At 44.5% G+C, this 71,669-nt stretch overlaps 1 protein-coding gene across 2 annotated transcripts; it reads left to right on the plus strand.

Annotated features, from left to right (window-relative positions):
- The first annotated feature begins 4,980 nt into the window (after positions 1–4,980).
- LCMT1 (leucine carboxyl methyltransferase 1) lies at positions 4,981–56,042 on the plus strand. 2 transcript variants are annotated; one of them, XM_047712858.1, is made up of 11 exons: positions 4,981–5,364; positions 17,950–18,041; positions 20,491–20,612; positions 25,129–25,205; positions 27,155–27,216; positions 32,963–33,065; positions 44,198–44,318; positions 47,951–48,052; positions 49,192–49,283; positions 53,479–53,576; positions 55,820–56,042. In XM_047712858.1, exons 1-11 carry the CDS (start codon positions 5,132–5,134, stop codon positions 55,840–55,842), a joined length of 1,125 nt encoding a protein of 374 aa, XP_047568814.1. In that variant the 5' UTR covers positions 4,981–5,131; the 3' UTR covers positions 55,843–56,042. The 2 variants fall into 2 exon arrangements, 1 of the variants encoding a protein (XP_047568814.1); XR_007124272.1 differs by lacking the exon at positions 49,192–49,283.
- Positions 56,043–71,669: the final 15,627 nt, after the last annotated feature.

Consider the following 71,669-nt stretch of genomic DNA (forward strand, 5'->3'; position numbering starts at 1 on the left):
TGCGGCCACACGGAAGGAAAAGGGAACAGACTTGCCCTTTGTCACCAGTGCGGCTCCCACACGGCTCCTGGGGATGGTCGAAAACAGAGCACATCACCTGCCCGCCTTGGAACCCCTCGGTCCTCCCGCATTTCACTCTCTGACAGCCTCTCCAGAACGCTCTCTTGCTACCCGCTCCCTGACACAACGTCAAGTGCCGCTGACACAGCCCTGGGCTTCAGTGTCCAGGCTAGTTTCCCTGTCCGGCAAACACCTGTTTGTCTTTTGAAGACTTCCCTCCTCCACTGGGCAAGAAGAGCAGTGCTGACATCGCGGAGGTGGCCTGGCACCATGAGCAAGGCTGCACAGCTGGAGGAGCGGGCCCGGCGCATACAGAGAGGCCATGTGGTTCTACTGTTTGACACAAAGGACCTTGCAGAACAGCAGCACGAGGTGACCTGGCTGTGGGGAAGAAGGGAGACAAAATAGGACCACTTCCTCCCTTGTCCAAACACACAAAACCAGGTTGTCATGCCCACCACAAAATACCAATTGTCCTCTTTCCCGGCTCATACTAGTGAGCACCTTCCTTCTGAATGACACTGTTCATCACACTACTCACACCTCCTTCTAGAAAAGACTGATAGAGCTAGCTAATCCCAGAACTATCTCGCCTCCTGTCAGCACTCAGTCCAGACCACACCCCTGCTTCCTTGAACACTCCCAAAAACATCCGCCCAAAGTCCAAACCCTGTACGTTCTTTCAAACACCCCTTTCTCACTGATCAGCCCCACAGTTCCCAATATGGGGTTCTCCCCCACAATAAGTAACGAACCCACTGTGTTTAAGGCAGGTTTGCTCCCAGTGGCCTCTGGGGAGGACGCTGACCACTGCCACGGGAGGAAAGGATGGCTCCCTTTCTTGGAGGGATGTTCATGGAGTTCCAATCTGAAGGTTCCCATCTTCTCTGTGAAGCACTACCCATCCCAATGCCCATGTTACATAGAGAATGAAAGAGGAGGCCGGCATCCATCACAGGGTTGAGGAGAGTGGGAAAAGTCTGCTGGAAGGATTCCAGAGAGTGGGAAAGGGAGCTGCCCAGAGAACCACAGAATGGGGGAGCTCCATGAGGGCACAGGTGAGGCTGGTTCGCAGGAACTCATAGTCATTCCGAGCTGCCCTGCTGTGTGATTCCCACCATCACGATTGAAGGTGAACATGGATGCTTTGGTTCCCCCAGGGCTTGGGGTTTACTCGGACAAAAGGCAAGGGCAGTAGAAGCATTGCCAGGACAACCGCTGAATCATGGGCTGGGAACTCCAAGCTCAGCTGAGAGATGAGAGCGTCGAGGGAGAATAAAGGACAGAGAAATCCAAGGAGGTCCTCTGGAGGAGCGCGCAGATAGCAGAGCAGAAATGACAGAAGGAACATGCTGGAAAGAAGAGATGGGGGCTGAAAGGAGCCGCGCTGCTCACGTGCGAGGTGGTGCAGCACCAGGGTGGAAATCCAGGGCACCACGCTGGGAGTGGTGGCAGAAGTGATCACGCCAAAGTAGGCGTCTGAGAAAATGAGTGAGAAAATGAGTGTCCTGTGTGGAAGCTGGGTCCTCCATGTGTACATGGAGGCCACCTAGGCCTGTAGCAGGAGACATAGTGGAAGACTGTGGGCCCAGCACCCAAGTCTTCCATGAACTGGTTTAATAACTATGGGGGGTTGGGAGAAAACAGTAATGATGAGGAGGCCAGAATGCTCTCCCTAGGGACCACAGATCTCAAAGAAATGGCATGGGGGCAAAGAAGAAGGAAGACACCAATCTTGAACCCCCCAGACCTGAAAAATGCAGGGTATGAGAACACAGAGAACACCCTATGGGTCATCAAGAATGGATGTCCCCCCCCCAGAAGGATCGAAGCAAAGAGTAGGATGAAATGGCTACGGAGAGGTTGAGGAAACAGAGGTGGCTGGTGATTATGGACTTCTAATTTCCCAGGACACGGGAGGGGTTGGGGGTGGGGGTCACAGGAAAAAAAAGAGGGAATAGCCTTAGGGGAATAGCAGGATGGGGAAGATAAGGAGAGGGGAGATGAGGAAAATGGAATGGAATTATTAGAATATAATAACATATAAGCCCAATATGTCCAATGAGAAGTGTTCTAACTGTAGGATGGTAGGAATGACAGCACTAGTTCACCATGAAGGTGACATGGTGCCGACACTAACTACCCATCTTGAGCAGCTGCTCTGTGCCAGGCACTGGGGGGAGCCCCTCACATTTCATCTTCCCAGCGGCCATCTCAGTTCACAGCACTGTTAGTCCCAGGAGGGCTCTGTACTGAAGGAGGTAACACACCAAACCTGCAGCACCCTAGGTCTCCTGGGAGGCTAACTGGCTTTCTCAGCATTATTTTAGGGATTTTTCGCCATAGTCTATTGAGGCAGGAACCAGCGTGATCCACAGCGAGGACAGAGTTGGTAAATTCATCCTAATGATACTCAGATGGAGGGAAGTCAAGGGGCGCACAGATGGCCCAGTTGCTTGAGCATCTGTTCATTTTGACTCAGGTCATGATCTGAGGGTCACAAAATCAAGCCCCATGTTCCCTGAGAGTCTTTCCCCCTCCCTCTCCCCCTGACCCTCCCCCGTCACGTGCATGACGTCAATCTCTTAAAGAAAGAATACAATCAGAAAAAAAAAGGAAGGAAATCAAAAGTAGTAATAATAATTTGTGGAAGGCTTCACTCTGTGCTAGATCCTGGGCTGACTGCCGTGGATCTATTTCTCATTTAATCCTTACATCCCAAAGGCCAGTTACCATTCTTTTCCCCATTCCAAAGAGAGGACTGGGGCAGAAAGGGATCTGTCCATGATTCATGCAAGGAATCCCTATGCTACCAATAACATGACTTTCTGACAAGGTTTAAGAATTTAACACACCACAGTGAAGGTGCAGATCACGAAATCGAGGAACTTGAAGGACAGAGCCCTGCAAAATGGTTTCAAACATTAACTTGTGGATTCTCCCAATCTTCTTGCATGTGGTTCCCATGAAGGAAAGCCCAGTGCCAAAAAAGCTGTCATGAAACGCATCCACATGGCAAACATACCTGGTCTTTACAGCCCGGGACCTATCCCAGAAGATTCTGACTCAGTGAGTCTAGAGGAGGATCTCAGAATCCTCTTTTTTCTTTAAAAAGCCCCACAGGCTCTGCTGATGTGCCCTTTGGCCTGGGTACGACTACCTTAGAGTCTCTGCAATTCCAAACCCAAACTTCCCGAACTACAATGTGTCGCTGTCTGCAGACACAGGGGGGCACTGGAAACTGAGGCAGAGAGGAACAGAGAAATTGTAAAAACCTTCCTACAGAGAGTCACGGAAAGGCAAGCTCTACTTACGCTACTTCTCTCTCCTTTTGCTGTATCTGAGTTACTCCACAGTTGATGCACTTTTTGTTAAGTAACCAAGTTTGCACAAACTGTTACCAACAGATATTAAAGCCATATTAACAACTTATCAAGAAACATAATTGTAATATGCTACTGAAAAGTATTTTATTTCTCTCTGATCATTTCAATGGCACATCAGATTCCCTTAGCAAATAACAGTCAATAAGAGAAAAATTATTTCTGATTCAACAGTGCTACACATGTGGTCAACAGCACCTACAAACTGGAGAAGAAATGAAGTTGGGTTGAAGCCATTTATATTCACATATACCACCACACACTGTCCCCAAGTCTTCAAAACTTCTGTATTTATCCATTTATTGAGTCAACCACTACTAATACCTATTACACATCATACATGGCTCTAAGTCTTTTATTTTTTTTTAAAGATTTTATTTATTTATTTGACAGAGAGAAATCACAAGCAGGCAGAGAGGCAGGCAGAGAGAGAGGAGGAAGCAGGCTCCCCGCTGAGCAGAAAGCCCGACGTGGGGCTCGAACCCAGAACCTGGGATCATGACCTGAGCCGAAGGCAGCGGCTCAACCCACTGAGCAACCCAGGCGCCCCTCTAAGTCTTTTATTAATGTTAAATACCATTTCATCTTTACAGTCAGCTATGAAGTGGCATTATTATCATCCCCATTTCTCCCATCAGGAAACTGAGATCAAGAGTGCTTCAGTAACACAGCTCTTAAGCGGCGAAGCTAAGATCAGTTTGGCACTGGACTCCATGGTTTAAATCACTATGTTAAGTCTCCAAGTACCTACAGAAAGTGCAAGTCTTCACCCCAAACCTTGGTTTTCCCCACCCTACAGTCCTCAGTGGATGTAATCTACTCAAGAGGGAGAACCTGAACGTTTCCCCCATCAACACGACACTTCCTCCCTTCACGCCGGTCTTCCACCAAGTCCTTAGCCCCAAGAAGGCCGACACCCCGTCTGCCTGGTTCGGCCAGCATTCCCAATCCCGCTATCCCCAAGCCCGGGCCACAGCACAGGTGAATAATTAGCCGCTCCATAAACGAAGCCCCGCTCCGGGCTCTTCACGGCTGCGACAGGAGGGGTGCACGAGGCGACGGCTACCTTTTGGCGAAGGAGCCTGTTCCTGAGACACACGCCCGCCTCCCACCGAGGCCCCCGCTCCCAGAGGACGCCGGCCCCTGAGCCCGCGCCCCGCAGGTACCTCTGGGCAAAGAAGCATCTCCACAAGCGCCGCGCACTCCCTCGTCGTCGCTATCGAGGAGAAAAGCAGGAAGCGAAAGACGGCGTCCTCAGGCCACTATCCTTGCACGCGGGGGTTCCGGGATGCTGATGCTGTGCCCCGCCGAGAGATGGAAGCGGGCGCCACAAACACCGAGGGGAACCGCCAGCTTCCGAGACGTATGTGAGAATGGCTGGCTCCGCAGACTCAGTGACGCCGCTTACGTCAGCTTCGCTAATAACCTTCGCGCTCATTGGCGCGTCTGCCCAGTCGCTGATTGGACAATTTCCCCTTCGCCTGAGCGAGCTTCCGTGTTGTGTGGGTGGGAACGAAAGAATTATCCAGTGACCTGAATGCCGGGCCGAAGAGGTTAAAAAAAAAAAAACAAAAAAACAAAAAAACAAACAAAAAAAAAAACCGGGCCAATAAGCGTCTGGATCGACGCGCCAATGACCAAGAAGGTTTCTCGAATCTGACGCGAGTGACGTCATTGAACCGCGCCAGATGAGAGCGGTGGAACCCAGCCCATCTCTCCCGTCTTCTCGGCGTTTGGCCGGTTCCCTCCGCGTCTGTGGACCTCCGCTTCCATGTCCCCGGTGGACACAGCATCCCGGAACCTCCACCCCCATGGCCACTAGCTTGAGGACGCCCGCTTTCCCCTCATGTTCTTCTGCCTCGACAGACACAGACGACGAGGGAGTGCGCGGCACTTGTGAAGATGCTTCTATGTGCAAGAGGTACCTGCGGGGCGCGGGGTCAGAGGCCGGTGTCCCTCGCGGGGTTGGGGCCTCGGGGGGAGGCGGGCCTGTGTCTCAGGAACACGGTCGTTCGCCCAAAGGTAGCTGTCACCTCGCGCGCCCCTGGTTTCCAACCCGTGAAGAGCCCGGAGCGGGGGCTTCATTTATGGAGCTGTTAATTATCTACCTGTGCTGTGCGCGGGGCCTGGGCATAGAGGGACTGGGATGCGGCCCGAACCAGGCAGACGTGGTGTCGGCCTTCTTGGGGCTAAGGTCTTGGTGGAAGACCAGCGTGAAGCGACTAAGTGTCGTGTTGATGGGGAAGAAGTTCGGGTTCTCCCTCTTGAGTAGATTACATTTCACTGGGGGTTGTCAGGATCCCCATTGTGCACCTGACATCAGGCCAATCATGGCCGGGGGGTCGGAGGGAGTGCGGGCCCAGGACCGGGTAATATTGGTGCACAGAGCCAGTAGTTTCCAGAGCTCATGGATGAAAGTCCCCGGAGTCTACATTCTCAGGGGTGTAGTGGGGGCAGCGTTGTGAGCACAGATGTGTGTCCCATATTGGCAAGCACGAGGCTGGAGTGTAGTTTGTTCAGCAGAAATTGTTGAGAGTGTACTTTGTGGTGGGCCCTTCCTTTTGGGTGGGTGGTGAGTATTCAGTGATTGGGAACACATGGTAATTAGGACTGAGGTGTCTGAGGTACTCACCCCCGTTTGGACAACACAGGAAGCAAATAATTACCGGTGAAATACGTCGTTACCCTTTGCTTTGAGTGCATAGAAGGACCGCCGTGCATTAGAGTTTGTGATTTAGGGAATGATGTTTAACTGGAGAACAGAGGGCTAAGAACAAAATACAGAGGGGCCGGGCCGGGGGGCGGGGGCGCGGGGGCGCGGGGGCGCGGCGGTTTCAGTTAGGGAAGGGAAGGAGTGTGCACTGTTAAGGGAATTGAGGGAATGTTCTTGGAATTGGGGCCAGGTGGGGATTGTAGGGTTGGGAAAACCAAGGTATGGTGTTAAGACTTGCAGGTTTTGTAGGTGCTTGGAGACTAAGGATAATGATTTAAAACGTGGAGTCCAGAGCCAAGCTGATCCTAGCGCTGCCACTTAGGAGCTGTGTTACTAAAGCAGTCTTCCTCTCAGTTTCCTGATCTGTGAAATGGGGATGATAATAATCCCACTTCATAGATGGTAGTAAAGATGAAATAGTATTTAACATTAATAAAACACTTGGAGCCATGTCTGTCGTGTAGTAGATGTTAGTGGTGTTTGATTCAATAAATAAATACATACATACATAAGTACTGAAGACTTTAGGTTATCTGTGGTGTATTTTTTTTTTAAGATTTTATTTATTTATTTGACAGAGAGAAATCACAAGTAGGCAGAGAGGCAGGCAGAGAGAGAGGAGGAAGCAGGCTCCCTGCTGAGCAGAAAGCCCGATGTGGGGCTTGAACCCAGGACCTGGGATCATGACCTGAGCCGAAGGCAGCGGCTTAACCCACTGAGCCACCCAGGCGCCCCTCTGTGGTGTATTTTTGAACTGAAATGGCTTCGACCCAACTTCATTTCTTCTCCAGTTTGTAGGTGCTGTTGACCACATGTGTAGCACTGTTGAATCAGAAATAAGTGCATCCACAGTGTGGTTGTACTTCTGTGATGATATTTCTGTTCATCATTTGGGTGGCTCTTCGGGCTCTGATGAACATTTTTGCATGTGTGTTTGAATTTCCCAGTGAGATGGATTTTAGGGAGGAAGCTTCTACAAAATGGTCCTCAAAAGGTTATGTCAGTTTCTGTCCACACCCATGGTAAATGAGATGTTCTCACAGACTCACCTTAGTCTCTTAAATTGTCGGCTGGCAGGTAGAAAAAGATTTCTTTGTATTTTGAGAGAGAGGGAGAATGGGGAAGGGGCAGAAGGAGAGGGAGAAAAAGAATCTGTCCCTGCTGAGTACAGAGCCTGTGTGGGGCCAGATCCCACAACCCTGAGACCATGACCTGAGCCAAACTCAAGAGTCAGATGCTTACCCTGTTGAGCCACCCAGGTGCCCCTTAAGTTTATATTTTTATAATCAGTAGTAAGACTGAGTATTTTTAGTTGGTCTCTGTCACTGATAGTTTTTTATATGAACCCTCTCTCGTTAGCATTTTCCCCCTGGGTTGTCTTTTGGGTTATTTATGTTTTTATTATTGACATGTTTTTTTTTATTTTGAGTTTTTTTTTTCCTGAAGATTTTATTTATTTATTTGACAGAGAGAGAGCACATGGACACAAGCAAGAGGAGTGACTGAGAGAGAGAGAGAGAACAAGTAGGCAGAGTGACACGCAGAGGGAGAGGGAGAAGCAGGCTTCCCCAGAGCAGGGAGCCCAAAGTAAGGCTGGATCCCAGGACCATGGGATCATGACCTGAGCCAAAGACTGAGCCACCCAGGTGCCCCTTTTATTGATTTGTAAGAACTTTGTATATGTAGGATGGTGGTCCTTTGCCTCTGTACTTGGTACAATATTTTGTCCCAAACTGTTTCTTGTTTTTGAGTTTCGCTTGTACCAAACATTTCATGATACATTTTTTTAAAATAACATATAATGTACTATTAGCCCCAGGGTACAGGTCTGTGGATCGCCAGGTTTACACACTTCACAGCACTCACCATAGCACATACCCTCCCCAATGTCCATAACCCAACCACCCTCTCCCTAACTCCCTCCCCCTGGCCCTCCTCAGTTTGTTTTGTGACATTAAGAGTCTCTTATGGGTTGTCTCCCTCCCGATCCCATCTTGTTTCATTTATTCTATTCCTACCCCCCAAACCCCCCATGTTACCTCTCAACTTCCTCATATCAGGGAGATCATATGATGTTTTTCTCCGATTGACTTATTTCGCTAAGCGTAATACCCTCTAGTTCCATCCATGTGGTCGCAAATGGCAAGATTTCATTTCTTTTGATGGCTGCATAGTATTCCATTGTATATATGTAACACATCTTCCTAATCCATTCATCTGTTGATGGACATCTAGGTTCTTTCCATAGTTTGGCTATTGTGGACATTGCTGCTATAAACATTCAGGTGCACATGCCCCTTTGGATCACTATCATGATACCTTTCATTCCGAATGTTTATATTGCCAAATCTGAAAGTTTAACTTCATGACTTGTGGCTTTTAGATGATGCTTTAAAAGACCTTTTTCAACCAGCACTACATTTTCTTTTGACACTTTTATGGTTTTGGCTGCTATTGCAGACCATTTTATCTATCCTTATTATTTTGTATGATATAAAGTAGCTATTTTTGTCCCTACATCATCTAGTGATGGTCTATAACCCCCATGGGTTTGAAACATCACTTAGATACCAAATTCTTACATATATTTTAACACAGCCATGTGTATATCCTTCTTCACTTCCAGTTGGACTTGCTTTTTTCATTTTGATGCCTAAACCTTTTGACTTGTAATGTAACTTAGTTGTGAATTGATTGAGAGGTCCCATAGCTTGCTTCTCAGAGTAAGAATAGGTTTGTGCCAGGGAACTGTTTTGTTAGTTCATTTGAGCCACTGTACTCCAGGAGGGCAGAAAGGAAAGGGACCCTGACAAAAGGCACTTGTCTAATTCTGTTAGAACAATAGCTTTTCAGGAAACCCTATCGTGTAAACTTCAACATACATGTCACTGCCCAGAACTAGGCATGTGGCCCTACCCCTAGCTGTAGGAACATGTGGGAGGGGAGAATTTCTCACAGGACAGATTGGTACCTTGTAAAAATTGAGGTCCTCTTACTAAGGAAGTACAGGCAGGTGGATATTGAGAGGGTAACTTGGAGGGTCAGCCACATCTCTCATCTTTTTTTTTTTTTCCTCCTTTAGAATTTCCGCAGGTAGGGGTGCCTGGGTGACGTAGTCAGGTTGAGCGTGTGAGTCTTGATCTCAGCTTAGGTCAGAATCTCAGGGTTGTGAGTTCAAATCCCATGTTGCTTTCCATGTGGGCACGTGGCCTTCTTAAGAGGAAAAAAAAGAAAATAAGAATTTCCCCAGGTATTGTAAGAGACAGAAGAGGAGGGGAAGGAAGAAAGAGGCTGGAGGTGGGAGAGCAGGGGAGAGGAGATAATGTATAAAAGAAAATGCTCAGTCTTCAGTGTTCAGTTTGATGAGCTTTAAGAAATGTACACAGTCGGCTCTTGAACAACATGGATTTGAAGTCCACTTATATGCGCGTGAGTATTGACCTCAGCTCAGATTTTCCGGTATATGTAGTACAGTAATGCAAATGTATTTTCTTCATGATTTTCTGAGTATTTTCCTTAGCGTATTTTAGTGAGGGAATACAATGTATAATACATATACCGTACAAAAAAACCTTTAATCAACTGTTTCTATTACCGGTAGTGCTTCTGCTCAACAGTAGGCAAGTAGTAGTGAAATTTTGGGGGAGATGGAATTTACATGCAGATTTTTGACTGCACGGGAATGGGTACCCCTAGCCACTGTGTTGTTGAAGGGTCAACTGTGTATCTGTGTCCCGGCCCCAAAGACAAGACATAAAGTGTATCTGAAGCTCCAGAAGTTACTCTCATAGCTCTTTGTAGTTAGTCTCCTTACTGCCGCTGGTCATGTTCTGATTTCAGGATCTATGGTAGGTTAAATTTGCCCGGTCTTGAGCAACGTGTGAATGCAATCTTGCCATATGTAATTCCTTTGTCGTCTTTCACTCAGCGCGTTCTTTGAGATTTATCCATGTTGTGAGCACTTACCAAAGATAAGGAAAGCCTGATCCTGGTTAAAGTGGAGAGACGGGACTTTAATCAATAATAACTGTAGCAATCAGGAAGAGAGTCCCGCGTGAATGAAACTCCACCTCGATTTGTAAGAAGGCATTTTGAAGAGAGAATGAAGAAGTAAGGCCAGGGACAATAAGGTCAGAGAAGTAACACATTGCAAAAAGTAGAATAGGTATTGGTCCATATGAAACCACTTGTATTTGCTCACTGGGAGACAAGGGCCTGACTTTTCAGTGCCGATTGAACAAACAGTAGATACCTTGAGTTTCCTCAGGCAGGCACTAAGGGGGACTGGTGTTGTCACAGGGTTGGGACCTGGTGCTGTTAGAAACTGTGTTAATGTTTGTTCGAGTTTGTATATGATGAGCCAGGCTTGAGAAGAGGGCTCAGAGCAGTCTGGCTAGAGTTTGGTCAAGGAAAGAGTCTTCGTCAGTGTAAAGTAGTTTCCTCCTTTGTATGTAGTGCGCATATACCACGATTCGTTCATCTGTCCATCTGATGATTAGACATTTCGTTGTATCCAAGTTTTTGGTCATTGTGAATAGGCTACAATAAACATTCTTACAGAAGTCTTAAATTTCTCTTGAAATTGTTAGTGGGGTGGGGCGCCTGGGTGGCTCAGAGGGTTAAGCCTCTGCCTTTGGCTCAGGTCATGATCTCAGGGTCCTGGGATGGAGCCCCGCATGGGGCTCTGTCCTCAGCAGGGAGTCTGCTCCCCACCCCCTGCCTGTCTCTCTGTCTGCTTATGATCTCTCTCTCTCTCTCTCTGTCCAATAAGTAAATAAATAAATAAAAATTGTTAAAAAAAAAAAAGAAAAAGAAATTGTTAGTGGGATTGCTTAGTCACAGGGTGGGGATCTATTGAAGTACTAGCCTAGTTTCCGAAGTGGTTGATCAGTTTACACTTCCCACCAGCAATCTAGTGACACTCCAGTTGCTCAGCATCTTCGTTAACATTCTGTGTTGTCTGAGGATGAAGTAGTGTGGTCATGAATGATCTTAGGTGCCTTTTCATGTGTTTATTGGGCATTCCCACATCTCTTGTGAACTGTTCATGTCTTTTGGCCATTTTTGTTGTTAATGTTTTTGGTTTTGACTTACTGGAGTTTGTTATATATTCTGGACAGGAATTCGTTGTCAGGTAGATGCATTGTAAATCTATACGGATAGGAAAATGAAAATTTAAAATATTTTACAGTAGCATCTAAGACATCAACTTGTTGGGGTGACTGGCTGGCTCAGTCGTTGAAGCATCTGAGTTCTGATTTCATCTCGGGCGTGGAACTCAAGGTCATAAGTTCAAGCCCCTTTTTGGGCTCCATGCTGGGTGTGCAGCCTACATACAAAACAAAAAACAAAAAAATAAGGAAACTAGATAGGAATGAATCCCATGGAAGACAAGAAACACCTTTATACAGAAAAGTATAAAACATTGTTGAGAGGAATTCATGAACACCGGAATAATTGGGAGATATGCTTTATTCATGCATCAGAGGATTTGATGTTGTCGAGATTTCTGTTTTTCACAGCTTGATTCTTGCAAACAATACAGTCCCCGTCAAAATCCTGGCCTTTTTTTTTCCTTTGAAGAAATGAAGAAGTTGATTCTGAAATGTGTATGGAAAGGTGAAGGGTCTGGAGTAGCCAAAAAATTCAAAAAAGAACATAGTTGAAGAACTTACACTGCGTATTCTTGCTGAATTTTAAGACTGACAGTAAAGTCACAGTAATCAAAGTCTTTGGCGTAAAGTTAGATCAGTTTATCAGAATCGAGTCCAGAAATAGAGCAGGCACAACGAGTGTTGTCAATTGATTTTTGCCCAGAGTATTAAGTCAGTTAAGTGGGGGAAAGGGAAGTCTTTTTAATGAATAATTCTGCACGATATTCAGGCGGAAACAATACGGACCTTGACCCCTCCCTGATTCTGAGCACACACCTTAAATTGGGATGGATTATAAACCTAACTATAAAAACTAAAACCAGGGGCACCTGGGTGAGCCAGTCTCTGAAGAGTCCAACTCTTGATTTTGGACTCAGGTCGTGATACCAGGGTCACGAGATCAAGGCCAGTGTCATGCCCTGTGTCGGGCTCCATGCTCAGCAGGGTGTCTGCTTGAGATTCTTTCCCTGTACCCCGCCCCCTATGTGTGCTCTCTCCCCCTCTCAAATAAATATTTAAAAAGAAAAAAAGCTAGAACCAGAAGGCATTTGTATGAAAACATGGGAGAATATCTTGACAACCTTGAGGTAGGTAAATCTTTCATATACAGAACACCGGAAACACTCATTACAACAGAAAAATAGATACACTAAGAAAATTCACAGGCAAGACAGACTGGGAGAATATATTCAGAATACATGTTCTTAAATGTTTAATTTTTTCTGAAGTATGGTAGCGTTATTCATATCCATGGCACCCCAGTATTCTATCCTATGCTAACTTTTTTTTTTATCGTTTGTTTAAGTCAGATATGCGACACTGTACCCCGGGAAGTCTCTGATCGGCTTCTCCTTCTTATTCTCTCTGTCGAAAATGTTGATTCCTTTTCAGTGAAGGTCTTGCCCAGACTATTCAGGGACTCCTTGCAACAGAGAAAGTCGATCTTAGATCCTATTAATCCTTGTGAAGTAGTTGGCTGTTAGGTGAAGCTGGAAGATAATACCAGTAGCTTCCTTTGAGAGGAGATGATAGCTTATGGGTCTTAGTTAATTGAGGCCCACTGTTGTTTTTTGGTTTTTAAAATTTTTTATCTATCTATTTATTTATTTATTTATTTATTTATTTATTTAAGAGAGTGAGAGCGAGAGGAGGGGAGGGCAGGGGGAGAGGAGGAAGCAGACTCTGCGCTGAGTGTGGAGTCTGAATACAGGGCTCTGTCTCACGACCCTCAGATCTTTACCTGAGCCGAATCAAGAGTCACACTTAAATGCCTGAGCCACCCAGGTGTGCCTGTTTTTCATGTGGTTTGTTTTGTTTTGTTTTGTTTTGCTTTCCTTATATGATTAAACACTTAACGCCTTGCGAATCTGCTGAGGAAAGCAACAGAGCTCATAAGAAGGGAGACAGACTCAGAGTCTGTGCAGATGCAAAGTCTACTTCCCTTAAGACTTTGCTTCCTGCCTCCCATTTATAACCAAGAATAAAACCAATGGGAAATAGAAACCAAAAAATGAGACTTGTCCATACAAAGAACAAAGATAAAATTAAAAATGAGAGGTAGAGCAATATCTTAAAGGCCAATATGCAGCATGCAGTTAAAATTCCAAACTCGAAAACTGATGCTAAGAGTATTGGATTGATTTTTGTAGTTGCAGGTATAAATATCGTAGGTACATGTTTATGTACATACATTGCTTATAAATACACATCTACACACATACATACACACAGACATCATTTCAGCAACTGAAGTGTTGGGGGAGGAATCACAGTCCAAGTGGGTAAATTGGTTTGAAAGGCAATAGAATTAAGTTTCATCCAAGGTTGCACAGCTTGAGGAAACGACTTTGACCTCTGTCTGTAAAGCGGTGCCTTCGACATAGGGGGCATCTGAGGATGGTATGGGTTCCTATTTGTCCAGCATGTGGAATAATGCCTGCGTTGTAGCCAGCACTTATGAGTGCTGATTAGAAGTGAAATGAAGGAGCCCCCACCTCGACCCTCACTGGCTGAGAGAGCGAGGAGGGCCCCTTCTCCTTCCCTCAGATGAAGAAATACCGGTGAAGGGCAGGATAGTCCTACCAATAGGGGAACGTCAGGCAGCACTGCTTGAATGGACAGGTGGCTGGAGTGGATCAGTGCTTCCCACGGGACGTATGTGAGATGACTTTAGGTGGCACCCAGATAGATGTTTTATGTTTTAGAAGGTATTTATTACAGGGTGTGTTAGAAGAAAATATTACGTAGAGAGTGAGTTGTCTTAAAGGAATGTTAAATGGGGGCACCTGGGTGGCTCAGTGGGTTGAGCTGCTGCCTTCGGCTCAGGTCATGATCTCAGGGTCCTGGGATCAAGTCCCACATCGGGCTCTCTGCTCAGCGAGAAGCCTGCTTCCCTCTCTCTCTCTCTGACTGCCTCTCCATCTACTTGTGATCTCTCTCTGTCAAATAAATAAATAAAAATCTTTTAAAAAAAAGGAATGTTAAATGGAGCAGGTGGTTTGGAATGTCATGAACATTTTAAAAGCAATAGTTGATTCAATGAAGACAGAAAGGTCTTTCTAAATCTGAGATTTTTGGTTCTTTCGGATTTATTTATTTATTTAAACTTTTTAAGAGAGAAAGAGAGAACCTGTGAGAGGTTGTAGGGAGGGGAGGGAAGGAGAAGTCATGGAGCAGGCTCCATGCCCAGTGTGGAGCCAGACGTGGGACTCAGTGTCAAGACTCTGAGATCACAACCTGAGCCACAACCAGGAGTTGGTAGGCCAACAGTCTGTGCCACCTAGGCACCCCTAATTCATTCTTCTTGTGTCCTGCAGTCACTGGCACATCGTGTTAGAGTTGTCATTATCTTTGCATGTGGATGTGGTCAGTCTTCCTTGTGGTGTGGCTGGACAACTGCACCTGCAGCCCCTGGCTGGTTCAGTCCACGTATCATTTATGGGCCATTTGAAGAAGGAGCACAAATCCTGATTGCTATTCGAGAACCATCCATTGATACCTTCTGATGAGATCAAGAAAGACTCAGTAACACAGCCTGCATCTGGTGGCTCCGGAGCATGGGAAAAAAATCTCAGATTTTTTTTGCGATGATAGCCATCTGTTGAGAAAGACAGCCTTGCCAGTGCCCTTGGCAGCGTGAAGGTCAATGTTGTGTGGAAAGGGGAGGCTTAACCAACTCTTATTAATCATGCTGGAAAGGAAAAGACTTAAATCAACTGAAAGGGAGGCTTTAACCAACTCTTACCAATCATCTGAAGCCTTTCATTCTTTTTAAATAAGTCTAAAACAGCTTTTTCATAAGCAGAAAACTAAAATTCAAGCAATAAGAAAAACATTAACAAACTGGTAGTGTTTCTTTTTTCGGTCTTAACAACTGATGGTGTCTTAGAATGAAATGTAGCATATGGGTAGTGTAGAAAAATTTTTAAAAAATTAAAACACACACACACACGAGATATCTCTGAGGCTTCTCCTGTTTCTCTGCTGTTCTTCAGCCTCCCTGCCTACCTTCTGCTACTGGAACATCCAAGGCACTTCCTGCCCAGAGCATTTCTATCTGATACTCGTCCCGTCCAGAGTGCCTTTTGCACAGCTTTCTCCAATTCTGTGGGACTCTATGCAGCCTTCCCCTTTTCAGAGAGGCCTGCCCTTTGACCTTGTCTGATGCAGGTCCTTCATCCCCCATGCTGTTGTCCTTCATCTGGCATAAGCTCTTACTTCTCTTTGTCTGTGTCTCTTTCCAGGGTTCCCCGCTGTATCCCCAATGCCTCGTACTTTGCAGACACTCAACAAGTATTGCTTGTCTGGATCAATAGTGTTAGCTGAGGGCGAATACAGAAGCTGCTCCGTGTCATCCAGGAGAGGGCAGTAGGAAGTCCAGGGAGGGGCTCCTAGAGGAAGGCAGCTTGGTCAGCTTTTCAGCAGGTAGAGCTGCTCAGTGGTGGAGCGGGCACTTTCTTTGTAGGGCGTGCTCAGGCGGTGGCTTGGTATTGTTGAAGGGTTCTTGCCCTGGATGTCAGGGTTGACCAGGTCATTGGGAAGGCCCCTTCCAACCTGACATCCATGTTTGAGGACTATTCTCACTGGTCTATGGGTCTTTCTCAACTGCAGATATGGCTCTTACCACTAGAGGGCACTAGATGATGCCTTTGAGGACAGTGCTCTTCAAACCACCAACAGTGAGAACACCATTTTTTCTCTTTTAATTATTGAAGTATGGTTGATCTGTACAACATTATGTCAGTTTCAGGTGTGCAGCATAGTGATTTGACACATCTGTACGTTACTCAGCGCTCACTGCGATTACAAATAGTCACCGTCTGTCACAGTACAGTGTTATTCCAATATTACTGACGATATTCCTAACATACTTTTCATCTTTGTGAGTTATTTATATAAACGGAAATATGTACCTCTTATTTGCCATCACCAGTTTCGCTCCCCCCCCACTTTCCCTCTAGCAACCTCCAGTTTGCTTTGTGTGTTGAAGAGTCTCTTTTGTTTGGTTGGAGAAGAGATTTTTCATGGCACTTACACCCCAAACCCATATTGCAACGACAGCTTCACAAAACAATCTTTAACTCTTAATGCATGCTGATACTTTCTGTTTAACTCTTGTCGTCTGCATTTTCTAAGCCGGGGATTCACAGACTATTACATTGATTTTATGACATGGGTGGGTCACAATCCATTGTTTGAAAAGCACTGTTTCAGACAACGAAGTATGTTCACCCTTGTAAAACTCTGTGGATCAGTTTGCCTTGACAGTCTGGGCTTGTAGGTAATTGTGTCCCTTCGTGCATACTTGGTGTGTTTCTGTGTTGAGTTGCTACCTTGTGTAACCGAAGGTACGTGCTTCCTATGGGTATTTGCTGCAGTGGGCACATAGCCATCTGTGGGAGACTGGTGGGGACATGTACAGGATTAGCACAGACCATAGTCAGGGCAAGAGTAACCCTTGTCAGTGTATATGATGAGAACATATGATGTCTGTCTGCTTCTAGGGAACTATCTAGGGAACTCAGAACCTAGGTGGGTGAAAACACACACACACACACCCTACCCCTTTCATCTTACTCATCAAATGAATAGAAACGAGATAATGTGCTCAGGATAGCACTTAGGATATTTGAGGCTGTATGTAACAGAAGGCCATTTGTTTATTTGATAGAGTATTGGGCAGATGGAGAGACCGAGAGAATCCTGAAGCAGATTCTCCACTGAGGATGGAGTCTGATGCTGGGCTCAATGCCAGGACCCCGAGACATGACTTGAGCCAAAACCAAGAGTTGGCCGCTCAACTGGCTGAGCCACCCAGGAGCCCCTCCATTTAGTTTCAGTGATAAAGACATTTATTAATTCCCAGATATCCATTGAGGGCAAGGGCCAAAATGGCTTCACATGGCCTTAGGGATCCAGGCTCCTTCCATTACTTCTTGTTTTCCTAAGGCTGGTTCCTTACAGTTGGCAGAAGACCTCCACTGGTAAGCTGGGCTTTAGCTCCTGGTTTAGAACACTAAACCCTCGGTTCCTTGTAATATAGACCAGGGAGCGTTTAGGCTACCATAGCATTTTCCAGGTTGTGTAGACCAGAGTTCAGGCTGCTGCACCAGTTTCTAGGTTGTAGCTGTTGTGTTTATTGGTTCCTGGTTTTCCCACTATGACCTGCCTGAGAGATGTGGAAGGACTGGTACCTAATACAGAGCTGGGGGAAAGGCTTAAGTAGTCATTTGTGAGTTTTAGGAAACAATCTTGAATCTCCTTTCCTGTGGACACAGAACTTGTGGTCGAGCAGAGTTGTCTGACTGGCTCTTGCCAGTGAGTTTGCTGAGGGAATAAATGGTGGCAGGTCTTCTAGGTGAGGTATGAGGTGAGGTGCTGTGCTCTGTAGGGTCCTGGGAAACGAGTTAGGTACATGAGCAAAGAGAGAGAAGAAATGGCCGCTGGGGAGGGGTGGGGCGATGAGGGGCTGTGTGTGTGAGCACCAAGACAGATGGCTGAGTCTGCTGAGGTCTGTAATGGAGCACGAAATGTTCCTGTGTTGGTCTTTGGAGGTAGCTGATTGTCCTTGACCTGGTTCCTGAGAACTGGGCCAGAACCTACTGACCTCGACTCACCTGCCTCCTTTCCTCCCTTCTAGGTTTGCAGTAAGCCTTGGTTACTGGCATGATCCATACATTCAGCACTTTGTAAGACTGTCTAAGGAGAGGAAGGCCCCCGAAATTAACAGAGGCAAGTGACCCCCTCCCTCCCAACATCCCCTCATCAGCCCAGAGGCCTGAGGTTTTAGGGATTCATTCTTCAAAATTGAGGGTTCCAGGGTTCACTCTCTCCAGGGGCATATGAAAGTGCTCATTTCCCAACATCCTCACCAACACCGTGTATTAGGAACCTTTTCATTGATTCGTGAAAATCTGATTCATGAAAAATGGTATCTTAAGTAGTTTTATTTTATATTCCTCTTATTTTAGGAGAGAAGTTGAAAATCATTTTTATATGTCTCAGGCCATTTACATTATCTTTTACTGTGAACTCTCTGTTCAAGTAAGGAATTACTTTCTTGGCCTTCTTAAAGTGACAGTAACACTATTAGGCTCTGCAAGCCCTTTCTATCAAGGCAGTGAAAGGATTTGAGAGGGGAGGGTGACTCATTCCCAATCAGATTGAGAAATTAGCCAAATGACTCCAAGTGCTCGGGCATGCAGGGAATCCTGGCCCTAAAGATGGAGCCTGTGGGTAGATTCTGTAGGAAATGCAAAGAAAGTTTAAAGTGGTGGTCCCTGACAATAAGGACATGCACCTTACTTTGAGCTGAGGGTGAACCCAGGCTTTAGGAAGATGAGGCCAGGCCTGCCTAAGAGGCCTGAAGCCTCCGTCCCAGGCTCCTGTGGCAGCTTTCCTAACCAGAGGCAGGGATCCCCCCCTTGGAGCCCCAGGAGCTGGGTGCCCAGGCAGCATGTCAGCGGTCAGCAGCCTGCCTTCCTTCTTCCTCTGCCTGGGCTGGCATCTCCACATTGTGGCCCAGATAGGGTGTGGTGAGCATCTTTAAAGTTTTTGTTTCAATATCCAGTCTGTTGTGGATGATATTCTGTAACATATATTAAAAATGATTTCCTAGAGTGGAGATGCAACATGGGGGGTTAGGAGGGTAGGAGAAGAATAAATGAAACAAGATGGGATCCAGAGGGAGACAAACCATAAGTGACTCTTAATCTCACAAAACAAACTGAGGGTTGCTGGTGGGAGGGGGGTGGGGTTATGGACATTGGGGAGGGTATGTGCTATGGTGAGTGCTATGAAGTGTGTAAACCTGGAGATTCATAGACCTGTACCCCTGGGGATAAAAATACATTATATGTTTATAAAAAATAATAAATTTTTAAAAAACTCTCGAAAAAAAATGATTTCCTAGAAACATAAAATACAAGAGACACCTAAAATACAAGCTCAAATTATTTATTGGGAGAATCAATAGACCTAGAATTCCTGTATCACATTGTGGAACATTTCTTTTCTTTTTTTTTTTTTAAGATTTTATTTATTTATTTGACAGACAGAGATCACAAGTAGGCAGAGAGGCAGGCAGAGAAAGAGGGAGGAAGCAGGCTCCCCGCCAAGCAGAGAGCCTGATGTGGGACTCGATCCCAGGACCCTGAGATCATGACCTGAGCTGAAGGCAGAGGCTTTAACCCACTGAGCCATCCAGGCGCACCAATATTATTTTTTAACATTGTGGAACATTTCTAAATGCTACTCAAATTTTGTTCTTAAAATAGTTACACTTAAGCAGCAGGGTTTTAGAACACAGAGTTTATCTTCCTTTCCCCCTCTTTTATTTCTCACCACCTTTGCTCCAGCTCACCACTCTAGCTGAACAAGTCCGTTTATTTGGCGACATTTATTTATGCTTTCCCCTCTCCCAAGTGGTCTGTCAGGCTGTTTTATTTATTTTGTTATTTGTTTTAAAGATTTTATTTATCTGAGAAAGAGAGAGAGGGAGAGAAAGAGTTGCAAAGCAGGGGGAACGGCAGGCACAGGGAGCAGGAGAAGCAGACTCCCCACTGAGCAAGGAGCCCAAGGGGGGCTCTGTGCCAGTATCCTGGGATCAGGACGTCTGCTGAGGACAGACTGTTAACTGACTGAGCCCCCCCAGGGACCCCTGTGAGCCCATTTTCTAAACAGAGGCTCTACCCACACAGGATGGAGATTGCAGAAACACGGTAAGAAATAAGACTTTTTTTTTTTCTCTGTAATTTGTCCTTCTCGTTTCCTGTCCTCAAAATACTATTTTCATCACGATCTTGGAATTTTGACATTCTTCAGACTCTTGAGTGGCTTTCACCTAGCTGCAAGAAAGCACACTTTCCAGAGGAATATTTAGATCCAATGTTTTGAAGTAATATGGTTGTCTCTCATACGTAAATTTAAGGGACATTTTATTTTAAAGATAGTTAATTACACCATTAAATAGATTGTACTAACTTTGGTTCTTGCCACTTTAAATTAAAAAAAGAGAGAGAGAATGTGAAAGTCCTGATTTCTCCCATGAGTCCCCAGAAAAATCACTGACCCCAAAGAAGAGCAGCCGAATCCTCATTTGCTCTTCTCCTGGGGCGGGCTCTGCAGGGATGCTTTCCGACCTCACTGAGTGATGGCTTGTCTCTGTGTCTCTCTCTCTCAGGATATTTTGCTCGAGTCCATGGCGTCAGTCAGCTGATAAAGGCATTTCTGCGGAAGACAGAATGTCATTGTCAAATTATAAATCTTGGGGCTGGGATGGATACCACCTTCTGGAGACTAAAGGTAAATGAACATTTGCCCTCTTCTTTCCCGAATTGTTTCATTTGTGAAGGTGCCCGCCTGGTTCAAAATGTTAAAAATATATTCAGAGGGAATGCAGTGACTGCCTGTCTCGCGCCCCTGTCCCCAGCTGCTTGTGCCTGCTGCTGCCTTTAGACACATTCTTGATGTCACCGGGGCCTTGGTGAAGGATGGGTGGTGCCTGGCTTCTCATCCTTTCCTGCTACAAACTGGGCTTCTGATAAAAACCCTTGTCGACGTGTCCTCCTCACGTGTGAAAGACCCTGCCAGTGGGATTGTGAGCCCCAGAGCCCCTGTGTCTGCCGTATTAATGATCACGAAGATTTTATTGTCATCGTGACAGTGTCTACAGTACAGTTTAGAGATGTGCAAGGCTGGGTGATAGTGATATGACACAAAGGCCTTTTGTAGCTGTTCCCTGATTTGATCCCTCACCTGCTCTGTTAACGAGCGAGCATGGGTATAACTACGCTCATTCACAGGAAACGAGACGGGTCCGGTTAGTGGCAGAACCAGGAGCGAATAGACTGCAGGTCCCGCAAGTCCAGGTTGCTTCCCTGTTCTCTGTCCAGAGCCTTGTGCTTGCTCAGGGGGGTCTTTGTGGTCCATCAGTCGGTGGTGCCTGTGCCTCAGTGACCATCGTGTGGTGGACGGAGCCGGAGCAGAACGCAGGGGCAGAACGTGTGCAGGTGAGCAGAGGCCACTGGAGAAACTCCTCCTCGCAGCCCCACACTCTTTCGAATTGGTTCCAAGGTTTGGTTTCTCCCCCTGTCAGTAATGGGTTAATAATGAATAAATCTGACGTTTTTCTTTTCTGTCAAGGTTCTTGAGACTTAGGTACCCCTTCCAAGAAAATGGCTATCTGTCAGGAGTGAGGAAAGCAAATAGCACAGGGTAGGAAAGATACTGTGGAAGTGTTTTGTTTGATAATCATATTGCTCTAAAGGTTTGTTTTTTTTTTTAATCTAAGTTTCTTTAAAAAAAATAATGCTTGTTTGCACTTCAGAGCCTAGGCGGAAAGGGCCAAATTTTGCCTACCCACCTGTCTTGGTAAATAAAGTTTCATTGCAACACGGCCACTCCCTTTTATTTAAGTCTTCTCTATGGCTGCTTTACCAGCACGACGGTGGAGTTGAATAGTTCAAGGAGAGGCCGTCTGGCCTGCAAAGGCTAAAATACTTTCTGGTCATTTGCAGCAAGTTTGCTAATCCCTGAATTGAGAGATCTGTGCTTCTAGACAGTGTGGAGCAAATTTTGTCCGCCAGTCTCATGGTCTCATGCACCTTCCACCCGGGATGGTCCCCCGGCTGCACCAGCAGAGACTTAGCAGTGGGTCACAGGCTTTCTGCTTCCACCACGGTGGGACCTTGTTCTGTATGATCTTAGGCCCAAGACTGTGGGGACAGTTGAAGGCTTCTGCCTTCGGCAGCGAGCAGCAGTAGGGCCCGGGAAAGCCAGTACCGCCACAGATATAGAGTCATGGGGTAGTGAACCCCTTTAAGGGACCTTGGCTTCTCTGTGTCTCCCAAGTTCTATTTCCACACAACCCAGGGATCAAGGACCCAGGGGATGGGTGTCACCTTGGGCAGCCTGTGCTGCGGTCGGCCCTGTGGGATCCCCTTTGAATCCAAGGGCTGTCCTTCCTCATGGCTGTCCCTGGAGCTGTCTGGGACCGAGGCCCCATCCTGGGTGTCCTCCACACCTCCTGTGACATGCCAGCTCCTGACAAATAGGAGTCAGATGCACTTAGGGAATCCCAGAACCAAAACTGGAAGTGTCCTGTGCCACAGCCATTTTGTTCCTTTCCCCAAGCCCAGAAAGAAGATGTCTGTTTCTTAGAGGCTCCAGGTGTGCCTCTGGATAGCTTTCCCTCCACAGTGACCCCTTACTCAGAATTCTTCTGAGGGTCAAGTATCTGATACCTGGGGACCTGATACATGACTCGATCCCATGACCCTGAGATTATGACCTGAACTGAAATCAAGAGTTGGCCACTTGCTCCACTGAGCCACCCAGACACCCCAAGGGAAAGCTCCTTATAATAAAGTAAGAAGTCCAACACAAGGCATAGGAGTGTATGCTGTCTCTCATTTGCTTTCAATCATTCTTATTTGTCTTGGAATTTTATTTTATTTTATTTTGTAAAGATCTTATTTATTTATTTGACATAGAAAGAGATCACAAGTAGGCAAAGAGGCAGGCCGAGAGAGAGTGGGAAGCAGACTCCCCGCTGAGCAGAGAGCCCGACATGGGGCTCGATCCCAGGACCCTGAGACCACGACCTGAGCAGAAGGCAGAGAGGCTTCATCCACTGAGCCACCCAGGCACCCTTGTCTTGGAATTTCAGACTCTCCTTAACCTTTCCTATTGTGGGAGTAACATTCTGGAAGGGTGTTGTGGGGTATCCTAGCAGAAGTTATGTCCTCATCTTCCCTAAACATTTCCTCCCAGTAGCTTCAGCCGGCTCGTCCATCGCCTCGTTCTGCACAAAACCAGGCATGCGTGGCAGCTGTGAGTGTGAACGGTTGGGATGGCTAAGGCTGTGTCTTCTGATATCCCAGGAAGCTGTCTTTTTCCCTGTCCTCCTGTCTCCCTCTCTCCCTGCCTCTCCCGCAAACCAGACCCCCTGAGATTTTCCACAAGGGTGGGCGGTAGCTGGACCTACAGTTCTGACACTCACCCTTCGGGGTCCCCTCCTATTAGGAAACGCTTGCTTGTGATTTCTGTGACCTCGGGATGGGCAACCCCCCAGTCTCTGCTTCCCATCGCGGGTGACTGTCTGCATACACAGTGCTCTTGCCTGTGCAGTTGCTCACGTCAGAAACAGGGGTGTCATCCCAGCCTGTAATAGTGACACCACGACCAGATTCTGGATACCAGCACCTGTCTTTTCTTTTGTCTTTTCCCCTTGAACAAACTGGTTCTGTATTTCTGGAATAGAAGTACGGGTGGACACGGGTGTTCAAAGAATGCATGGGGTCGGGGGGGATGCCGAACAAGTCAGCAGGTACGGAGCACCTTGTTTCTTGCTAGGTCGTAGGGTCGTGAGGAGCTGCTGCAGGCGACCATAGTGTGTGGTTGGAAGAGGCCAGAAAGGGGTGTCTCTGCAGCTGGGGGTTGAGGAGAGAATGCGTTCAAGAATAGTCATCAGGGGGGGCGCCTGGGTGGCTCAGTGGGTTAAAGCCTCTGCCTTCGGCTCAGGTCATGATCCCAGGGTCCTGGGATCGAGCCCCACATCAGTCTCTCTGCTCAGCGGGGAGCGTGTTTCCCCCTCTCTCTCTGCCTGCCTCTCTGCCTAGTTGTGATCTCTGTCTGTCAAATAAATAAATAAAATCTTTAAAAAAAAAAAAAAGAATAGTCATCAGGGCTGAGTGACTGGACATAGCAGACATGGAGAGAATGTGCTAAGATGGCCAGGGCGTGACCAGGCTGGGACACAGATGGGGGAGCGGGGCCGTGAGTGTGTGTGTCTGTGTCTCTGTGTGGGTGTGTGTCTTTGCATGTGTATCCTAGCGTCTTTGTCTCTGTGTGTCTCTATGTGTTGTGGGGTATCCTAGCAGATCAGACCCTGATTTGGGTCTGTGTGTCTCTGCATGTCCCTGTGTGTGGGTCTGTGTAGATGTGTTTCTTTGACTCAGTGTATGTGTTTGTGTGTTTCCGTTTGTGTGTGTGGCTTTCACACTTTCTTTACTGCAGCCCACAGTAGAAATAAACGTACAGCCCAGGCCAGGCCTCACATTGTGTACGTGTGTCAGTACGTCATAAAAGCCCACCCATGCCGCTTACTCTGGCAGGTCCTGCTGTGAGTGTCGCTGGAGTATTTCTTTCTACAGGAATCCTCACAGCCCTATAAGGTGCTGTCCCTTCTCTACTGTGTGGATGGGGAAAGCTTGGCCCAGGGAGTTGAGTGACTTCCCAGCACCTCGTAGCAGACAAGTGACTGAGCTGGGATCTGAACCCCATTCCCTGGCTCCAGAGTGCCTGCCCTTTCCCCCCACCACACTCTCCTCTCACAGGAAAAAGTAAATGTAGCACAAGACAGTGCTTGCCCTCACCTTGGCAGGTGCTTTGTGATATTTGCTGTTGTATCCTATTTGATCCCCCACATGCTGCCCCCACCCCACATCGGCTTCCTGACCCTCCCTAATCTGTCTCAGTCTGCTTTTTGGCAAAGTCTGTTAGGCCCTACTTCCCCAGGGCCTCTCAGTGCCTCCCTGTCTCCATCCCAGTGGCTGCTCCCCCAGTTCCAGCTCCCCATGACTTCCTCCCTGGGCCTTCTTCCTGGATGGCTGTGAGCACCTCCTAACTTTCATCCTCCATCCGTTCTCCACACGGAGACCGAAGTCACCTGAAACATGCATTTTTCACCATATCGTTCCTGATTTAGACCCTGAAATACTCTGTTGCTGTGTGCGGCTTAGTACTCGGTACATGAAGATGGTCAGTAAATGTACGAGGGGATATAGAATTAGGAAACTTACTCTGTATTTTTCCTCAGGATGAAGATCTTCTCCCAAGAAAATATTTTGAAGTTGACTTTCCGGTCATAGTCACGAGAAAGCTGCACAGCATCAAGTAAGTGTGGCTTGGACCAGACAACAGAGCCGGGTAGATTCAGAGGCAGCGGTCAGTAGGGGGCTGGTCTGCATGCTGGGGACCTCATTTTAGGGGGCTCTTCTCTTGGACCCCCTCCCCATTTTCTTGCTGGCCCCGGCATCCTCATTCCAACCTGTGGAGCAGTCTTCTAAATGCAGTACACCCTCCGTTGTGACAGTTCTGTCCGTGAGCGTCATTTGTCTGAACCTTGAAAAGAAATGACCTACAGTGGTTTGATCATCTGAATTATTCTGTGTGTTTTGTCTTCTTTGTTATCTCCAGGGCACAGAGAGGTGCCCGGCCCAGAGGCATGTGTAGTAGATATTGTTTGAGTGAGTGATGAGAAGGCTAAACTTAGGCATTTCTGCATGTGAGATATTCTGGGTGCCACCCTGAGGTCAGATTTAAGAAGTTTGCAGAGCTGTTGAGGACGAGTCTGTGATTCTCTTGTGGGAGGTTTTTTTTTTCTTTTTAATATTTTATTTATTTGACAGAGCAGAAGAGCAGGGAGCGTGGAAGAGGGAGAAGCAGGCTCCCTGCTGAGCAGGAGCCCAATGCAGGACTCATTCCCAGGACCCCGGGATCATGACCTGAGTCGAAGTCAGTCACTTAATGAACTGAGTCACCCAGTTGTCTGTGCTGGGCGCTTTTGTGGCACCGTGCAAAATGGGATCGAGGGGTCACTGAATGGGACCGGTCAGTGCTCAGAGCAGACTCGTGAATCACAGTGGAGAAACCGAAGCTCAAAGCAGTGAAGTGAATTTCCCTCAGGGCACCCGTGGAGGAAGGGGTGGAGCTGAGATTTAAACCCTGGCCTCAAGCCAAGGTCAGGGCTTCCTGGTGGTTTTAACTTGTGCTCCCTTCCTTCTTTCTAAGTGATTTAAATAAAATGCCAAGTCTTATATATTTTTTTTTAAATATTTTATTTATTTATTTGACAGAGAGAGAGATCACAAGTAGGCAGAGAGGCAGGCAGAGAGAGAGGGGGAAGCAGGCTTCTTGCTGAGCAGAGAGCCCGATGTGGGGCCCGATCCCAGGACCCTGAGATCATAACCCTGGCCAAAGGCAGAGGCTTAACCTACTGAGCCACCCAGGTGCCCCTCAAGTCTTATATTTAAAAAAATTTTTTAATGAACCTAAAAGTTTCAGCTTGTCCTTCGAAGATGTCTAGTTCTCATCATTTGGAAATATTTTTCAAGTATGAGACTGTTTTAGTTTATCCTATGAAACAAGGTTTTCACTCTTTCCAAATACAAGATTCTGTTACAGTAAATATGCTTTTTAGTTGCCTCCTGGCATCTGAGACTGTGTATCTGCAGAGGAGGATCCGGCTTAGTTGAACCCCGCGTGAAATAAGAGTACGTGGGCTCTCACTTAAGCCCAGAGGTGGCTTCTAGGCTGGAAAAGGCATTGACCTTTGTGTGTGGTTGTTGTGATAGAGGATTCAGGTCTCTCAGGTCTGATTTTTGGCATATCCTGGAGGAGAGGATTCATCACATAAATGTTACTGACTTCAGGTCTGTATAGGAGTCCGTTTTCCAGATAACTGTGAGCAGTAAGCACTTGGTTATAAATTTTGTTGGAGAACAGGCAGGAAACTAGAGACAACTTCGAAAACACTGGAACATCGGGCAAATTCTTGCTGACCTCTCTCGAGTGATTTTTGAGTGTTCAATATTTCCTGATGAGATTGAGAGTGGACATCCGATTCTGAGTGTCCTGCATAGTGACATCCCCTGAGTCCTGATCTGCCGAAGTGTGACTGCATGTGCCCCGGGCCAGATGTCACAGAGCAGAAGGCCCTGTGCAGTGAGCGGCCCTTGCTTTGAACAGGAGCAGGATGTGTTTGCCGTTTCTGGAGATGGTGTTTGCGGTTTTGCTGAATCTGAGCTCCTTGCCTCATTTCTGTCTTTCCCATCTTCCCACAGAGTCAAGCCGTTCTTATTACAACCCATCATAGAATTACATTCAGAGGACCCGCTTCAAATCGGCAAGTACCCTTCACCTACGTGTTGCAGTATGGGCTATAGAACTCTCTTTGCTTTTTTCCCCCTTTTCCTTTTAAAAGGGTGTGTGTGTGTGTGTGTGTGTGTGTGTGTGTGTGTGTGTGTGTCTGAGTCTGAGCCTGCATGTGTGCGCCCATGATGACACAGGTGTATACTTCTGTGATACATCTACACTGCATCGAATTTACAGTGAAGGAATTTAAAACAGATGTGCATAGGTCCCTGTTCTTCAATCTTTACAGAATGTTTCTCAGTGATTTGCAAAAGAGGCAAAAACAGATTTTTTCTGAAGATCTCCATTTCCAGTTTTCCTTGGGAGCATCCATTCCGGCAGCATCAGACCCTCAGTCCCACCCCCACTGCTCCCCGCTGTCTGTACCTGACCTGCTCTGCTGATGATGTCTCCTCCTTGGCCCTTCTGCTCGGGTTTTCGCCCTCACGTTTTAATTACGAGTGTTTACAGCAACACTCTGCTCACCTCTAAGCCTTTTGAACCCAGGGAAACCTCTTCCAGAATGTTCCATCGTTTTTAGTCTGTGTCTGACGGAGTAGTTCAAAGGACTTCTTAATAATTGCTGTCAGGAGACATGCCCAGAGAGGATGGCCTTTGTGGTTGGTGGACACAGATGACACAGAAGACATCAGACAACCAGACAGGCCTCTACGCAATCATAGTGCCATACTCATGCTCCTAGTGAAGAAACTTCTCCAGAAAAGAACATCTCCCCCATCCCTTGTTTCCCTCCTACAAATTGTAAGTAGATCCTCTTCAGGCTTTGCCGTTTCCTGGCCTAGCTGTTTTCTCCACTGTAGCTGTCACAATTCTTTGCATATTGGGTGACTACTTGGGTCAGGATGATTACTGATAATGAAAGAGCTACCACTTTGCATTAGCTTTGATCCATCACTGCAGGAATGTATGAAGTAGAAAGTAAACATGCTCCATAATCTCTCCCCCCACCAACACCAAGAAAAGCAGGATTCAAGGTGTTTCCTCCTGTGGATGAACAGCACACCTAGAGATGGGTAAATATCACACATGAGAAAACACACACAGAAAGATAATCCAGTGCCTGGCACATAGAGGGTCCCATACATTTTTGTTGAGAGACCATATATACACACGGAATAAATACATAGGTTGTAGTTCAGTATATATCTGTTGAATGAATAAATACATAGGTTGTAGTTCAGTATATATCTGTTGAATGGGTGAATCTGTATTTCTCAACATCAGTAAATTCAGGTGTCCTTTTAATAAAGTGAATCATTTATATGTCCTGCTTTGTAGCTAGCTCGCTCTTTCTGCAACCTAGAGACCTGTGACTATCTTCGTGTCATCATCTATAGGTCTGCCTCCTCATTTCTGATGGCTTTCTAGTTCTCCTCAGTGTGGAAATTCCATTTTCCTTAATGTATTCAGTACCGATGGTCCTTTAGACAGCTACGTGTTTTATGGTGTTCTCTTAAGCAGTGCTGTAGAAAGCACATGTACATGTGCATATGTTCAAGGAATTGTCCCTTGTGAATTCTAATAGCTACTGCCAAACCGTTCTTCGAGACCCTCTTTACTGATTTGTATTTTCACTGAGAGAAGATGAGGGTTCTCTTTCCATACACCCTAACACTGGCTGTTACCATTTAAAAAATTATGGCAAACTGTCAAACCTATTAATTTCAAAAATTTTAAAGAACTTTGTGCTAATGAGAATAAGTATCCTTCCTTCCTTGTACTGGCCTGCTGGATTTCTTTGTAAATGTCCATTGGGAATGTTGCAGTTTCATTTTCTTTTCAATTTCTGGAAATCCTTTAGAACATAAGGATATATTCTTTTTTTTTTTTTAAGATTTTATTTACTTATTTGACAGACAGAGATCACAATTAGGCAGAGAGGCAGGCAGAGAGAGGATTGGGGCGGGGGAATCAGGTTCCGTGCTGAAGCAGAGAGCTGGATGCAGGGCTTGGTTCCAGGACCCTGGGATCATGACCTGAGCTGAAGGCAAAGGCTTTAACCCACTGAGTCACCCAGGCGCCCCAAAGATATGTTCTTTGATCAAAGTCCCTCATCAAGGTGAACCATGAGAGACTATGGACTCTGAAAAACGATCTGAGAATTTTGAAGGGGTGGGGGGTGGGAGGTTGGGGGCACCAGGTGGTGGGTATTGTAGAGGGCACGGATTGCATGGAGCACTGGGTGTGGTGCAAAAATAATGAATACTGTTATGCTGAAAAAAATAAAAAAATTAAAAAAAAAAAAGTCCCTCATCAGCCTTTTTTTGGGCAGATTTTTTTCTTAGTCTTGTGCTTGCTTTTGAACTGTGTGTTTGTGTCTCAGGTAGACACATTTTCTTGCCCTTTGCTTTGTGGTTTTTTATCTTGCCACCATACGGAGAAAGGAGAATTCGAATAAAAATAAGGGAAATAGGGGCGCCTGAGTGGCTCAGTGGGTTAAAGCCTCTGCCTTCGGCTCAGGTCATGATCCCAGAGTCCTGGGATCGAGCCCCGCATCGGGCTCTCTGCTCAGCAGGGAGCCTGCTTCCTCCTCTTTCTCTCTGCCTGCCTCTCCACCTACTGTGATCTCTGTCTGTCAAATAAATAAATAAAATCTTAAAAAAAAATAAAATAAAATAAGGGAAATATAAATATGTGTGAAGACCTGAGTGAAGACCTGAGAAAAATCATAGGTGATCATAAAGCTGGCACAAATGTCATCGAACTACTACCCTGCATCATCTAACCTCTGAGGCTCTGATTGTAAGATTGACCAGTATTTCTTTATGATTAGGAAAGGCAGAGTGTTGGTAAACTGGCATGTGCTTGACTGTTCGATGCATCCTGATTTCGGGAATGTTGAAGTAGAAAAAATATGCATCTTGGAATTGTTAAGCTGAATTACGCATGGAGTGGAAAATTCCAAGTATATAAATAGGCACACAGTGAAAAATCAGAGGGAGTAAATCAGGTTCTCTTACTCTGCTCCTTAAATCCTCCTGCTGGTTGGGATCCATATGGTTAAGCAGGTCTCTGTCTGCCTCCTGATTTTACTTTTGACTACAGTAATTCTGAGCTGGCCACATTGTCGTGCTGCAGCCTGAACATGCCACGCTTACTGTCACCTTCAGATCTTCCGCTTCCTTCTACCATGGCCTGGAACTCTTTTCCCCTAATTTTGCTTGCCAGTCTCCTTTTGATCACCTCTGTCTTAGCTTAGCTGCTGCCCCCTCTGAGAAGCTCTCCATGACCACCAGGTGAAAGACTGAACCCTGTCCTTCCTACTCTTTTTTTTTTCATCACCATTTATTTGCTTCATAGCACTTAATACTCTTGATATTCTCTTAATTCTTCCCTTCTTTAATGATTCATTGTCTCTCTCCCTTCTCTGGGGCAGGTAAGCCTCATGAGAAGTAGTGACCTGTCTCCTGTTCATCACTGTGTCCCCAGCACCTAGAATAGTGCCTGGCATGCAGAGATTGTTGATTGAATAAATACACACCTGAATGGCCAAACGAACGAATGTGTTGGTATTTTTGTAGTACATCTCAACTCTTTTTCTTTTTTCGAATGAGAGAGGGAATAACTTACTCCATGCACACTTTTTAGCAACATGTACATTATTTGCAAGAAGGTACACAGGTGTTTGGGAATCATTATTTGATCTCATAATAAGGCAGATGTGCCTTAATAGTCTTTATATTCCTTTTCTCGCTTGGGGATTGTGGCACCTGGAGCTCTGACTTTGGGTTTCCCTGCTTCCCTGATACCTAGCAGGCTCCTAGGAGGTATGTCTTTTAGCTCGTGGTGTGTAGCTCAGTGTATTTGAGTCAGCTAAATGGGGTTATCAGCATCATGAGGGTGTTCAGACACACTGTGGTTTAGCCTCTTTCCCTTTTTCTACTGCGACTGCTCAGAGCCGAGAGAACCTGAGCTATTGGCAACAATATAGGATGGCTGTTGGATATTCCAGTTCCTTCCATGGTTTATACCCTTGAGGGAGTTGAGCAAGCAGTGCTTCGCGTATACCACCAAGCAGTTTTCTTTCTTCTTTTTTTTTTTTTTAATTACAATCCATTTTAAAACTTTTTTTTTTTTAAAGATTTTTTATTTATTTATTTGACAGAGAGAGATCACAAGCAGGCAGAGAGGCAGGCAGAGAGAGAGGAGGAAGCAGGTTCTCCGCTGAGCAGAGAGCCCGATGTGGGGCTCGATCCCAGGACCCTGAGATCATGACCTGAGCCGAAGGCAGCAGCTTAACCCGCTGAGCCACCCAGGCGCCCCCATTTTAAAACTTTTAATTGATGATGTTTTTAGGTGTACATAAAAATAAACCTGTGAGGGGCGCCTGGGTGGCTCAGTGGGTTAAGCCGCTGCCTTCGGCTCAGGTCATGATCCCAGGTCCTGGGTTCGAGCCCCGCATCGGGCTTTCTGCTCAGCAGGGAGCCTGCTTCCTCCTCTCTCTCTGCCTGCCTCTCTGCTTACTTGTGATTTCTCTCTGTCAAATAAATAAATAAAATCTTTAAAAAAAAATAAAAAAAAAATAAATAAACCTGTGAATCTCTATGTATGCAACACCTAACTTTAACTATGACCAACTTCCTGTACCAGTGGTTCTAAAAGTGTAGTCCTAAACTAGAGGCATCAACACTGCCTGAGCACTTGTCAGAGATACAGGTTTCTTTTTTTTTTTTTTTTTAAGATTTTGTTTATTTATTTGACAGAGATCACAAGTAGGCAGAGAGAGAGGAGGAAGCAGGCTCCCTGCCGAGCAGGGAGTATGATGCGGGGCTCGATCCCAAGACCCCGGGATCACAACCCGAGCTGAAGGCAGAGGCTTTAACCCACTGAGCCACCCAGGCGCCCCGAGATACAGGTTTCTAACTTTTGAAAGAATTTGAAAAAATTTCTACTTTTGAATGAACTGCTGAATCAGAAACTCAGGGGGCTAGAGCCCATCAGTCTGTTCTAACAAGCCCTCTGGGTGATACTGATGGCTGCCAAAGCTTGAGAACCACTATATAGACCATTTCATCCGATCTCTGTTGGAGTATTTTTAAGCAAATGTTATCATTTTATTTTACTTCGGTATGGAAACACTATTCCTTTAATCACAATATCTCACAGATTGGCACAACGTTTAGAAGCAGCCAGCCAATTGGTACCAATGTTTACATAGGCTTATCCTTTGACCTCCTAATTCTACTCATAGAGACCTACTTGACAGTTGCTTCATAATGTCTATATAAAGATGTTCACTGCAGTGCCTCAGACGGAGAAAACTTGGAAATACCATATGTCCGATAGTGAGAGATTGTTTGAGTAAGTTGTTTTATCCACTCTGGAATGCTAGGAAATCATTACAGAGAATGATATCATTGATATTACCATTAAATAAGGAAAGCGTTTTCAAAAGAAGAATTAGCCCTGTTTGGTTTTTTTCTGTGTGAGGTGTGTTTGTATGAGAATGTGTTTATGTTGTATATATGAGTTTAGGCACATAGGAAAAAGGACCAGGATGTTCTACACAAAAGTACTAATAGTTATCTCTGGAAGATGTGGTTTTAGTTCATTTCTACCCTCTTCATTCCTGATTTTTCCCCCCACAATGGAGCATGTATTTTTATAATGGAGAAAAACAATAAATTTACTTTAATTTTGAAAAAAATTATATCCATTGAAATTATAATTTCTTGATGAATTTTTGTTGAAATGATCATCTCTTCTTGGATTTGCAGATGGACACCTGTTGGATTCAAAGAGATATGCTGTTATTGGAGCAGATCTCCGAGATTTACCTGAACTGGAAGAGAAACTAAAGAAATGTAACATGAATCCACAGTGAGATTTTTTTTTAACCTCTTAATGTATTTGTGACTTCTTGCTCATATGCCATAAGGCCAGTTGAAATTGCAGCATGATACCTCTGTCCATTTTTTATTCTGAGATATTATCTCATTGCTACTGAGAATGGTTTTCTGAAGTATTTTTAGAAGCAGAGTTCTCAATCAAGCCCGTTTTCACATCAGAATAATATGCATTGCTTTTGTAACATACTGATGCCTAACATCATAAAGTTTGAGAGAAGATAATTATATGCATAGAAACGTGTAATTGCAATATGCAAAGGATTAGAATGCAGAATATATAAAGAAAAGCTACTATTTAAAAAAGTAAATCCCATAGGAAAACAAGCAAAAGACAGATGACAAGGTACCTCAAAGAAGGAATTGAATATTACATGAAAAGTTATTGAACCTCAGTAGTAATCAGATGGAACTCTATTTTACTCCAGCCACGTCAGCAAAAATATAAAAGTCTGACATTATCAGGTGCTGGCAAGGTTATATGAGAACAAGAATGGTCCTGCACAACTGATGCAAGTGAATTTGGGACAGTCATTATGAGGAAGAGTCTGGAAGTATCTACTAAAATTGCAAGCTTGTGTGCCATGTGATGTAGTAGTTCATTCCACTTTTGGTTGTGTGCGCCTCGCAAAGGTCTGTCTGTGCAAGGAGGATGTTCATCATGGGCACTGTTTTCAGTAGCAGAAAATTGGAACCATTCTAACTATCTATCAGGAGAAGAGTGAGTGAGCAGTATGTAAAAGGCATGACATAGATCAGCATGGAGAGAGCTCAAAAACATAATGTTGCATTAAAATAAAAAAGTCAAGTTGCAGAATAATATGTACAGTGTGATGATACCAAGTGTGTAAAATCAAACTCTCAAAAAAAATCAAACCCTCAGTACTTCCATGATTACCTCTATGTATCACAAAAGTATTTTAAAAATGGGCCGGAAGGGTTCACATCAAATTCTTGGGAGCAGGTATATTTTGGGAACAGTGGAGGAGGATGAGATAGGTGGTTTTAGCACACTGATACTGGTCAAAATGAGATTGGAATTTAACAGTAGTGGAGGGTAAAGTCATGTCTAGAACGCTTACTGTTAGTGAAGATGACACTTTCAACAATATTAGAGGTAAGTAACTCAAGAGAGAGGTTTGAGGGAAAGGTAGGAAAAACAGTTATTTAAAAAATAAATTGAAGGTAAAGAATCAGTGGCCAGTGGGGAAGGTAGGAGAAATAGATAGTTCATTAAAAAATAAATTGAAGGCAAAGAATCAGTGGCCAGTGATCAAAGAGAGTAGCTGTTAGGGAAATCGCTGGTAGAGAAGAGGCTGTAGAGTGGACAGAGGACAAGAGCCTTGGAGGGAAGGGAAAGCTGTCCTTCTTCCGAGAAGAGAGGAAGGCGGGTGAGGACAGGTGCAAATACAGGTGAGTTTGGGCTGATGCAGGGGAGGAAGTTGTAGGGAGTTGAAGCTTGACCTTCCGGGTACATCTTTTGTTAAAGTGGTAATGGCTGTCACCTCTGGGCTTTGAAATTCTTGTTTACATGTTTAGCCTAGAATCGTAAACCAGATTGTCATTGTCAAGATGTGTGTATCCACATTTGCAGATGTTGGGAATGGCACTCACACACCTACTGCTTATTGTCTCATTGTCTGTCTCACTGAGTGTTCAGAGAGCAGGGTCAATGCACTGTACATAATATGCCTCTTTTTTTTTTTAAGATTTTATTTATTTATTTGACAGACAGAGATCACAAGCAGGCAGAGTAGCAGGCAGAGAGAGGGTGGGGGAAGCAGGCTCCCTGCTGAGCAGAGAGCCCGATGCGGGGCTCGATCCCAGGACCCTGAGATCATGACCTGAGCCGAAGGCAGAGGCTTAACCCACTGAGCCACCCAGGCGCCCCATGCCTCTTTTTTCCTTTGTGGAACCCTTTAGATGGTTCCCAGATGGTCGCGAGCAGAGTGTTCTTCTTTCAGCAAAAGGGAAGTCTCAGTGTTCAAGGACACCAGTGGTTTTCTTGGGGGCATATTAATGAGAGATCAGTAGGTTGTTTCAAGCTGACGGTGCTCAACCTGGAGCCCTCTCAGAATGAGGCAATCCCGAGTATCGGAATCTCACCCTGGGCTCCAAGTGACCGCTCCTGCTTATAAGTATTTAGTAGGGGCCGTTTTTTTCTTAAACAAACACCCCCCCCCACAAAAGCCTCTTTGAGCCTTAATTTCATTTGTCAGCTGGGGTAAAAACAACTCCACAAGATGGTCCAGAAGATTAAATTAAGTCAGCTGTGAAAGTGGTTGAACAGAATTGACAAATAGACTACAGTCTCCTGTAGGTTACTGCGGCCACCATGGTAACCAGCTGCCACCTACTGCCACTGTAGTAAGCCACCGTTGGAGCAAATCTGCTAAAAGATCAGGAAATAATCAGTTACAAATCATGCTAGCTCTTGAAAGGGAAGTTTGCCTCACCTTTGGACATCTACAAAATGGATGAAGAGCGGTTGCTGTGACAAGTATTAGAATTACGTATATAATTCTCCAGGGCTTTGTTTGTGCTCCGTATTTTCCTTTACGACTGTCTTTGTTTTGCTTTCACTTGTATTTTGAAAAGTATTAATCCAATTTTTAATATTGCCAATGGCTACGTCCTAAAACTACACTGAAAAATGTTAAACTTTCCATTTTCAAATAATTCAAATCTACAAAAAAGTTGCAAAAATCATACAGAAAATTCCCATATAGCCTTCTTTACGTGGCTTCCCCCTGTGGTAGTGTCTTAAGGACACTTTTGCATTAAAAAGGTTATTGGAGCTGTAGTTCTCTAATTATCAACCTGTGAATTGGAGTCTTAGAACTTTCTCCACACTCATTCGCTTTTTCTGATCATTTCTGTTGATATAATCTGGGGTTTTAAAACGTAGGTTATTGCTAATTTTAAAAAATTATTTTTAATATTTTTCTTTCTGATTTTCAACATTGTTTGCAACTCAGACGTCATTGACTTTCCTCTGGATTTAGTGCCCTCAGTTTCTTTTTTTTTTTTTTAAGATATTTTTTATTTATTTGACAGAGAGAGAGAGAAGAAGAGAGATCACAAGTAGGCGGGGGGGGGGGGGGGACAGGCTCCCTGCTGAGCAGAGAGCCCGATGTGGAGCTCGATCCCAGGACCCTGGGATCATGACCTGAGCCAAAGGCAGAGGCTTTAACCCACTGAGCCACCCAGGTGTCCCCCTCAGTTTCTATATACTGTGATCCAGTTGGGTACAGAGAGCATTTGGATATATATTCTCAAATAACTTGAATTATATACCATTTTCATGGTCAAAAAAAAATGAAAGAAGGAAACCCATGAACAGTAATGATGGATAGTTGGTACTGTGATTAGGTCAGAGCCTGCACTTTTTTGGTGGGGAGCCTTTCTAGTAATAAAGAGTCTACACCCTGAGCCCAGGTGTACAGCTTCTATTCTGACAGTAATATATACCATGTGCTTTTCAACTGCTTTCTTGGGTATTCGAGTTCAGACAATTTATTTGTTTTGAGAACCCCCACCAGTAAAAATAGACAAATATAACCCACCTGCGGCATGCCTGGGTGGCTCAGTTGGTTGAGCATCTGACTCTTTTTTTTTTTTTTAAGATTTTATTTATTTATTTGACAGAGAGAGATCACAAGCAGGTAGAGAGGCAGGCAGAGAGAGGGGAGGAAGCAGGCTCCCTGCTGAGCAGAGAGCCCGATGCGGGGCTCGATCCCAGGACTCTGAGATCATGACCCGAGCCGAAGGCAGCGGCTTAACCCACTGAGCCACCCAGGTGCCCCCTGACTCTTTTTTTTTTTTTTTAAGATTTTATTTATTGATTTGACAGAGAGAGAGACAGTGACAGAGGGAACACAAGCAGGGGGAGTGGGAGAGGGAGAAGCAGGCTTCCCATGGAGCAGGGAGCCCAATGTGGGGCATGATCCCGGAGACCTGGAATCATGACCTGAGCTGAAGGCAGACGCCCAACGATTGAGCCACCCAGGCACCCCGAGCATCTGACTCTTGATTATGGCTCAAGTCATGATCTCAGGGTCATAGGAACAAGCCCCATGGTGGGCTCTATAACTCAGCAGGAGCCTACTTGAGATGTTCTCTCTCCTTCTCCCTCTGTCCCTCCCCCATCCCCTGTGCACATGCTTTCTCTCTAAAATAAATAAATAAATCTTAAAAAAAATTTTTTTAGGAGAGCCTGGGTGGCTCAGTGGGTTAAAGCCTTTGCCTTCAGCTCAGGTCATGATCCCAGGGTCTTGGGATCAAGCCCCACATGGGGGAGGGTGGCGGACTCTGCTCAACCCGGAGCCTGCCACCTCCCCCCTCCCCCGCCTGCTGCTGCCTGCCTCTCTGCCTACTTGTGATCTCTCTCTGTCAAGTAAATAAATAAAATCTTAAAAAAAATTTTTCTTTTAAAGTAACCCACTTGCTTTATGAGAAAAATAGCAACCAGCCATGAGGAATAGCCATATTTAGGGGCAGAGAAAGAAAGTGGATACAGTAAAGGAGTGAGAGAAGGAGCAGTAAAGGATCCAGGAATAAACCAGCAAAGCTCACATAATTTGGGGCTGTGTTCCCTTTTAAGAATTAAGGGTTTTAGAGATTTTTCTAGGAGTTTATTGCTTTTCTTATTTCATAATTTGTTCATTACTTCGGGTCTGTTGAATCAAGAGTGCATACTAACCAATGTAATTTCCTGAAGATTGTTCGTGTTCTTGTCAATTCTTAATGGTAAAAACATATAAGAATTGGATTTGGTTAAACGAGTATCACTATTTCTGCATTTGTCAGTCAGTTTTTAATGTGTAACAGTCTCTCCAACTCAGTGCTTTAGAAAACTTCCACTTTAGAACAGCTCACAATCTAGATACACAAGTTGCTCTAGATTCTGTGAGTGGAGAGTTTGGGCTTAGCTGGTTGGTACGTCTGCTGGGGCCAGGTATAGCTGATATCCCCTCAGGTTCACTATATGTGGACAGCAGGCAGATAGGATGCCTCATTTTATTGCACAGGGCCTCCCTGCAGTTGCAAGCTAGCTTGGGTTCATTCCCATGATGGTTTAGATTTCCAGGCAAGAGAGCGAGGGCCCATGTGCAAGTGATTTTCAAGCTTCTGCTTGCATTGCATTTGCTACTGTTCCCTTGGCTAAAGTGAGTTCTACAACTAACCCCGATACCAGGGGAAGGAAGAGTCTCTGCATCTGGAGTGGGAGAGTCTGCTGTGTCACCTTGTCACCATGTGCAAGTGTGGCAGGGGAGAATTTTATTTTTATTTAAATTAAGTTAATTAACATATAATATGTTACTAGTTTCAGAGATAGAGGTCAGTGATTCATCAGTCTTCTATAACACCCAGTGCTTATTACATCCCATGCCCTCCTTGATGTCCATTCCCCATTTACCCCCTCGCCCCACCTCCATCCCCTCCAGCAACCCTCAGTTTGTTTCCTATGATTAAGAGTCTCTTAGAGTTTGTCTCTCTCTGGTTTCATCTTACTTTATGTTTTCCTCTCTTCCTCTATGATCCTCATGATCCTTTTTTCCTCTCTTCCTGTATGATCCTTTGTTTCTTAAATTCCACATATGAGTGAGATCATATGGTAATTGTCTTTCTCTGATTGATGTAGTTCGCTTAGCATAATACCACCTGGATGGCATAGTCTGTTCAGTATCTGCCTTCAGCCCTGCCTTGGGAATCCCTGCTCAGTGGGAGTCTGCTTCTCCTCTGCCTCTCTGTCCCCTGCTTCTATTTTCTCTCCCTCTCAAATAAATAAATAAACTATTTTTAAAAATAACCTTCTAGTTCCAACCACATTATTGCAAATAGCAAGATTTCATTTTTTTGATGGCTGAGTAATGTGTGTGTGTCTGTGTGTCTGTGTCTGTGTCTGTGTGTGTGTCTGTGTATGTATACATGACATCATCTTTATCCATTCATCTGTTGGTGTACATCTGAGCTCTTTCCGTAGTTTGGCTATTGTGGACATTGCTGCTATCAACATTGGGGTGCAGGTGCCCAGTTGATCACTACATTTGTATCTCTGGGGTAAATTCCTGGGTTGTAGCGTAGCTCTACTTTCAACTTTCTGAGAACCTCCATACTGTTTTCCAGAGTGCCTGCACCAGCTTGCATTCCCACTGACAGCGTAGGAGGGTCCCCTTTCTCTAGATCCTTGCCAACATCTGTCGTTTCCTGGGTGGTTAATTTTAGCCTTTCTGACCAGTGTGAGGTGGTATCTCTTTGTGGTTTTGCTTTTTATTTCCCTGATGCCGAGTGATATGGAGCATTTTTTCATGTGTCTGTTGGCCATATGAATGTCTTCTTTGCAGAAACGTCTGTTCATGTCTTCTGCCTATTTCTTGATCGGATTATTCTTTGGGTGTTGAGTTTGGTAAGTTCTCTATAGATTTTGGATACTAACCCTTTATCTGACACGTCTTTTGCAAATATCTTCTCCCATTCTGCCAGTTGTCTTTTGGTTTTGTCGACTATTCCCTTTGCTGTGCAAAATCTTTTTATCTTGATGAAGTCCCAATAGTTCATTTTTGCCTTTAGTTCCCTTGGCTTGGGGGACGTGTCTAACAAGAAGTTGCTGCAGCTGAGGTCACAGCACTTGCTGCCTGTGTTCTCTACAATTTTGATGGATTCCTGTCTCGTGGAGGTCTTTCATCCATTTTGAGTCTATTTTTGTGTATGGTGTAAGGAAATAGTATAGTTTCATTCTTCTGCATGTAGCTGTCCAATATTCCCAATACCATTTGTTGAAGAGACTGTCTTTTTTCCATTGGATATTCTTTCCTGCTTGGTCAAAGGTTAGTTGACCATAGAGTTGAGGGTCTATTTCCAGATTCTATATTCTGTTTCATTGATCCATTTGTCTGTTTTTGTGCCAGTACTCTCTTAATGATGACAGCTTTGTAATAGAGCTTAAGTTTGGGATTGTGATGCCACCAGCTTTGGTGTTCTTTTTCAACACTCCTTTGGCTGTTTGGGGTCCTTTCTGGTTCCATACAAGTTTTGGGATTATTTGTTCTATCTCTGTGAAAAAAAATTGATCGTATTTTGATAGGGATTGCATTGACTATGTAGATTGCTCTAGGTAGCGTAAACATTTTAACAATATTTGTTCTTCCAATCCATGAGCATGGAACATTTTTCCATTTCTTCGTGTCTTCCTCAGTTTCCTTCATAAGTGTTCTGTAGTTTTTGGAGTACAGATTCTTTACCTCTTTGGTTAGGTTTATTCCTAGGTATCTTATGGTTTTGGGTGCAATTGCAAATGGGATCGACTCCTTAATTTCTCTTTTTTCTGTCTCCTTGTTAGTGTATAGAAATGCAACTGATTTCTGTGCATTGATTTTATATCCTGCTACTTTGCTGAATTCCTGTATGAGTTCTAGCAATTCTGGGGTGGAGTCTTTTGGGTTTTCCACATAGAGTATCATGTCCTCTCCAAAGAGTGAGAGTTTGACTTCTTCTTTGCTGATTTGGATGCCTTTTATTTCTTTCTTACTTATTTTTTTTAAAGATTTTATTTGTTTATTTGACAGAGAAATCACAAGTAGGCAGAGCATCAGACAGAGGGAGAGGGAGAAGCAGGTTCCCTGCTGAGCAAAGAACATCATCAGGACTCGATCCCAGGACCCTGAGTTGAAGGCAGACACTTAACCAACTGAGCCATGCAGGCACCCCTGCCTTTTATTTCTTTGTGTTGTCTGATTGCTGAGGCTAGGGCTTCTAGTACTATGTTGAATAGCAGTGGTGATAGTGGACATCCATGTTGTGTTCCTGACCTTGGGGAAAAGCGAAAGGCTCTCTTTTCCCCATTGAGAATGACATTCACTGTGGGCTTTTCATATATGGCTTTTATGATATTGAGGTACATTCCCTCTCTCCCTACACTGTGAAATTTTGATCAAGAAAGGATGCTATAGTTTGTCATATGCTTTTTCTGCCTCTTTTGAAAGGATCATATGGTTTTTGTCCTTTCCTTCATCTATGTAGTCTATCATTATTGATTGATTTGTGGATATTGAACCACCCTTGCATCCCAGGAATTAAATTCCACTGGTTGTGGTGAATAATCGTTTTCATGTACTGTTGGATCCTATTAGCTAGTATTTTGGTGAGAATTTTTGCATCCATGTTCATCAGGGATATTGGTCTGTAATTCTCCTTTTTGGTGAGGTCTTTGTCTGGTTTGGGGATCAAGGTAATGCTGGCCTCATAGAAAGAGTTTGGAAGTTTTCCTTCCATTTCTGGTTTTTTAAGCAGCTTCAGAAGATTAGGTATTAATTCTTCTTGAGCTGTTTGGTAGAATTCCCCTGGGAAGACATCTGGCCCTGGACTTTTGTTTGTTGGGAGATTTTTGATTACTGCTTCAATTTCTTTGCTGGTTATGGGTCTGTTTAGGTTTTCTATTTCTTCCTGTTTCAGTTTTGGTAGTGTATATATCTCAGGAATGTATCTGTTTCTTCTGGATTGCCTAATTTGTTGGCATATAGTTGCTCGTAATATGTCCTTACAGTTGTTTGTATTTCTTTGGTGTGGTTGTGATGTCTCCTCTTTCATTCATGATTTTATTTATTTAGGTCCTTTCTCTTCTCTTTTTGATAAATCTGGCCAGGGGATTATCGATCTTATTAATTTTTTCAAGGAACGAGCTCCTAGTTTCATTGATCTGTTCTACTGTCCTTTTGGTTTTATTTTATTGATTTCTGCTCTCATCTGTAGTATAGGCTTTATTTGCTGTTCTTTCTCCAGTTTCTTTAGGGGTAAGGTTTGGTTGTGTATTTGAGATCTATCTTGTTTCTTGAGAAAGGCTTGTATTACTATATACTTCCCTCTCTTTGTTGTATCCCCCAAATTTTGAACAGTTATGCTTTCATTTTCATTGGTTTCCCTGAATTTTAAAATTCTTCTTTAGCCTCCATGTATTTGAGTTCTTTCCAACTTTCCTCTTGTGATTGAGTTCTAGTTTCTAATCACTGTGGTCTGAAAATATGCAGGGAAAGATCCCAATCTTTTGGTACCAGTTGGGACCTGATTTGTGTCCCAGTAGGTGTTCTGTTCTGGAGAATGTTCCATGTGCACTCAAGAAGAATGTGTATTCTATTGCTTTAGGGTGGAATGCTCTGACTATATCTGTGAAGTCCATCTGGTCCAGTGTGTCATCCAGAGCCCTTGTTTCCTTGTTGATCTTCTGCTTAGATGATCTGTCCTTTGCAGTGAGGGGGTGTTAAAGTCCCTGATGATTATTGTATTATCACCAATGTGTTTCTTTAATTTTGTTATTAACTGGTTTTTATAATTGGCTGATCCCATGTGAGGGGCATAAATATTTACGATCATTAGATCTTCTTGTTGGATAGACCCTTTATGATATAGTGTCCTTCATCATCTATTATTAGTGTTTGGTTTCAAATCTATTGGTCTGATATAGGGATTGCTATCCTAGCTTTCTTTTGATGTCTGTTAGCATGGTAAATGGTTTTCCACCCCCTCACTTTGAATCTGGAGGTGACTTTGAGTCTAAGATGAGTCTCTTGCAGACAGCATATCAGTGGTCTTGCTTTTTCTTTTTTTTTAAAGATTTTATTTATTTATTTGACAGACAGAGATCACAGGCAGAGAGGCAGGCAGAGAGAGAGGAGGAAGCAGGCTCTCTGCTGAGCAGAGAGCCCGATGCGGGGCTCGATCCCAGGACCCTGGGATCATGACCTGAGTCGAAGGCAGAGGCTTTAACCCACTGAGCCACCCAGGCGCCCCTCAATGGTCTTGCTTTTTATCCAATCTAATATCAGTGAGCCCTCAGAGGAAAGCAGTCAATCACTCCTGTCTCCCTGGTCTCCAGCCACACTCCATCCTCATCCAGCCTGTGACCGAGCATTTCTGTCTCAGGCACGTGATCCCTTTCAAGTCTGCAAATGGTGCCGAATCCTGCAGTGTGCACCTGTGCGGTGCCTCCCAGGGGAGGAAGGGGATTCTTGTGGTGGTTCTGCTGCTTACTAGGCCCCTAGTCCAGGAGCAGTCACCTGGCCATGCCTTGGTTCACAGTTTATAGCAACCCCAAGCTGAGAACCCCCTCTCCTGGGCTCTCTGATTGCAGCTGGCTTCCCTGCTCCAACGCCCAGGAGCTCTGCCACACTCAGGCACCCCCGGTCTTTCTGGGACCCTGGGATCCTGAGACCTACACTCTCCCACCCAGGATTCTGCCCTGCTTCACCACCTGAGCACCTTTCAGGCAGGGACATCCTGGTGAGCCAGGACAGACGTCTGAAAGTTCCGATTTTGTGCTCTGCTGCTCTATCACTTTCTGGTGCCGGTTTACGGAGGCTCCCCCAACCCCCGTGGTTTATCTTCCGGTATATTGCCTCGGATTCACTTCTCTGCACCTCCTACCTTGCAGAAAGTGGTCCCTTTTCTATTTGTAGAGTAGCAGCTGTTCTTCGATCTCCGGTTGAGTTTGTGGGTGTTCAGAATGACGTGATAGCTGTCCAGCTGAATTCCTGGGACCAGACAAAACCAAGGTCTCCTACTCCTCCACCATTTTGGGCTATCTGGGGTAGGGGAAGGGGAGAATTTGTAGCTATGTCTACACAGCATCACGTGCCTTTAACACTGTTTCACAAGCGAGACAAATCCTTGCTCATTGCTCACCTTTTTTTAGTCTAAAACTTTGGGTCACGATGGTGTTGTACGTCTGTTACTACATTGGTTGTTGATGTGCTTGTTCAGTGCATCTTGTTTTCCTGGGGTGTGAAAAACAGGGTTTTACTGCCCCACCAATACTGCCACATGCGTGCCATTAGAGAGTCCCACTTTTTTTAATGTATACTTGACAACTTTATTTATTTATTTGAGAGGGGGGAGAGAGAGAGAGCAGGTGTGCAGGGGGAGGAGTATAGGGAGTGGGAGGGGGAGAATTTCCAGCAGACTCCCCACTGAGTGGGGAGACTGATGTGGGCTTGATCTCACTACCCCGAGATCATGACCTGAGCCGGGTGCTTACCCAACTGAGCCACCCAGTCATCCCTAGAGAGTCCATTTGATGAATACATGTGGATGTGCCTTTTTTCTTCTCTTAAGATTGCCAACACTCCTGATCACCGAATGTGTGCTGGTTTATATGACTCCGGAGCAGTCGGCCAACCTTCTCAAGTGGGCAGCCAGCAGTTTTGACACCGCCATGTTCATAAACTATGAACAGGTAAATGGGAGCATGAGACATTTGCTTTCTGCCTCTATTTCCGTGGTGGCTCAACACTCTCTGAGCAACTTCAGTATGTTTTCCCACTTACTCTTTTCCTTCTGCCTCTGGCCACTCACATACCTCCTTTTTCATTGATTCTGGCAATCCCCAGCATCCCTGATTTCTTGATTTCCGGCAAACTTATGGCCAGAGACTTTGAAACTTCTATCTTGGCCTTAATCGAAGTTTTTTGAGTTCTTCTTTTATCATTGTATTTACTGTAGAGTCAGACCTTGGTGAAGGGAATTTTGGCTGTCCTATGGGTGGAGGGGTAGCCAACTCTGATTCCTTCAGAGGCAGGAGTGATGCAAATGGATCAAGTTGGCCAGTGTAAGGCAGGCAGGAGTGGTGAGGACTATGGTGAACCCGAGTGTCCACGTCCCATCTGATGGGATGGTCCCCCGCTCCGTGCCAGTTGCTTGTTACTGTGTAGGTGTGTGAGTTAGAGTTGAGAACTCCCAATTTTTCAGGATCTTGGTCCGAGAACAGTTTTGGTTTTATTTGAAAATAAAATTTCCTGATTTCTGAGATCGCTGAGTTTGGACCACTGGCTGCCTGTTTTTCTCTTCTGACCTAGTGGAAAGGGTTATGCTTTCGAGGTTTAAAATTACTCAGCTTGAGTCTGAATCCTGGCTCTCGCTCTTATGCCTGGCTCCGTGACCTTCAGCAGAATTGCATGGTGGTTGGGAGTCCATGCTCTGGAGGTCGACTGCTTAGCTGTGTGACCTGGACAAGTTCAATAATCTCTCTGTGCCTGTCTCCTAATCTGAAAAATGGGAATAATAACAGTCCTGACTTCATAGGGTTGTAGTGAAGAGTAAGTGAGTTAATTTGAACAGGGGCATTTATGGCACTGTCGGGCTGTCAGGCAGGCCTCAGCTGTTCTTTGGATCTCTTGGAGCCTCAGGTCCTTGTTGTTGTTGTTTTAAAGATTTTATTTATTTATTTATTTGTCAGAGAGAGAGAGAGAGAGAGAGAGAGAGAGCACAAGCAGGCATTGTGGTAGGCAGAGGCAGAGAGAGAAGCAGGCTCCCTGCTGAGCAAGGTGCCCAATGTGGGACTCAATCCCAGGACCCTGGGATCATGACCTGAGCTGAAGGCAGCAGCTTAACCAACTTGGCCACTCGGGCATCCCCCAGGGCCTTGTTTTTAAAGGGAAAACTCTGGATTATTAAGGGAACTCATGAGATGATGTGTAGCAGTGGGCATATGACAAGCACTGAATACATGGTAGCTATTATTTTTTTTTAAGATTTTATTTATTTATTTGACAGACAGATCACAAGTAGGCAGAGAGGCAGGCAGAGAGAGAGGAGGAAGCAGGCTCCCCGCTCAGCAGAGAGCCTGATGCGGGGCTCGATCCCAGGATCCTGGGATCATGACCTGAGGCGAAGGCAGAGGCTTTAACCCATTGAGCCACACAGGTGCCCCCACGCACAGTAGCTATTTTTATTGCTTCTTTTATTTTGCTTTTACTGATTTTACTTTTTTTTTTTTTTTTTTTTAGTCTCATTTTGTTTTTAAATTTTATTACAGACAAGAGCAGTAAAGGCCTTGCCCACTACAACATACCTACGGACAGATCTAAGGCTAGACCCGGTTGACTTTTTTGCCATCCTGTGCCAGGTTCTTATATAGGTATTTCTTGGTTGAGTTTTCTTCCTTCCCTCTTTTTAATTGGGGGCACTCCTCAGACTCAGTCTGCAGTCCTGGTGAATGGGTATAATGGTAGCCAGCCTCATTTGTCTTTTCTGTAGATTCTGGGAATCTGTCTTTGCTTACAGGATACTATGCCTGGGGAAAATGAATTCTGCTTTCTGTTGACACACATTGTGAGTGTTCACCTGGGTTTGTCCACCTTGTTTCATTCATGTTTTCTCTCTCTCTCTTTTTAAAAGATTTTATTTATTTATTTGACAGAGATCACAAGTAGGCAGAGAGGCAGGCAGGGAAGAGGAGGAAGCAGGCTCTCTGCTCAGCAGAGAGCCCTATGCGGGGCTCGAACCCAAGACCCTAGGATCATGACCTGAGCCGAAGGCAGAGGCTTTAACCCACTGAGCCACCCAGGTGCCCCTCACTCGTGTTTTCTCTTATTCAACAGGGTATGAATGTGAAATTTGACCACAGACCCTGTCACTTTGGGCAGGCCTGGGGAGGTGCCAGGTTTCACTCCATTGTCCAAGCCATCCCTAAACTGACGCGGTTCCCACCTCCCATCCTCATTTTGTGAATAATAAACATTTAACTTAATTTTCTAACAAATAAGAAATCATCGGCATACTCATGTGTATTAAATATTCCCATGCCCTCCATGGTTTTCTGATCAGTAGTTTAAAATGACAAAAACCGCATAAATGATGAGCCTGTCAATACTGATACAAGAAGATAGCAACTTTGTAGAATTTGCTGACTAGATAGCAGGCACATCCCACAAGTTTTGCATGTGTTAACTTACTTGATTATCACAATAGCCCCCCAGGTTTTGTGGGTAAGGGGGCCAAAGCACAGAGAATTAGCTTGCCCACAGCCACCCAGCCTCACAGCTAGAAAGTGTCAGGCCAGGATTCCAACCCAGGGAGTGAAAGGATGAAGCGTGTGCTCACAGACACCCTTCGATCCTGAAAAAATAGTGGGCAGTGTGACCATTAGTGCCCCATAACCCTCACACATTCACCAAAAGAGAGTAATACTGGTTCTTGTCTGGCAACGTTGTCACAGAACTCTGGGAATCATTCTATATATTAAAATAATGAAGTTTAGATGCTTTATTTGTGACAGGGTAATAGCATATACCTTATGATAATGTACACTGTATTCTGTTTTGTAGCATTTGTGTGTATATACACTTTAATAGTCTTTTAAACTGGTTTAAAACGGTTCTGAAGAAGTAACACTACGTGCAAAATTTTTTAAAAAATCAAATAGTATGAAAGGATGGACAGGGAAGGGCAGGCCTCTCTCCTACTCTGGACTTTTGCCCTCTAATGTGGGAAGCGACATGGCCAGATTCCAGAATTATTTTGTGCATATATAAATGTAGACAAAGGTTGTCTTTTTTTTCTTAAAAGTGGATAGGAGCATATTCTACACATTCCTCTTTCAAGAGTTTGTTACCTAAGAAATCATTCCATGTCTCTGTCTGTGTCTATATCTACACGTACCTCCTCTTTTTTTTCTGTTTTCATGGCAATGCAATATTCCATTAAATGACCATGCTAGAATTTCCATGACCCCCGGTGAGGGGCATTTAAATCCTTCCCAGGTCCTTCCTGTTACGCGTAATGCTGCCGTAAACATTCTCACACCCTTGCGAGCACACATGAGTAAACCCACAGAACAGCGTGCTGGCAGTGGTGTGGCCGCCTCCCAGGCCGAGCGCCACCCATCCAGTTGCCCTTCTGGAGGCTGTCACAGTGTACGCCCTTCTCACCTCTGCATGCTGTGCCTGCACCCAATTCTGTGACCTGCCCTGGGTATCAACAGATGTCGGCCTTGACTGGTTAGAAATAGGGTGCTGATGTCTTAGTTTGCATATTCGAGAAGCAGAGAAACCCTTCTGGCTGTGTCCACCCTCCTCTTTCCCTTCCCAGGTGAACATGGATGACCGGTTTGGACAGATCATGATCGAGAACCTACGGAGGCGACAATGTGACCTGGCAGGAGTGCAGACTTGCAAGTCGTTAGAGTCACAGGTCAGAGAGTGGGGACTCTGTTGCCCTGAGCCACCCAGGGAAGGGCATCTTCCCTTCGCACATCTGAGAAGCTGGGGCTACACGGGGGCCACTAGTTCATCATGCTAGGGAAGGCCAAGCCCTCAATGTGGAAAATATATGTGGACATTTTCTATACCCCAGCATTTAAAACTTTCATCATACAGATTTTCAAACAGCATGAAAGTACAGGGAATGGTAAAAGGAACACCCTTTTTCCCATCAGCCTGCTTCGTAATTCACATTTTGTCCAAATTATTTTATTTATCCCCAGTTTGTGTTGGTGTTGTCATTGGAATATTTTAAGGCAAATCCCAGGTAGTATATCATTCCACCCATAAACATTTCAGTATGAATTTCATGGCAGTAAGGACTTTCTTACCCATGGGATCATACCCTTGCCACACCTCACAAATCAACCAGAACTCCTTCGTAGCACCCACTACCCAGTATGTGTTCAGATCTCCTAAATTGTTAAAAAAAAAAAAAATTCTATAGTTGGTGTGTTTGAAACAGTATCCAAACGTGGTCCAAACGTTGTACTTGACATCCCCTTAAGTTTCTCAGAATCTAATAAACCTTTTTGTTAAAGATTTATTTGAGAGAGAGACAGAGACAGCACGAGCAGGAAAGGTGGGGGGCGGAGAGAGAATCTCAAGCAGACTCCACACTTGCATGGAATCTGACTCGGGGCTCAGTCCCAGAACCCTGAGATCATGGCCTGAGCTGGAACCAAGGGTCAGACACTTAACTGAGTCCGCCACCGAGGCACCCCGCCGGACTCTGATAGATTTTTCTAAATATCTTCTTTTTTTCTGCTTCCATAAAATAGGTTAGATTTTACAGGTCTTCGTCATATTACCACTCAAATGCTTTCAAAACTGTTGCTCCTGGAGAAGTTTCTGTACTTCTCTTTAAATATACCTAGGGGACCTCTCTCCCATTGTAACAGTGCATGTTTGGTGTAGAAAATTGCAAAGTAAAAAGAAGGAAGGTAGGGGCCAGGATAGGCTTTCAAAAGAGGAGTCATCGAAGAGAAATTTTCACGTGCTTGAAGAGTGTCTTGGATTTGTACGCCAGTGCCTTGTACCTTCTCCATTTCTCTCCACCACACATTCTAGAAAGAACGGCTCCTGTCGAATGGGTGGGAAACGGCGTCAGCAGTCGACATGATGGAACTGTACAGCAAATTGCCTCAAGCTGAAGTGAGCAGGTGCGGGATCGGCAGTAGTTAGCCTCACGGCAAACAATTATGAATTAAAGGCATAACTCTCTTTAATGTAAAAAAACAGCAACAACAAATCCTCAAACCCTAACTAGACTTACTTTGAAACAAGTTAATCTGCTATTGCAGACTAAACATTGATAGCACCTTGAGAGTAACTCATTAGCCACTTGCTGAGATAGGGTCCATGACAACACAGATTATTTTAGTCAGAATAAGCAATCGCACCTGTAACATTCCCAGAGCACCCTCTGGAAGTGGAAATTTTGCACAATCCCTGTGTTTTGGAGCAGGAGCAGAATGATGTTGTCCAAGGGCTTCCAAAGGGTCTGCTCGCAGATTTTTTTTTTTTTTTTAAGATTTATTTATTTATTTGACAGAGAGGGAGATCATAAGCAGGCAGAAAGGCAGGCAGGGGGAAGGGGAAGCAGGCTCCCCACTAAGCAGAGAGCCCCATGCGGGGCTCAATCCCAGGACCCTGAGATCATGACCTGAGCCAAAGGCAGAGGCTTACCCCACCGAGCCACCCAGGTGCCCCTTGCTCACAGATTTTTAAGCAGACTTCTTCCCTCATTATAAAATAAATTGTTCGAAATTTTAATTTAATTGTAAAATAAAGGGACATTTTATACAAAAAGTGAAAACACTTTTTAAGCTGCGTAGGACATGCATGAAATGGGAAAGCCGCATTCTGCAGCTGCCCCTCCAGAGATTGCTGTCGTTAATAAGTTGGCGTGTGTCTTTCTGTGTGTAAAAAAAGGTGACTATTTATTGATATATAGGTTCCTGGTTTTTGAATCAGTAGATTCATATTACATGCATTGGTCTATAAATCACCCTCCTCTTTTAGAAACTTAACAATTGATTTTATTTCTCTTCACATACCAATATATACCCACATAAAGAAGGTTTCCAGGTCCTGTTCAATGATGCTTAGTATTTATATTGATATGTGGATGGAGTGATTAGTGATAATAATTTTATAGTAGTTCAAAAGTTGCATCTAGAGCTGGGCATTTAGTTGTGCCTTATTGTTTATTTTTGTTGTGCTTTAATTTCCCTGCTATAAACCACACTGTATTTATCTCTGAGCACTGTTAGTGCCAGCTTTAATTAAGTTCTTGTTTTGTTGTTACTTTATGCTCCCTGGTTTGTGTTTCCTCTTGCCTGTGGGAACCTACAGGTGTAGGTCTCTTACAGGATAATTAGAATTTTAAACCTTGCTTCTCCACAGAAGTTGTTATTAATTTTTAGAAGGATCACTACTTTTTCCAAATATTTACATCAAGACCTTGAAGGTTTGTGAAAGAGATGTCTCCATGTGGGGGCAGGTGCCTGGGTGGCTCAGTGGGTTAAAGCCTCTGCCTTCGGCTCAGGTCATGATCTCAGGGGCCTGGGATCGAGCCCTGCGTCGGGCTCTCTGCTCAGCAGGGAGCCTGCTTCCACCTCTCTCTCTGCCTGCTTCTCTGCCTACTTGTGATCTCTGTCAAATAAATAAATGGAATCTTAAAAAAAAAGAGATGTCTCCATGTGATCAGGTCTCTGTTTTCTGAAATCTTCCAGAATTTTCCTTGCTCACAAGCTGGTTTTCAAGGTGACTATTTTGAATAGCCCTGGTCAGGCATCTAAAATGGAAATGCTCTGGCAGCTCGTCTAGATGCCCCGGGAGGAGTCTTTAATGGCAGTAGCCATCACAGGAGCAAATTTTTTCTAGGCCATCATTTGTCTCATGTTTCCCTGGCCTTGTATAGCTAGCACTGTGTATCCCTGACAGAGATGGGATGGGCTTTGGTCTGTCTGCCCAAGGCCACAGAGCCCTCCCAAGTCTCGGAATACCTGGTAGTTTGTGTCTACATTTGCCAAGGGCTTCTGCTGGATACTACGTATAAAAAAGAAGTCTAAGGCAAGCCTGTTTCTTTAACAAATACAGAGTGCCAGCTATGCACCATGTACTTTCCTAAGCACAAGGCATACAACAGAGATCAAAACAGACCAAAAGATATGTCTGTCTTGGAGTTCACGGTCGAGAGAACGGCTTCACAATCTAGTGTCCTAAGAACTGAACTTGGTGCTAAACATCCTGGAGCCTTCATTATGGTGTTGGTGTTTTGTAGAACTTGGTGTTAGGCAAATCTGCCTTGTGTGAATTCTGATAAGAGGAGGTAGGAAGCAAGCCAAGTACGTTATGCTTAGTCACTCTCAGTTCAGATGGGACCCTTAGGCCTGCCTACCAAGACAGGAACAAAAACACAAACACAGAAACACATGTAGCAAATGCACATACATAAGCACTTCTCCCCACCCCCAGCCTGCACTAATGGCAGTACCTGAATGTTAGCAATCACTGTTGTGAATGGTGGGCATATAGATCATTTTAAATTTTCTTCTTAATACTTTGTGGAAATGCCTGGAATTTCCCACAGTGTGCCCATATTTTAACAGAAACAAATGCATTAAGCTATTTTACATGTTTTGCATATTTGAATGTGTGTATGTTTTCAAGCTTATATTTTTAAATGCTTTTTTGAAAAAAAAAAAATCATACCAGCACATTATAAAAGAAAATGTACAGAATAAAGTAAGGTAGAGTAAAAACAAAAACCAACCCTCCACTCCTGTTTCCCCTCCCTCCCGGTCTACTACATTCTCTCAAGAGACAAGCACCATTACCAGTTTCTACTGTGTTTTTACAGAGGAGAGTTATGTGTATACAAGCATGTGTATCCCCCACTGTCTCTTTCATCGATAATAGTGTGCCCTGCACATTATTTACTATACAACTTCCATTTTGAACTCCATGATGAGCGGTAGAGGCTGTTCTGTGTCAATACATATAGACTTTCCCATTCTTTTGGATAGCTACATATCCTATTGTGTGAATGTGCTTTAATTTATTTAACCCCAGCTCTTCTAGTTTAAGGTTTGATGCTATGTTGCTGCAGTGAATATTCTGGAATATACATCTTTGTACTCATAAGGGTAAAAAAAATTTTTTTTTAGATTTTATTTATTTATTTGAGAGAGAGAAAGAGCAGGGGAGAGGCAAAAGAAGAGGAAGAAGCAGACTCCCCGCTGAGCAGGGAGCCAGAGCCCATGCGGGGCTTGATCTCAGGACCCCAGGATCATGACCTGAGCTGCAGGCAGACACTTAACCAACAGAGCCACCCAGGCACCCCTCATGGGGCAAAATCTTAAAGGCAGAATTGCTGAGTGGGACACCTGGGTGGTTCAGTTGTTAAGTGTCTTCCTGAAGGTTAGGTCATGATCCCAGGGTCCTGAGATTGAGCCCCTAATCAGGCTCCCTGCTCAACAGGAAGCCTGCTTCTCCCTCTCCTACTCCCTTTGCTTGTATTCCCTCTCTTGCTGTGTCTCTCTCTGTCAAATAAATAAACAAAAATATATTTTTAAATGGCAGAATTGCTGGGGGCGCCTGGGTGGCTCAGTGGGTTAAGCCTCTGCCTTCGGCTCGGGTCACTATCCCAGGGTCCTGGGATCGAGCCCCGCATTGGGCTCTCTGCTCAGCGGGGAGCCTGCTTCCCCCTCTCTCTCTCTGCCTGCCTCTCTGCCTACTTGTGATCTCTATCTGATAAATAAATTTTTAAAAATCTATAAAAAAAATTAAAAAGTCAGAATTGCTTGGTAAGAGGATGTGCATTTTCAGCATCAATAGAGGAGATCCAGTTGCTGGGCAGAGAGGTTGTACCATTTTGTAATCTGACTGGTAAACACAGGACAGCGAGTATCTTTCCCCCCATGTCCTTGTTAAAGTGCGTATCAGCCTTCTTTTGATCTTCATCAATCTGATAGTTGAAAAAGTATCTCATATTTTAATGAGATTGAGAGCATCTTGTTTTTCTTTTCTGGTGAATATGTCTTTTTCCTGTCTTTTAAACCTGAGTTTTTAAAAAGTTTTTCTCATGAAGTTTAACAACTCTTTACAGAGAAAGGAAATCTACCCTTTGTCATTTGTGTTGCAATTCTTTTTTCTAGTTTGTCATTTGTCTTTTGACTTTATTTATGGTATTTTTTTTTAAATAAAGATCGCATCATAGGTACTGTATTGCACCATGCTTCTTTCCTCTTAGTATAATATGAACACCTTTCCATATCCATAAACTTCGGCTCGTCATCTTCATTTTTAATTGTAGAACTTGATGTTGCCCTACTTTTGTTCTCCCGACAGAATAGAGTCACTTGAATTCCTGGATGAAATGGAGCTTCTCGAACAGCTCATGCAGCATTACTGCCTTTGTTGGGCAACCAGAGGAGGACATGAACTCGGTACATGATTTTACTTCTGTTGATTTGCCCTAGAAATGGGGACCTTTTGACTCCAAAGCACCATAAGACATACCTGGAAAGATCTGGCGTATCAGACGCATGTGTCCATGAGCAGTAGGTGGAAAACGAGCTGTCCTAGCCTCTATTTGTATGGCACAGAAACCAGGCGAATTGTTCAGACAATTCCATAGACAAATCCATAGCCCTTTAGAGGTGTTCTCTGACATTTCCTCTGCCGGAAGGGAAAACACCTTCAGAGCTTAGAGCAATAATCTTAATAAAAGTAACCAATGTTTGTCTTTTGATTCACCTTATAACCAGGTTTACTAGAGGTCAGGCACGCATATTGTCCTGCATGTCTCCAGCAAACCCGTGTAACTGCGGGTCGAATTTCTCCCCTTACCTTCTGTGATGAAGGTGAAGTCCCCTCGCCTGGCAGAGGGAGGCTGTGGCGTGAGCATGGATCCTTGTTCAGTGTTACTCGTTTCCTCAGTCTTGACCCAGTTCCTCCTTTCCAGTTCCCCCACGTGGGTCTTGCTTCCTCCGGGGTCCTCTCTTGGGCATTTTCCCGGCCCCGTGGAGACCATTTCAGATCCCAGTGTAGCCTCAACTGGAGTAGCCCCCCTTCAGGTGTCCCGTGGGCAGTGTCCTGCAGACTCGTCCAAAGATATACAGCCTTAGGCAGGGAGCCCAGACAAAACACAGAACATGACACAGCAGGGGCGGCCTCCTTGCGAACATTCCATGCTGACACGAGGCTGTTAATTACCCCCCTGGGGCTTAGCGTTCCAGTAGTTTATAAATTTACCCAGCAGTTCAGCCCACAAAATCCTTTTAAATTTGTCTTTTTATTTGAAAGAATTTATTAGTGGGGTTTTATACTGTTGTCTGCCCCCATCCAGTTTTGTTTTTTTTTTTTTTTTAAAGATTTTATTTATTTATTTGACAGAGATCACAAGTAGGCAGAGAGACAGGCAGAGAGAGGAGGAAGCAGGCTCCCCGCCGAGCAGAGAGCCCGATGCGGGGCTCGATCCCAGGACCCCGGGATCATGACCTGAGCCGAAGGCAGAGGCCTTAACCCACTGAGCCACCCAGGCGCCCCCCCCCATCCAGTTTTTAAAACGTCATTCTTTTTTTTCTTTTTTTAAGATTTTATTTGACAGAGAGACACAGCGAGAGAGGGAACACAAGCAGGGGAAGTGGGAGAGGGAGAAGCAGGCTTCTTGCCAAGGAGGGAGCCCCATGCGGGGCTCGATCCCAGGACTCTGGGATCATGACCTGAGCTGAAAGCAGACGCTTAATGACTGAGCCACCCAGGTGCCCCAAAATGTCATTTTTTTTCTTTTTTTTTTTAAGATTTTATTTATTTATTTGACAGAGAGAAAGATCACAAGTAGGCAGAGAGAGAAGGGGAAGCAGGCTCCCTGCTGAGCAGAGAGCCCGATGCGGGGCTCGATCCCAGGACCCTGGGATCATGACCTGAGCCGAAGGCAGAGGCTTAACCCACTGAGCCACCCAGGTGCCCCCCAAAATGTCATTCTTAATAGAGACTTTGGAAACATCTAAAAAGTCCAGTGAAGAAAAAAAAATCAGCTGCATGTCACTCAGAGATGACCTCTGATAACTTTTCCTTCCACTCTTTTTCTAGCAATTTTTCATTTTTAGCAGAATTGAATTTCTGCACTTATGTATTTGGAGTCCTGATTTTTCCCATTTGGTATCATAACAGCCTTTTCCCCTCGCTGTGAGAAACTCCTAGTGAGAATAATTTTCATAGCTTTACAGAGCTTCTGTCATGACACTATGCCCGAATCGACTCAACTTTGCCACACTTCTGGAAATGTAGTTTGTTTATAATACTATTAAGCTGATTCTAGTTTTTATAAATTAACAACACCCAGAACATTTTTATGTCGGGGGCTGCTTTGTGACAGCTGTACGTGCAACGTGAGGATCGTCCTGTCTCTGCATTTGCTCAGGGTTCATTGCGGAGTGGGTAGACTTCCAGCCTTAACTGCAGAGTCCATGAACCATGACAGTGCTTTCTGAATCCCTTCAAAATCCCTGTAAACATAGCCTCGTCCAACTTCTTGCTTCCTTGGGGATGATCTCCTCTTACCACTCGGGAGAGCAGAGCTGCGGTGAGGAGGTATCCAGCAGGGCCTCATTCTCCTACCTCTGTCTGCTTGCGCTGCTCTCTGGTGTGCATCTCTTAACAGTGTCTGTGTGTTTCCTTCCCTCAGGTTTGAAGGAAATCACTTACTGATCTGTTGGAGGCCCATGCTGAGCTGGCAGCTGAAGAAACTGACCTTCCCAGAGTTGCTGCGCTGCATTTCCTGGGTGGTGGCCAGACCTGGCCCTTCAGCCTCATCCCACACCCCGAGAAGCCTCAGTTCCTAGGGCTGTCGCACCACCTTCTGTGCCCATTGACTTATGGTTGAAATAAATCTCATTTGTTGCTAATCACCCACGCGTTGGTCCTCCACCGCTCCCCACTGCCCTGGGTGGGCTCTGGTTTACCTCCACATCAGCTGATACCAAAGATCCCAAATCTTCCTCCAGCCTTCACTTGCTCCCTATGAGTCAGCCTGAGCTCAAGCCCTAGTGTCCACGTGAGGGTTTACCTTGACCCAGGCCTCCACCCAAGGCCAGAGCTCTTCTCGGCTCCTGTCTCTGCCCTGGCCGGGACCTGCCCTGGCCAGGACCAAGTCCTTCTTGGTTTATTGCAGCTGGCTGAATGATGACTCCTAAAATGTCCACTCCTGTCCCTCAAACCTTTGAATGTGTCACCTCATGTGGCGAAGGGGGTCTGCAGGTGTGATTAAGCTAAGGACCTTGAGATGGGGAGATTATCCCGGGGTATCCAGTAGGCCCGGTGCAATCACAGGGTCCTTACAAGGAGAGGCGGGGGGAGGAGGAGAAGGAGGTGTGCTGATGGACTTAGAGAGGAACAGTGCATGTTGGAAATGGCAAAGGGGCCAAACCAGCCATGTCGGTGGCCACCGGATGCTGGGAAGAGCTAGAGAACAGACTCTTGGGGCCTCCAGAGGGAACCAGCATTACCAAACACTTAAGCCCACTGAAATGGATTCCAAGTTTCTGGCCTCTTGAACCATAAGAGAACGTTAGTGTTTTAAGCCAAAAGGTTTGTGCTGATCTGTTACAGGAGTCACAGGATACTAATGGAGTTGGACAGATGCATGGGGCCCAGGACGCTTATCCTGCAATTCTGAAACGTAAGGCCCATCCACCCCGATGACCCTTCTGGTTGTTGGGTAGGGCTGTGTACCTGATCCTGCCTGTGTGGGATGGCAGTGAGGATGCCCCCTGGCCCTCTCCCCTCCCAAAGAGAGGACAGCCCCTTCTCCCAGCAAGCAGAATCCTCGGTCCGTGTTCTAAAGAGTGGGACATAGTGCCTGTTGGTGGGGTTGACTGATACTGCATGAAATAACAATGAATTGCCCCGTGAAAAAGTTACTTCCTTTTCAGAGATCTTTCTTTTTTTTTTTTTTTTTTTGGTCAGAGAGAGAGGGAGAGAGAGCAAGCACAGGCAGACAGAATGGCAGGCAGAGGCAGAGGGAGAAGCAGGCTCCCCGCCAAGCAAGGAGCCCCGATGTGGGACTCGATCCCAGGACGCTGGGATCATGACCCGAGCTGAAGGCAGCTGCTTAACCAACTGAGCTACCCAGGCGTCCCTCAGAGATCTTTCAAGTATTAAGAAGTTCAAGGAGAGGCTCTCAGGCTGGTACTGGTAGGCCTTTAACACTTCTGTAACATTCACTGATCCAGTGGTTTTGAAACCGTGGGATCAAGCCATTAGTGGATGGTGAATCCATTTAGTGGATCAAATCCACTATTTTAGAAAAATATAGAATAGAAAATATTTTAGCACATAACTAGTAGGAAAGGTGAGTATTGCTTTTTAATACTTATTTCATTTTTATGTATGTAGATATATACCATGTTAGATTGTTCCTGATGTTTTGGTTTTGGTTTTCATCAGAGGTTAAGGTTGGAGTGTTCGAACTTCACTAACTGAGGCAGCAGCAGAATCTGGCTAGAATTGAAAACACCTTGCTTTGCTTCCATTATATTTCTTTTTTCCCTAGTATTTCTTTTTGTGGATTACCTTCTGTTCAAGGCAAATGATACACCATTCCTGTTGACAGTTGTGTTATGAGATGTCCCTTAAAGTACCTGCCCATTTCATTTTTATGGGGAGTCCATTTAAAGACAGTTACTAGGGAAATACTAGCAGATGCAGTCCGGGGATGCTGCAGATATCACAGAGGAGATATATTGGAAATGCTGAAGTTGGGAAGCACGACATGGGGGAGAGGTGGCTCCAGCATCTCGCAGTTTCTCACGGGAGTGCAGAGGGCTGCCAGGGACAGAGGGTCCCCCCTTCCCTGGGAGTCGGCCTTCATGCCCTGTCCCTGCCACCCTTTTCCAGATCTCCGACTGAGACAGCTTTCAGAAACGTGTTTCGGCTTTTTGGGTTGGAACTCGAACCTCACTTTCGGCAGGAGTTCTTGCTACTCACCGCCTCTTCTAAAACCTCTTGTCATTTCTACACACACAACTTAACTCAGAAAGGACATCAGTGACATCAAAACCATCATACTCAGTGACCGCTTCTCAGTGCTTGACTGTCTCAACTTCTTCGCAACTTCTGACATGGGTGACCAGCTCTCTCCTTGAGGGGTGATCTCACTGCCCCTCCCTTGACCTCCTAGACACCCTTCCATTGACCCATCGGTACTTTTTCCTCCTCTTTGTGCCCAGTGCTTCCTCTTCCTGGAAGCCCAGGATTTGGTGTTCATGAGTCACCATAGGCTTCTTCCTCCCTCTACCTCCCTCTTCCCACATTTTAGTTATCCATTCATCTATCAAAGGACATTCGGGTGTTTCTAATTCTTAGTCCCATGAATAATGCTGCTGTGAACATTGGCATACAAACACCTGTTTGAGTTCCTGCTTTCAACTCTGTTTAGTCTATATCCCCAAAGTGGAATTTTGAGTTTATATGACAATTCTGTTTTTAATTTTTTGAGGAGCCTCCATACTGTTTTCCATTCTCATCAGTTAAGGTAAAGGTTGCACTTTCTCCACAACCTCACAATACCTGTTATTTTCTGGGTCAGTTTGTTTTGCAAATTGGTATTCTAATGGGTGTGAAGAAGAATCTCAAGGTAATTTTGTTTTGTGGTTCCCTAATGGTTGGTGACCTTGGACATCTTTTCAAATACTTGTTAGCCATTTGTATAGTTTTAGGTCTTAACTTGAGTCTTTCATACGTTTTGGAGAAGACACAGTTAAACATGACTTGCCAGGGGCACCTGGGTAGCTTAGTGGGTTAAAGCCTCTTCCCTCAGCTCAGGTCGTGATCCCAGAGTCCTGGGATCGAGCCCCGCATCGGGCTCTCTGCTCAATGGGAAGCCTGCTTCCTCCTCTCTCTCTGCCTGCCTCTCTGCCTACTTGTGATCTCTGTCTGTCAAATAAATAAATAAAAATCTTAAAAAAAAAACACAAACAAACATGACTTGCCATCCCACATGGCAAACATGTGAGACAGCCACGGATTCACGTAACTGAAGTAGCCTAGCCATTGCAGCGGGTCAAGGAAGCTTTCCTGAGGAAGTATGACACAAAGAGGTGAGGGAACAGCGCCTTGGCTAGATGATCAGCAGCGTATGAGGGAGCATGCCAGCATGCCAGTGGGGATCACTAACAGATTATGTATTTGTGTTTCTAATTGCTTTACTGTATTAACTCATCTTGTCCTTATAACATGTCTATGCAACATTCTGTTTTCATCCTCATTTTAGATGAAGAAATAAGGGTACATGGAGATTTGGTAATTTGTCCAAAGTCATATAGCCTAATAAATGATGGAAGTAGATTTGAAGCCAGGCAGTTTTGCTCTAGATCTTGTGCTTTTTTTTTTTTCCTGTTTCTTTTGCTCTGTTGATTTTTTTTTAAAGATTTTATTTATTTATTTGACACAGAGAGATCACAAGTAGGTAGAGAGGCAGAGAAAGAGGGGAAGCAGGCTCCCTGCTGAGCAGAGAGCCCGATGTGGGGCTCGATCCCAGGACCCTGGGACCATGACCTGAGCCGAAGGCAGAGGCTTTAACCCACCGAGCCACCCAGGCGCCCAGACCACAGAATTTTTAAAATATGAGTAACGTTATATGGGACATACTTAACAGAAAAGGTTATATGTTACTTATTTGAAATTCAGATTTACCTGGGTGTCCCTTATTTTTATTTGCTAAATCTGGCCACCCTGGAACTTGGTCTACTTGCAAGAGGGGCTGGCAAACAGAATATCTGGATTTCTGGCTTTTGTAATCCAAGATGGGCAAGAGAGAATTCTGGAGAATGGAAAGCTTTTAGGTCATTTGCTGTACTGCACAGAGAATATGTTTACATAATGTCAGAAAATCTACAAAGTTCAAAGCAGAATCAAACTATATTTTAATTTTAGAGTTGTTTTACTTTCTTTTGGAAGGGGGGAAGGTATAGATGATTATGAATAAAATGCCTGCCATGGGCCAAGTATTTTTTTTTCTTTTTGTGTCCCTCCTTGTTCCATGAAAGGGATTGAGAGGGTTGACAGAACTACATCAACACAAAAGGCAAAAATACATACTTCAGGGAGTGAAACATGAGCTCAAAAAATTATAAAAGACCCTGAGTTGTACATATTTTATTGTTCACACAAAGTGGGCTGTAAATCTGACTCCCCTGAGTACTCACAGGGATGGAAACACGCTTCAGTTTCCATAAAATCACAGCCAGCCTCCATGCTCAAGAGAGGCACAATTCCTCCTCCATGGAGACCCAAGAAGCTTCTCCAGAGCATCCTCAGTGAAATCGCTGTGAATGCTTGGGGGCCTGGGTGTGCAGCTGCTGCCCCAGGACCCTTTGACATGAGCCTGTGCCTGAATACGAAGTTCAGTGGGGCCAAAATGGTGCAGTCTAGTTCTATATCTCTGGGGCACCAGATCAATTCAAGAGTAGAAGTTCGACAATCTGGGGACAGTGAGAGAAGCCTGCAGAACTGATGTGCCTAAAAATTGTTCCTGAACACTGGACATTTTAGACAAGATTCCCCACCAGTGAGTTTGAGGTCAGAACCCCCAGCGAACACCTGGAGGTCAAATTGACCGAGTGGTCCAGATCCAAATGCTTTTCAGAGCCATACAGGTGGAGGGGTTAAGGGCTTCATAAGAAAGTGTAAGAGCCTGTACAAGGTGCAGAGCTTCATTCCAAGGTAGTTGCCTCAAATATAAAACGGACCATTTCACAACCACACCCTACCCCTGAAAACCCCCAAGGACCCTTCTTCCCCTTGGTATGAAATCCAACTCCTTCCCCTGGCCCACAAGACCCAAGATCCTGTGTGGTCTGGCCCCTCCTCCCCTTTCCTACCTCATCCCATGCTACCTTCCTCCTGCCCACAACACTCCTAGCCTTGCCTTCTTTCTTTCCCTTAACCTGCCCACACTCTGCCTCTGTTGTTCCCTTTCCCGACTCAGCCTTCCCCCTTAAAAGCTTAGTGGGAACATCACCTCCCTGGAAAAACCTCTCCCCCCATTGCCCTGTGTAAATGTTCTGTTACTGGAACTCAGCACCTTCTTTGTCTTCGTGGCCCTTCCCCGAGCTTGTCGTCATTCTTCTGCATTCCACAAGTATTTATCGAACACCTTCTATGTATCAGGCACTGAGAGTGAAGCCGATGAACATATAAATAAGCCAATATAATTACTGTGCTAATTGAGTGCTCTGATGACTCAGTAGTCCTGGTGTGAAGGATGACGCAATCCTACATTACCAAGGTGTTTGATTTATAGCTACTCTAGATAAACATGCTTGGGATTCAGATGGGGGGACCTCAGGCATTCTCCTGAGTGATGGCCACCTCAGTAGGTTATGAATATGGTGACAGTTGGTAGGTTCTTACTTAACGTTTGTTAGCTTAAAGAGCCACCTGAGGAGTGGTGGGGGAGGGGTGGGGGAGACGCCCCCAGGAGCAACAGCTCCTGCGGTAATGCTAATGCGGTACTGCTTATGTGAGGCATCGCTCCAGGCCAGACCCCAAATGGCTGTTGAATCCCTGGAGAAAAGCAGGAAACAAGATCCAAAACCTGGCTAAGCTCAATGCAGGAGAAATCGCCTTGCTCTGCAAACAGAGAACGTGTTATAAACTCAGCCTTTGAGTAATACAATGACCTGGGAGAGCTCTGGGAACTCGGGTAAGGCTCATTGTTCAGTTTTACCCACCATTGTTTCCCAATTTGTGGGTGAGTTTGAGTGCTAGAAGTCTAAACCCAAAAGGGTGGATCCTGGCTTCCAGAGGGCACAGGGGAGAGAATTTAGAGATAGCAAGGAGATGGGACCCACTGAGGGACTGAGAGGTGGGACTGGTCCTTGAGGACTGAGAAGCGGAATGGGGCTTTTGGAACATCCTGCCGAAATCATGCTAGAAGGAACATTGGGGGAAACCAAGTAAAGGACAAAGTCACAAAGGGCAGCAGCCCTTGCTTTGGTGCTGCTGGTGTGAAGTAGCTGATCCCAGAGGAGGGTCGTCCAGTCTTCCCAAGTCTCTCTCTACAACCTGAATCGAGAGTAGCCAGGCGATTCGCTTTGGCCTATGGGGCCATAAGAAACAAGATACGAACAGCAACTTGAAGGTTCTCGCACACTGGGCTTCTCCTTCTCTTGCTGCAGGGGAACCCTGTGGTGACCAAGGTGTGAATAAGCCAGCTTGCCTGTGGGATGGGAAGACCACATGGAGCAGACCTGAGCTGTCCCAGACAAGGCCCTCCCTAGACTCAGGCCCCAGCCAACACTCCAGGTGCTCACAGATGTTCAGGAGAGTCAGGTGAGAGTCACCAAGCCAGCCCTGACCAGAACTGCCCTGCCAACTTAGAGAATTGTGAGCTAAATGAATGGTTATTGTTTCAAGTCTGTATGTTTGGGGACAGTTTGTTACCCCTCAGTAGCTAAGCAAGACAGGTGTGTGTGGGGAGGGGGAGGGTTGCAGGGAAGAAGGCAAGCCTCAGTCAATCGATTCTTTCATTAATGTTGGCTCTGTGCACTCACAGAGCACCATCCCCCTGTGGCACGAGGAACTTTCGATACCTTGTTGTAAGGCCAGAAGGTGCTGTGGGAGGTGTTGGGGACGGAAGTGTGTGGGATCTGGAGTAGAGGTAGTGAAGGAGAGGGCGGGAAGAGACTTCCTGGCCAGAAAAGAGTCTGGATGGTTGAGGAGAGAACATGGCCACTTGGCAGGAGCAACGTGCTTCAAAGTGGCACACATTTCCTCCGGAGTTGTGGAACACTCTCGGGGGGCCCCACAGATACAATGCAAGGAGTCCATTTCCGAGGAGCCAGAGAACATAAGTATAAGTAGTGTATCCGTGGTATTAAACCTAATAGGGGGGTAATTAGGAAGAAAACCAATCTTGAAAAATCTCCATTGCGGGGGGACAATGAAGAAAGGTTGAGAAACTGTTTGAGGGACTTCGTTTCCAGATCCTCACCTTGTGTGACTGGTTCCCTTTCTCCATTGTTCTCCTAGCTCACAGAAGAGTGTCCCTCTCACCCCAAGTCCTGCCTGGTGTCTGTCTGCCCTGGGAAGTCAAACCTGGGAGGAAGGAACATTTAGAAAAACTGGTGTGGGCATTGAAAAAGTGAACAATGACAAGGATCTTGAGCAAGTCCTTTCATAGGTATGAGGAGGATTCTTCGCTTCTAACAAAATGGAAGAGGGTATGATAGCATTGTCAGCTCGATTAAAACTTATTTACTTATTTATTGAGAGAAAGATTTTCCACTGTAAATTACTCTTTCTTACCACCTTTCCATACTGTCCTCTTTGGAAGGAAGTCACCATGCTCAGTCATGATTCACCTCCTTGAGGATTAGGGTTTCTATAGAAATCACCTGGAATAATTCTGCATGAGAGATTTCTTCTCCCTCATTTATTTGTTTATTTATTTATCTTTTACATCAGTATGGATTCATGGATATTTAATTCCATACTTTGCTTTATAAAACAATAGGACTTTATTTTACTTTTGTCATGGGTAGGTTTTCAAAACTGTTTTCCTTGCGGTGCGACAATGTGCTGCCCATTCTGACCAGTGATTGTATGAGTGATCCAGTGTCTCCATGCTCCTGTCAGCATTCGGGGTTGTCACATGTTTTTCTTAAAGTTTAGCCATCCTGGTAGCTATGTGGGGAGATCTTGTCGTGGTTTGGATTTGCATTTCCCTAATGTCTAATACTGTTCAGCATCTTTTCTTGGGCTTATTTGCCATTTGGGTATCCTCTTGGGTGAATTATTTCTCCCATGTCCTTGCCTATCGTCTAACTGGATTTTGGTTTGAGGGTTTGGGGGGGGGTTGGTTTTGATTTTTTTTTTTTTTTTTTTTTTTTTTTTTACTATTGAGTTTTGAGGGTTTTTTATGTGGTATAGACGCTGGTCCTTTGTCAGATTTGTGGTTTGAAAATATTTTCTCTCAGTCTAAAGCTGGTCATGTCATATCTTAACAATTTTTTTTAAAGATTTTATTTATCTACTCAACAGAGAGAGAAATCACAAGTAGGCAGAGAGGCAGGCAGAGAGGGGGGGAAGCAGGCTCCCTGCTGAGCAGAGAGCCCAATGTGGGCCTTGATCCCAGGACCCTAAGATCATGACCTGAGCCGAAGGCTGAGACTCAACCCACTGAGTCACCCAGGTGCCCCTTAACAGAATTTTTTGAAGAACAAAAAAAAAAAAAAAAAAAAAAAAAAAAAAAAAAATTTTTTTAGATGAAGTCCAATTTATTAATTTTTACTTTTATGGATCATACTGTTGGTATCAAATCTAAGAAGTCTTTGTCTTGCCTCACCCTAGGTCCTAAAGATATCCTCCTATTTTTTTTCCTAGAAGTTTTATAGTTTTATAGTTTTAGAATTTACATATGAGTCTGTGATCCATTTTGAATTCATTGTTTATGAGACGTGAGACTTTGGTTGAAGTCTTTTTTAAATTTTTATTTATTTATTTTGCCTGTGGATGTCCAGTTACTTCACCATAATTTGTTGGAAAGGCTTTTTTTTTTTGGACTGCTTGTGCAACCCTGTCAAACTGTCAGTCATTTTCTGTATGTGGTACCTGTTTTGTGTCCTGCTCAGAAAGGTCATCCCCCTTTCAATAGTAAAAATGAATTAATCCACATTCTCTTATATTTTTTATATCAAAATTTTTGCTCTTTCTGAAAGTTATTTTTTTGTAGGAAAGAAATAATGATCTAGACTTCTTTTACTTCCCAAAAGTTTACCTCACTCTCCTTGTTTAGTCTCCACTCTCCTTGTACTCCCACCAATTTGAAACTTCACTTTTATCATAAATTCCTAAAAATATTTGTCACTATTCCTAGGCTCTTCCTTCAGTTCCAGTGGCTTGTCTGTTTCTTTTCTACTTCCAAACTATTTAATCTATTTTGATTATTGTTATTTGGTACCTGGTAGAGCCAGTTCCGTCTCCTTTTCCTTTTTCTCTCCTGGATAGTCTCACGTGAATTTCCTTAGGAAATTCACTTGGCAAGTTCAGTTACCTATCCCCCAAATATTCATTTCCTCTTTAGTGTTGGGAAGATGGGGGTGGAAAAGTAGCCAGCTAGCCTCAGACTACACTTCCCAGCCCCCCTTGCCTCTAAGATGTGGATATGTGACGAGTTCTCGCCAATGGGATGTGAGGGAAATGATACGGGTCTTGTTGACCTTGACATGGCTGAGAAGTGGGTCTCCTTTCTACCTTTCCTATTCTCCTTTTCTGACCACCTTGGAAGCTAAAAATTTATAATCATGGGGACACAGGATGGAAGCCACTGGTCTGTGACTCATTGCAGACATGGCCCCCTGCTGAACACTCAGGGATGATAACAACAGCAACAACACCTACCACATAATTTAACGTGTTTAGCCACTGAAATGAAAGGTTTATGTGTCACAGCAGCTAGTGTTACAAGTACATATTTAATATCACCTTACCGAGTTCTCCCAAACTCCTGTTGTCTTACTTAGGGTGGCATTAAATTAATAACTCAAAGAGAATTAATATCATTACAATATGGAACACGATGTCTTTCTATATCATTAGGCCCTCTTTTATGGCCATGGGTAGAGTTTTAAAACATCTTTTATACCATCCAAAATTTCTACAGCACTACATAGAGATCTATATACAGAAGCTGACAACTTTTTTTAAGGGCCAGATAGTTAATATTTTTGACTTTGTGGGTCAAGAGAATATTACAGAGGTCCTTAGTAACCATTTAAAATATAAAAACTTCTTAGCATTTAGTCAATAAAATAACAGGCAACCAGCCAGGACTGGCCTATAGGCTATAGGATGCCAGCCTCAAGTACATATCACCATTAAAATAACTACTTACTTAAGTAGTCTTCTATTAATGTACATTTGTATGGCTTCCATATTGATTTGCTGTGATAGATACTGTGGCAGTCAACAATATGTGTAAATCCTTTCATACTTACCTATTTACTCCCAAAGGGTAAATTCCAAGAAATAGAATTGATAGGTTGGAGCATATATTTTACTTGGTGATCTCTATTGTCAAAATATTCTCATTTTTATTTACATCCTCATCAATTATGTACTAGAGAGGCTGTTTTAACATGTACTTATCAACACTGGGTGTTATCAAACTTCTAATTTGTCAGTCCAATAAGTTGAAAAAAATGATATCTCACTGATGTTCTTATACTTACTATGACTGTCTTTTCACATATTATTATGAATTTGTTACTTACAAATTCTCTGTTTGTGCTTTTTGCCCATTTTTCTCTGTGATTTTCTTCACACTGATTCGTAAGAACTCTTTACGTAGTAGGGAGAGGAACACTTGATAATTATGTGCAATATTTTCCCCCGGTTTTTCATTTTTCTTATTCCTGGTAATCATTTTTCCTTTCTGTTTTAGAAGCCCCATATTTGATCTGGTTAGGTTGATAGACCCTTTTACTATATATTAAAATGTGTCTAGTATGTAAGCCATGCCTCTCCCCTTTTATGATTGTAAAAGCATTTGCCTGTGTTTTATTTTAGTGCTTTTTTTATGATCTGTCTTTTACATTTTAACCTTGGGTTTATTTAGAATCTGTTTTCAGATACAAAATGAAGCAGAGATTGAAACTTTATTTATTTATTTATTTTTTGAATAAGGCTAGCCAGTTTTCCTAATACTATCTAAACATCTTTAATCCATTTTTTTTTTTTTTAAGATTTTATTTATTTATTTGACAGAGAGAAATCACAAGTAGGCAGAGAGGCAGTCAGAGAGAGAGGAGGAAGCAGACTCCCCGCTGAGCAGAGAACCCGATGCGGGACTCGATCCCAGGACCCTGAGATCATGACCTGAGCCAAAGGCAGAGGCTTAGCCCACTGAGCCACTCAGGTGCCCCTAATCCATGATTTTGAAACCCAGTATAAATTTCCATGTATAAGTTGAACCTAAAAGGAATCATTAAAAAAAAAAAAACAAGGTAACAAGGAACTGAGTATTTTGAGTCTAACAATTTATTCATTCCAGGCCTTAAGTGAAAAATTCTGTGAAAAACAAGGTATGCTTTATCTTTAACTGGAAGTTTTAATGGATAACAATCTGCATATCAAAGATAAAATTCTTATTATTTGAGTTGATAGGATTGTTTTTGTTTCCCCTGAGCAGAAGGACACAGTTATTTGGAACTGAGAAATGTTAACTATATCATTGCTTTGCATTTGTACTTTCTCTGTATGTACATGTGACCACGATTACGACAACATAATTTGCATAATGAATCACGAAACCTAAAGAGTTAAAAAAAAAAAAAGATACTCAGATGACATCTCACCAAGTTTAAAGAATAAAAAAGGCACCAACTCAGATGCAGTCTTGACTGAATTCCAGCTACACAGGTGTGCAGCCCTGAGCACAGCCCTTCCCCTCTGTGGGCCTCAGCTCTCTCTTCTGTAAAATGGGCTAATAATTAGAGCACCTGCCTCACACTGTTGTTGGTGGGACTCGAGGAAGAAGGCAGGATCTGCTGTGCCTGGGATTAACTATTGCTATCTGAGGGCCCTCACACCTGTGGTCTTAACTTAAACTCCCTCCCCATCTCACTGACACCTCTGATTTCTGGTTTTTTATTGAGCAAGTCAGTGCCTGACTGCAGAGTACTTGACTTAGCTGAGTCCTTGACCTTGGCTTTCTTCCTGTGCACCCCTACCCCAGTGGGGGGTCCTGTGCCCATTACAGTCCAGCACCACTTGACTTCCATTCTCTCCCCAGCTCAGAAAGTCCTGGCCCAGCCGTGGGCGCGACCCTGTAACTCCAACCAGAGGTCACCATGTCCTTTGAGCCCTCTCCATTGGGCTGCTGGCTGGCGTCCCACTTGGTCCTGCCACCTTTCCCTTTCCCTTGAGGATACTTAACTCACACTGAGGTATTTGCATTCCTAGAGAGGATGATTGGGAATGGAAATGTTTACTATTACTGTCAGAATTTCTGGCATTGTGACAGAGGGCACAAGGTGTCTGACAGTCCAGGGGCCAGTCATCATGGTGGCAGTCATAAACACCAGGGTCATTTTTCTGAAGGTGACTTTTGCTCTCACGTTTGCCTTATGTAACAGTTATTTATGTGTCTGACACATCTCCCTGATTTGTCTGTAGAGTTCATGAGAGATTACCTCTTAATCACCTTTACTCTGGGTGGAAAGGTGGCCAGCCTGAGACTAAGGAGTTGCCCTGCACCCCACCCCCCACCAGCAATTGTCTGTGGTCTTGAAACACAAAGGAAAGCTTTGCTTGCTTAGATTTTAGGATTCTGAAATGAAAGCTATGGAGGAAAATAGAGTGTGTTCAGCAGATTCTGTTTTTCTTTCTTTCTTTCTTTCTTTTTTTTTTTTTTTTTGCAAGGGAAAGAACCCCAGCTCAAACAGGGCTGAGGAAGAAAAAAGACCTGAAAAGCCAGGGAAAGTCTAGCTATGGCTGGTTTCGGGGGTGAGGGGGGTAGCAAGGGGCATAATAAAGATATCATCCCCCTTGTACTCCCGGTTCACTCTCTTTTCCTCTGTGTGCTTCCCATTCTCTTTGGGCTCATCCCTCCCAGTGGCAAAGAGGGCTGTTGGTGGATTCTGGTGTCTTACCACCACCCCACCCCAGCCCAGCAACTCTGAAGAGCGTGTCTCATTCCCAAAAATATCCAGAAAAAAATCCCCAGAATTTCATGTTCGTGGTCACATGGACCATAATCTCACCCCTGAGCCAGTCAAGATGGCCTGGGGGTTGGAGTGTCTGCTTGGCTGGACCCAGGTCAATGTCCAGCCCTCGAAGGGGTGGGGAGGACAGGCTGGGAAGACAGGCGGGGAAGCCGAATGATTGGGGGAGGCTGCCAGCTCTAGCCAGATTGTATAAACCGAGAGCCAGTAGAAGATCTGTGTTTTCCCCCAGGAAAATCAAGAGGCTGTCACCCAAAGAAAGAGGAATTAGCTCTTAAGCAGACACTAGTGCCAGATATCCATTACAGGGACAGAGCAGGTGAGACAGAGAGAGACAGAGATAATAAGGAAGGCAACAAGTGACACAGAGGAAAAAGGGAACTTCTATAAATTTAAGGAAAAATTCCTTTTTTTTTTTTTTTTTTGGTTAGCAATCAAGAAAGCATTATTACATCCCTATCGATAGTAGCGTTGTTCACAATAACCCTAAGGTGGAAACAATTCATCCATGGATGAATTAGGATAAACAAAATGTGTCCTATCCATACAATGGGATATGAAACAGTCTTTAAAAGGAAGGAGCTTCTGACACCTGCTGCAACATGGATGCACCTCAAGGACTTCATGCTAAGTGAGATAAGTCAGACATAAAAAGGCAGATACTGTAGGATTCCACTTCTGTTAGGTACCTGGGGTAGTCCCATTCATAGAGACAGAAGGGAGAATGCCAGTTGTCAGGAGCAGGGAGGATGGAGAGTTACTATTTAATGGGTAAAGAGCTGGTCTGAGAAGATGAAAAAATCCCATAGATGGCCAGTCATGATGGCTGCACAGTAATGCAAATGCACTGAATACCACTGAAATGTACACTTGCAGATGGTTAAAATGGCAAATTTTCAATGCTAAAGACAAGCCTCAGACTAGGAGAAAATATTGCCACACATAAAATTGAAAAAGAACTTATATCCAGAGTATTCCCAAAACTCAATAATAAGAAAATGAAGAACCAATTTTTTTTTTTTAAGAACCAAAATTTTAAAATATGGGCTTTCAAGATTCGAATGGGCATTTCAGCAAAGAAGACATGCTGGTGGTAGTAGGCTCATGAAAAAAGAAAATGTTCAACAAAATGAGTCATAATTGGTTCAAAATAGAATGTCTAAATTCCAAGAGACTGGTCATTCCCACTGTTGGTGAGAATAAGGAGGGACCAGAAGGCTCAGACACTGCAGGTGGGAATGTACATCCATTCTGGAAAACAGCGTGGCCGTTTCTTAAAAGTTAAATTCACACCCACCATTCTGCTCTTAGTAGTCCCTCAAGAGAAATGAAAGCACACGTCACCAAAAGACTTGTGACAGAAATGTTTGTAGCAGTTTTGTTGGCAGCATCTCAAAACTGGGACCAAGTCCATCCACAGGTAAGTGGGTAAGAGGTTGCACATGCTGGATATGTGAAAAATCTAACATAGATACAGCCAGGGAAAGAAGCCAGATAAAAAAGAGCACATACTGGTTGATTTCACTTACGGAAAATTCTGGAAAACTCGGACTCATTTTTTTTTTCTTGGACTCATTTATAGAGGCAGAAAACGGATTTGTGATTGCCTACAGACAAGAACAGGGTCACGAGGGAACTTTTGGGGATGATACATATGTTTTTATGATGATGGTCTCATGGGTGGATACATACGTCAAAACAACTGTTTACTTTAAATGTGTGTAATTTAATTTATGTAATACATTTAAATGTGTATAATTTATTGTCTATAAATTACTATACTTTAGTAAAGCTGTGTAAGAAATAGTTTTTTGTTGTTGTTGTTGTTGTTTTTTTTTTTTTTTTTTCTTTTTGGTGGAGATGCCGGGGAACGAATGTTGTTTTTTTTTTAAAGATTTTATTTATTTATTTGACAGAGAGAGATCACAAGTAGACGGAGAGGAAGGCAGAGAGAGAGAGAGAGGGAAGCAGGCTTCTTGCTGAGCAGAGAGCCCGATGTGGGACTCGATCCCAGGACCCTGAGATCATGACCTGAGCCGAAGGCAGCAGCTTAACCCACTGAGCCACCCAGGCGCCCCAAGAAATAGTTTTTAAAATCCAAAAGATACTTCTGGTTTCTGTTTTGAGATAGCTTACTTCTTTTTAAAAAAGATTTCATTTCTTTATTTGAGATAGAATGGTCAAGAGAGAGCACAAACCAGAGAGGGAGAGGGAGAGGGAGAAGCAAGCTCCCCACTGAGCAGGGAGTCTGATGGGGGGCTTGATCCCAGGACCCTAAAATGAGGACCCTGAGCTGAAGGCGGATGCTTAACCAACAGAACCACCCAGGCACCCTGAGATAATTTACCTCTTGTAGAGATGAAAAATGTAGGCTCTCCAGTTACCAAACTGATTCTGAACTCAGTTACTTATGACCTTCAGTGAATTGCCAGGTCTTTGAACTTTGGTTTCCTCATCCACCAAATGAGGACAGTCCAGGCCTCACAAGATTGCCGTGAAGAGTGAGGAGTTAGCAGGGTCATGTCTGTGAAGTGCTCCCTATAACATCTGGGATAGGGCTCCTTGACCCCTTAACCTTTGTTGTTATTGAGAACAATTTCAATGACTGGAATAATAAAGGGGGTCGTGAAGCCTTCTGATCTTTTTTTTTTTTGAAAAGCAATTTCTAAATGGGCATATTTTTATATTTTATAGGCATAAAATGTGACAGCCCATGACCAAGAGATTGAATTCCATGCTGTCTTCTAGGGACCACAGATTGACCTGCAGATTTCCTCCTGGTTTTGTCCAGAAGGTAACTTCCTAAACACA

The sequence above is a fragment of the Lutra lutra genome, chromosome 18, assembly GCF_902655055.1.
Source record: "Lutra lutra chromosome 18, mLutLut1.2, whole genome shotgun sequence".
Taxonomy (NCBI): Eukaryota; Metazoa; Chordata; class Mammalia; order Carnivora; family Mustelidae; genus Lutra; species Lutra lutra.

Coding starts and splice junctions, on each gene's coding strand:
- LCMT1 (XM_047712858.1), top strand. CDS start 5,132: ATGAGAGCGGTGGAACCCAGCCCATCTCTCCCGTCTTCTCGGCGTTTG. Junction 18,042..20,490: donor GGCCCCCGAAATTAACAGAG/GCAAGTGACCCC, acceptor TCTCTCTCTCAG/GATATTTTGCTCGAGTCCAT. Junction 25,206..27,154: donor AGAAAGCTGCACAGCATCAA/GTAAGTGTGGCT, acceptor ATCTTCCCACAG/AGTCAAGCCGTTCTTATTAC.